Source organism: Daphnia pulicaria, chromosome 2 (assembly GCF_021234035.1).
Source record: "Daphnia pulicaria isolate SC F1-1A chromosome 2, SC_F0-13Bv2, whole genome shotgun sequence".
Taxonomy (NCBI): Eukaryota; Metazoa; Arthropoda; class Branchiopoda; order Diplostraca; family Daphniidae; genus Daphnia; species Daphnia pulicaria.
The window spans coordinates 4149886-4217015 of NC_060914.1; the positions used below are offsets into that span (position 1 = coordinate 4149886).

Below are 67130 nucleotides of genomic sequence, written 5' to 3' on the forward strand. Positions count from 1 at the left end.
AGTTGCCGCCCACATTCTTACGAGTCGTCGCTACTTATTGTGATTTCTACGATGTCCTCCACTCTCTTTAGTCGTATGTGTGTTGAAACAAAACGGCGACAACACGACGAGCGCTCTTTATATATACTTTGAACAAGTCTTATATCGATTCTTGACTCACCTTCTACTTTCCGGGGCTCAAAGCCGATTAGTAGCCCCGGTGCAGTGGCAGTGGCAGTCAGCCAATGCTGCATGACAAGTAAGAAGAGAAGAGACTATAAATGTTGTATATCCTTCGTGGGCCGGTGTAATAGAGAGAGAAATATCAAATCACGTTTTTTAAATATTATTTGCTACTTATAGCTATACCTAATAGAATAAGTAGTAGCTATAACATTTGACTATTGGAAATCATTTTTCGGTTTCAATCGGTAGATTTTTATAGGAAGCCAAACAAATATCTGGCCCATCTGAATCAAGAATCAGATCTAAATAAGGTTCTACTATATATAAAAGATCCAATTTCGTATATATATAAGTCACCAAGTGTATATATAATGCTTTGCACATGATAATATAGATAATACATGATATAATCCTGGTCGGTTCTAAGCCATTCAAAATTAATAATAATTCAAAAAAAAGGAACAAACAAGTTGACAAAATAAAATGACACACAAGTTGAAGTTATTTAACACACAATACATCCAAATTTGTATCGTCTATGTATAGGCATATCTTAATGATCAGATTTTTGTCTCTTATGCGCTGAGATCGGCGTCGAGGTCCATGTCCATGGAGAGGTCGTCTCCGTTGTCCAGCATCGCGTCTTTGACCAAGGAGGAGCGATGATGGCCGGCGAGGTGCTGGTGGGGGTTCTGCTGCCTGGCCCGCATCTGCTCCTGCTCTTCTCGCCTCTGCTTCCTCCACTTGGCCCGTCGGTTCTTGAACCAAACCTGATGAAAATAAATAAATGATTAGCTCATCTTCCACCCAAATCTCGTCTATCTATAGAGCCACTGAATCAATAATAAATAAATAAAAAGGAATCCGGGACGATCCGGGATCTTGTGTCAACTGCTGGCCTACAATAATAGATTTAGAGAGATAGTAGATCCGGCTCACTTTATTCATATTATAAGAGACGGCCAAAGGAAAACAAAAGGGGGGCCCGGCCAACAGCTAAGCGTCGCATATCAAAATACGGCGGGCGCTTCATTGAAACAACAATATTAAAAAATAAAAAAGAGTAGATCGCGGCTGAGTCGATTCCCATGTTCCAGTTCAGCGTAAGTCTCTTTTTTTAATCCGCATTTAATCCCGCGTTCTATTTTTTCCCCCTTTTTTTGTCTTAACCGCAAATATAGGCCTATAAATAATAAAACAGATTTTTTGATTTAACAAAAACTAACCTCGACTCGCTCTTCCTTGAGGTCGACGGTGAGGGCCAACTGCTCGCGGAGTAGGACGTCGGGGTAGTGCGTCTGGAGAAAAGTGGCCTCCAATTTTTCCAGCTGCTCCTCGGTGAAGATGGTGCGATGGCGCCGCTTGCGCTTGCCGCTCGACGTCGTCATCGACGCCAAACTGGAGCCGACGACCAGGTGATTGGAATTGCCGCTCGACTGATGGTGGTGGTGGTGATGCGACGGGAATGCCCAGCATCCCTGGTGGTGTGGTAGAAGGTGGTGGTGGTGGTGAGGCACGGAGAATAAGGTCGGGCCGACGTTGTTGCCGCCATTATTGCCGGCCGCTATCACAGATAAATTAGGCGACGATGACGACGACGACTGTTGCTGCTGCTGTTGCTGCTGCATGACGCCGCAATGTTGCGGATACAACCCGGAAGCAGGATGTCCCGATAGCATTCCTATTTTTAAAATCAAAAGAATGTTAGAATAAATCATCGGCTATTTCTGGCCGACTTTCGTAAATGGGATCGACATTTTGGTTTCCAAGGATTCTCGGCCGTCTCGAAATGACTTTCTCTCTAATCGCATTACTAGACGGGAAACAGGCCGAATAACCATATTGCATGTTGCCCAGTACGATTTTGTTGTTATATGTAAATTTTACCTAAATAGGCGTAGCCGTAAGCAGCCGGATCGGTCAAACTGAGCGGCATAATGTGTTGGTGCGGATGGTGGCCGCCGCCGACGACGGAGAACAAATTCTGTTGCTGCTGCTGATGGTGATGGAATTGCTGGTGGAATTGTTGTTGCTGCTGCTGGACCAGCTCGGCTGATGGGCTGTAGGCGGACGGAGAGGTGCCGCTGCTGGGCGAAGTGCTGGCCCGGTTGTGGCTGTTGCTGGACACCACCACCACCGGCGGAGAGGCTGGACTTTTGATGCTGGGAGCCAGGAGATTTTCGATGGTGAAGACGGACGATTTGCGACTAATGGCGTTGACGGGCTGGTGGTGGTGGTGGTGGTCGCCCATCTTATTGTGGACGCCGGTAGTTGTTGTTGTTGTTGTGGCCGACATTTTCTTTGAAATCAATCTGCTGGTGGTCGACGGAGGTGACTGTTGTTGTTGCTGTCCTCCTTTGATTAAGGCTCGGTCTTTCAACAAGCCGGACACTTGTGGAACACTGCTGGGCGCGAAAGAGATCGAACCGGCCATTTGGCTAATACTCTGCTATTATTATATTCTGATGACTGTGCACACGTTTTGAGATGATCTACCGCCACACAAGTTGTTCAAGAAATATGGAAGACCCACTTCTTATTCTGCCAGGAACTGACTGCTAGACATTGAGAAAACTCACCTTGGTTTTATACCTACCTACATCCCATACACAGACACAGTCACACATACACAGAGGCTCCTCCTCTACTGGGACTCCGCCCCCCTCTTTGGTCGGAAATCTTTTCATTCGCTCGGCGACCAAAGGTCCCCAGCGGACGCTCAATTAGCCACACATACGCCATCAGATCACCCAGCACCAGCCGCTAAAAAAATGTGGCCCTTGAACTGTATCGGTTATATTATAGTCGCATCAATATAAGGATCGGTCGATCCTTTTTTTTTCGGAGCGGTTGCTTTCCTAGTACCAGGCCTTAAAAAATGGATGATCGAAAAATTTGGTAAAAATAGGGGAGAAATAAAAAAGAAAAAGAGGCAAAATTGAATCGAATCTATAGGACTGCGCCCGTGATTGAAGCTCTAATTGAATTATGAATCAAGGCTATACGGTGTGTGAGAGAAGAGAGACTGCCGATGTGACATTGTCGCACCTGTGTACCGTGTAGGTAGGTAGGCAGCAAGCTACATACTACTAGACACGTTATATAGACGTCGTCGGGAATTTTTTTATAATCAGATTACCATATCAGAGCATTATCGATCGTCTTTATATGCGCGCATATAATATAAGTCTAAATCCTCGGGTCCAACAAACATCATGGGTTTCAATAACGCCAGCCAAAACAGCAGCACACGTATATATAAAGCCATGTCTCTCACGATTATATTATATCTCTCTCTAGCCGGCACAGGTAATTCAATTACAACCCAGAGTTGTACACACATTATACACACGCGCGTATATATATATACAGTTATTATGCGCTAGACTCTATAAGTGATTTATCAATATTTAATCGGCAAGAGTGCTGCTAGCTGAAAGGAAGCGAGAAAATTACGTCCAACAGCAACTTCCTCGCGTCGTGTATTAGCAGCAGAGTGCGTTCGGCAAGTGTCAAATATCCGACTGATTTGTGTAGGCCTAAATGCGCATGTCATTGGCTGTCGCCCATCAAAAGACAATGGGATCAAGTCGCCTGCGTTTTTTTAAATTTTTTATTTTAATTCCTCCAAAGGCCAAAATGGTGGGACTACTGGGCGCATTTAAGCTAATCAAAAGACGCGCATAAAAAAAAAAGCCCAGGTGGATATTATTCCAGGCGCGGAAGGTGGTTTGCTGCATCAGCCAACTGGCGGCGACATGCAGTCTGCCGCAGACGGAATTTCCCACCCAATAACAATTGGCTTTTTGTGTTTTGTCGCCAGGCTGTCTCCCTCGCTCGACGGGGTGACACCGGACACAATTTTTTCCCTTTTTTTTAAATATTTTTGAAATAAAAGGCAATTTCGCCAAATGCCGTCTTTTTATTTTTGGGGGTTTTCAGTGCCTACCTGACTTCACACCTTCACAGGTCCTCCTCCTTGTTATACTGGAAGAAAATGGCTGTGATGTCTCGGGAGATTCACTTGTCTTAAATGAGTAAATCTTCCAGCAGCCACTTGCGCGCGGTCCATCTCTTTTTTTCTAGGTGGTTTCATCCAGGTGCCCTTCCAGCATCACCAGGTGCTATATGCTGCAGAGGTCTCTCGTATAAACACCAGAGACGCGTATGGGTTTGCTCTTGTGTTTTTTGTTCTTGCACGTGCATCAGGGTCGAGCGACAGATTGGGCAAAAATCGATGGCCATTAAGCGATACTTCCGTAAGTCTGAAAGGCCTACGCATTTGGCCGGTGGCAATATACAAATCGGGTGACAGGTTTAAAAAATAAAATAAAAATGGTCGATAAACTAGTGCGAAGATTATTGGGAATGGCGGATGTCGCAAATCAGTTGAATGCGATGGACTTCATGATTGCCTTATTGCAGATTAAATTATAATCACATCTAGTATATAAAAATTCTCCGTAGTATTTTTTCTTGCTGACAAGGTGTGTATGCACTATTTCAAAGGCTGGAGGCAAGTCCTGGAATGCCCGTGAGTGACGGGGTTGGTGAACCCGTCTTTCGTAAACACATCGATATATTATGGAACATTTCAACTCGCGATCACCATTTTCGTTAAGTGTTTGGCAGCAGCTATTGGCCCATCACTTGTCAGGCTTAATTATCGTTTTATTGAACGCGTTACAAGCGCTTGCTCCATAAAAGATATCATGTGGTGGCTATGTTGGAAAGCTATTTTTACTTTCACATCAGAGGTTCTTGATTTTTAATGTGCGCCGGATAAGGGATTTCCTTTGTTCTTTGCTGACGTCTGTTATTACAGCTACATATACAGATATACATATCAATCAGTTTTTGTTCTGCATCCACAAATAGTAGGGGTGACTTACAGTACCCACCAAACTATTAGGTACACCCCCCTATTTTCAATGCATTCTTATGGCACTACGTGTCCTAGAAAAATGCAATAACTCTTGAACCGCTTGGGCTAGATTTTTTTCCTTTTGGCCCTGAGTAGATCTAATGATGATCTACATTTTTTCTACACATGAAGTTGTCGTAGGATTAACCCCCACGGCGCTACGGTATCGTTCAGTTTATTAGGTACACCCGTTTTCCCCCCATATGCGCCGTGTTAAATACGGCGTTTTCAAAAATTTACAAAAAATACTAAAAATCAAGCTAAAATCTTTTTCTTTGTGCCAAAAGATGCAGAATTCTTCACTCTATACGAATATAAAGAATAATTTACAATCAAACCAACTCAGAGAACCCTTCCCTATACCCTAAAGTTTTCCACTTCAAAATTTGTACTTTTTACTACACACTTGCACTGTCGCCCCCATAGGCATTAGAAATTTCGACAAATTTTGAAGTGGAAAACTTTGAGGTATAGGGAAGGGTTCTCTGAGTTGGTTTGATTGTAAATCATTCTTTATATTCGTATAGAGTGAAGAATTGTGCATCTTTTGGCACAAAGAAAAAGATTTTAGCTTGATTTTTAGTATTTTTTGTAAATTTTTGAAAACGCCGTATTTAACACGGCGCATATGGGGGGAAAACGGGTGTACCTAATAAACTGAACGATACCGTAGCGCCGTGGGGGTTAATCCTACGACAACTTCATGTGTAGAAAAAATGTAGATCATCATTAGATCTACTCAGGGCCAAAAGGAAAAAAATCTAGCCCAAGCGGTTCAAGAGTTATTGCATTTTTCTAGGACACGTAGTGCCATAAGAATGCATTGAAAATAGGGGGGTGTACCTAATAGTTTGGTGGGTACTGTATGAAATAGGCCAATAGCTACATTGAAGAAGAATTACTTTAATTTATTTTTGGTAAAATCTATGTTTTTTATCGCCAAAAACTGGAAGTAGCAAGGAAATAAAAGGCAATGAAACAAATCATCTGCATTAAATTGCACTATAATTTGTTATAATGAAAGTGGAAATATACTATTGACGAGTTCCTACATTTTTCTAAAATCAGTTTTCTTTGATTATAAACAAACAGAATATTGATCATTTCGACTTTTCATTATTACGCACAAATCCGGTCATTCGAACCTCAAGTATTTTCCGTACGTAGCGAATTAAATGTAACCGTCGATTTTTTTATTGTGCGCAAAACACGGGTTTTCGAATTACTTGAATGAAACTTAAAAAAAAAAATCGCAACAGGAAATTCATTATACTTCAACAATCAGCAATAGAAACGTTGTTTCATCGTAAGATTATACTCAAGAGTTTACTATCAAGATCATTTTTCCTAATTAGATGACCGATTACCAACTACGTGTGATAACCAAACGCGCACTAAATTAATAATAATTCTCCCTTGAGTTTTTACTTTTTAGCGCCGTCATAAGTGATGGTGGTAGTGGTGGTGGGGGGGGGGGGGGGGGGGGGGATATATCTTCACCGCCCAAAATGCACCTAGGCTTATGACGGTCTAATCTATACACCACGTAGCCTCAAAGGAGTTGAGTGCTGGAGCTGACGACAAAAGGAGCGCGCCAGGCCGTAAGACGCGAGGAAGAATCAGGAAATTCAGAAAACGTCATCTGTGACCCCTGCCGCTAGCTGTATAGCTATATCCACCATAGCGAAATACACACCGTCATCACACACACATTCTCTCTTTAGTCGGCTAAAACAAAGGGAATCAACGGATTAGCCTTTTGACAGACTTCCGTTATGTTGTTCTAGCACATGGCCGTCAGCAGGTCCAGCAGCAGCAGCAGCAGCGCACAGCTCTAGCGACACGCCTTGTTGGTCTTATTTTGCGACAGCTTATCCTTTATTATATTTGTACTTGGGTGACATTCCTCAACACGCCAAATTTGCGTCTATATAGATATACGCACCAAATCTGAATAATTAACTTACGGGGTCCTGATCCTGATCCTCTCGTGCTGGGATTAGACGGCCCGACTATATGCGTACGTACGGGATATACACATACCGTATGCCTTATACTATTCCTCTCTTTTGTCCGTTGATCCGCACTGCTCATAGAATAACGTGAGCTGTGTATATAACTTCTCCCGAAAAAAGGATCTATAAAGGACAGGTTATACGGGGATTAAATCTACGACTTCGTGCGTGATTGATCCTTCGTGCTGCACAATATCCGACGACCATTATTCTGGCGCCAGCGTGTGGCTTCCTCTTTCTGCTGGGCCCCCCCTTGTTTTTGATTGGATGACCATATGGGCTTTAAAGCTCATCCCGGTTGCTTTGCTATATTTATATGATCCTAATGGCATTTGCCATAGGTTACAACTCCATAACTGCTATTTGCTGACTTGTTTAGCTGTATGTATGATTTGTAAATTCAATTAATCTATTCAAATGTTAGAACGAAAAGGATCTATAGACGATTCGTACAACAGACATTCACAACTTATTGGTTTCATACAGTCAGGGCCGAAATAAAGCTATTTCCACCAATCTAATTATAAACCGCAGCAGCTGATTTGGCTAATTCGAAACGTTGGAGGCTTCTCATCGGGTTTCAATTATTCGGTTGGGAATCGCTAAAAATGAAAGTCTCATTTTATCATTGCCAACCAAAGAAAAGGACAGAAAAAAAAACAAGAAATCGGAACAATGTTGATCGATCCTGATGATGGATCGGCGATGATGGGTTTTCTGTGCTGTACTATATTATAAGCTACAAAAGAGACCCACACCCAACACGATAGCTGTGGACCATGTATCTTGAACCCGAGTCTCTTGGCACGTGTAGGTTATCTCTGCAGCAATGAAATTGGCTGTGTGTTGGTGATAAATCGACAAGTGTTCCATCGGCTCACGTGCCGAGTTGAGAATATAAAACCCGTCCAACATCCGCGACCCATCACCACAACCGCAGATAAACGTGTTGACGTGGAATAGAGAATGGACATTGGGGGGAGGAGCGGACGTCTAGTTGTTGTCATCCCATTAGGACGCTCAAACACAGCCATCATCCATCGCCAAGAGTCAATTCGTCACGTGTACAAGGCAGCACCATAGATCTGCATAGATCCTTATAGGAGAGGCCTATAAGCTAATATAACAATGCTATACACTGAGCTGTGCATAGGCGTCCAATATGCCAACAAGGGCAGCACAGGTGCGGATGGATGGAAGAAAAAAAGAATCTTTCACTCGTTGGGCGTTGAGTGCTGTTGCTACTCCGGGCACAAGTTCCAGTTTTTTTTTATTTATTTTTTTAGTTTGTTGGTGGGGGTGGACACACTGTCCATTGTGTGCGGTTCTTTGCTGCTGGACCCCTAGAGTCTTCAATACGTTTTGACAATAGCTCCCATATACTCCCCATTGATACTGGGATTTTCCTTCGGTCATCACGGCAGCACCCACGAACACAAAAACTCTCCAGGATATAGTCTATAGAACGTAGGCCTATATGGACGACCACCAAAGAACTATTAGTTCAGGAGGAGCTCGACAAGGTATAGTAGATAGCCGGGCCGTCATCCAGCATATGATGGCTGCCTATCCACCCTTATTTTTTTCAGCCACAGAAAATGGAATCAACTTTTATTTTTTGGGGATTTCTTATTTTAAGCTTCACAGAGAGAACTAACACACAAGAGTCAAACCTTTTTTTTTTTTTTTTGACTTTTGACTTTTGTGTGCACACACAAGTTGTGAATGATCGAATGGAGAACAGATTGTATTTGACCACCAAGATTTTGGCACGTGGTCGATCAGCTAGAACTTCGCTGCTGTGGAATATTTCATGTGTTTAAGAAAAAGATTCTGCTAAACGTCTATTTATACTGGCCTAGCTGCTGGGCTTAAAACCTCATCGTCAACAATCCAGCAATTCACAGGCGATCAGCAGATGATGGATAGGCGATTGACCCCCCTTAACCTTTTTGAGCCCATTAATTAATTGAGGCGCGTATATTAGTTTAAAAGCATTTTTTACGTCTGTGCCTATTGACTTAGAATAATGGCATTATAATGAGGGCCTCAACCGAATAATATTGGATCGCCATCGGCCTTGTGTTTGTGTGTTGTGTGCCGTAAAGATGTAGGATTTCAGTTGCTTATATATATACGAGACTAGCAATATAATATAAGGTGTAGAGGCAAGCGTCTATACTTTAGTCGTGGACGTTTGAGTCAATGTTGATTTAGTGGGTGTTAGATTTGGATGTCACTCGGCACACATTGGTGGTGTTGATTGTCTCTCTGGTTTCCAAACTGTTGCACTCCGTGTCCTCCCATCGTCACACACGGCCAACAATGTGCTTGTTAGCTGCCCAGTCAAGTTGTCCAGCCCCAAGAAATGGAAAGGGGGGATCAAGCGCAGCTGTGTTCTGATGGGCTGTACAGCAGGACATGTGTGTGTTTGGAGCTCTGTGGCTTTTTTGTCACCTCATTCTCTTAACAACCCTTTTAGCCCTCGGTATATCTATGTACTAGATGACCTCCCTCCCTCCCTGGTTAACAGATAGTCTTGTTAGCCGTTCGTCTGATTGCCAAGCCAATATTGAAACAGGATGGACCAACTGGGCGGCTGGATACCACACATATATACACGGATAGTATAGAGAGTAGAGGCCTAGATATATACAATGCGCAGGGCCGGCTGTTTACTGCACGTGTGTGTGTGCCCTGTTTTATTATTTGACTTTTGCACTTTTGCTAATAGCTTTGTAAATTTGATTCTTATCGCAACTCAAGAGAAAATGCCTGCATGGTGGTTGCTTTGATGCGGATTAGGTCGAATGTGAAAATTTTATTAAACTTATTAAAGTCACATATAAAACTCAGTCCAACATGTTTGAGTGTGTTCTTTATTATTCAACCGATTCGGTATGGAACTTGTTCATTCATAAGGGACAAAATCCTAAAATAGACGTCGAATATGTAAACATGTTATGAGTTTCTAGTATGTTGGATCCTCGTCTGAAAAAATAAATGCATTTAAAAATAACGAAAACAAAACAGACTACGTTTTCAAGTAAGCTTCAAATCAATTAAGCAGTAGTACATGTTTTTTTTTAAACTAAAAACTAGTTTTACATAAGAAGTATTAATGGCGTGGCATGACTTGCTGTAATCGACTAATGGAAAATACCCGAAATATGCTCTGATTGTTTTTTGTGTTAATAAAATAACTGAGAGTCATGAATGATGGCTAATGTGCGTGAGCCCGAGCGGTTGAAGTAGCGGAAAAAGCATGGGTATGGAGAGATTAGGTTAGTAGAGAAAAGAAGTATGTTATGGGGAGTATAGAGAGAGAGATCTCTCCATACCCGTCCATACCCAAGGAGGGATCTCTCTGGGTCTCTATAAAAAAGAGGCGGAAATGACTCCTGTATATTTCACGATTTTTTGTGTGAAAATCAATGACATGAATTAAAGAGTTAAACGTAACAAAATATTTAAAAATCAGTTCATTTTACAAACCAAATCCGAAAGATGTGAATGACTGACTTCGAACGAAGTTTTGGACGTTACAAATTATTCGAGTTATAGGATTGTTTTACCTTTCTAAAATAGTAATTTTGTTTAGAACATTATTCGTTAAGTTGTAAGTTAACGAATCACTAAATGTGAAAATAATTTTTTCAAGTTGATTATCGCAAAATCTACAATAAATGGCCAGTTAAGCAACTGCGGAGCAAGTTTCCGTCCACGAAGGGCATATATACGACCGCTAGACGAAGCGGATAATCATCAAACTAAAACTCGATTTCATTCACCATGACGAAATTCGAACAAGTCAAAAACGCATTTTCAAAAGTCACCATCACCATCGCTAAAGTGAAAATTGCTTTTTCAAAATCGACCAAATTCTTATCATCCAACAAAGATGTGTTTGCATTTCTAATGGTATTAATGCTATTGATCGTGTGGATTTTTTTGCTGTGTTTTGTCCATAAACCTGCTGATCCACCAGATATGAACAAACCAATCAAAGTTACATGCAACGACGACAAAATTAAGTTCCCGTGGATATCCCTCAGAGATGCGAAAAATGGTATCGAATTTGGCACAAGTGCTAGCTGTGGCTTCATCATCTTAAGCTTCATGTTCAGAAAAATATCAGAAAAGAAATCCATCATACGGTTTTTCTTTCAACTTCTGCTATGGATTTTATCGTTATTCACTGGATCAGTTTTCGCCTGGCTGTGGGTAAACAACGGCCCCACTGAAACATTGGCACCCAACTTCCTAGCCGCCTGCAAACCTCAGGGGCTAGATCTCCTGTGCAGTCCCAACAGTCATCCTGAAGATTGGAACCCGGTTGTTTTGGTTACATGCACAACACCTCCTGAAATGTGGATCCCCGCACTGTCGAATTCGCTGCCCCCTTTAGCTGCAGTACAAGCTTACCTGATGTTTGCAACGGTACTACAAGTCATTTACTACTGGAAGTGGGAGAAGGAGGGAAAGTGGCGAAAGAGGAATCAGATAGTTTCTGCACTGTTCGAGTTGACAGTCGCTATAAGCTTGACCGTGGTCATTGGATACAGCGTCATCTCAGATAATGTTGCAAATTTCGACCAAGAATTTGTTTCCGGCTACCTAAAATGCTTCGCTGTTGCTTGTGTGTGGTTAGCAGTGGATAGTTTTTGGCAGAAAACTAAAAAAGAACCAACACTTCCATGTCACTGGAATGACGTTCCAGTCAACAACGACCCAACATCCCAAACTGGCCAAGTCCCCGCAAACCTGACACCACCCCCCACACCTTCGTTGCAAGAACCACCTGCGACGACAGGCGGATCAACAACAACAGAAGAAACAGAAAATGTACTGTATCAAACCATTTACCCGGATCTGCCGCCGGAATATGAATATCCCCCTAATTACGAGGACTCGGTCATCCGATACTAAACGTTCGGGCCAGCTACCAATTGAGATCCAATGTCATCAACATATTTTATTGTTGTCTGGATTTAAATGCATGACAATCGAATTGAATAAAATAAATTTCAAGTTCACTTCATTTGTTATTTTGAAATTATTTGAATTAAACATAATTCTATAGCTCGAGTTTTACGCTCGAAATTATTTCTAACAAATGTCTAACTAGTTAACCTACAGAAACATGACAGTGCTCAGCACTCTGTGGCTCTACTGGTCGTTAAAAAGATCTAGAAGCTCGCGTGGGTAATACATAAGATGTGCAAATGATTTCGTGATGCGAAATGATTTTTAAATGTAAATGATCACTGAATAGCAACAGCAGTTAAGCGTTTTCAAATTTTAAAAAACAATTTCTAGGCTGGCACAAATTCTGAAATTCAAGCCAAGTGTAACTTTTGACGATACCAATTACGAGTTATGGGGATTGTCGCAAGGTAGTCATTTCTTTTGAACATTATCTCCCCATGCCCATTATTTTTATAAAAGCATAGATAAAGACGACGAGTGGTCTTTATCTGTGATAAAAGCACCATGATAAAAGTTTTCGGATTCGAGCCCCCAAGGGGCGTTGAACGGGAAGCAGTTGCCAGTTGGCAACGTTGTTGTTAGTGTCAATAATAAATACAAAATTTTTTTGGGAAATTGCCTTCGTGGCGAATCTCCTAAAACATCGAAACTTTTGCTATCCTTTCAATTTGTGGATTAACAGAATCACCGAGGCTAATTATTATTATGAAGATAGACGAAGATGAAGCTTCTAATAGTGTCAAAACGTCTATTGAAGCCCACCGAACAGATGTTCTGAAAGCAGTGATCGACACAATAAAAAAAGGTTTGACCATAGTGGCCGGGTGTCACTTACTTTTCCCACATTTATCTCCGAATTCATGCTTTTCTCATTTATGATACAGATTGGGATGAAAAGGAATTTCTAAAATTTTTAAACTATTCAAGAGAAGATGGAACATTTCTCCATTTAGTTACAAAGGTATTTAATTAAGCTAACTTATTACCTCTGTACATTCAAATTTAGATTTTTTCTTCTACATAATTTATTCCACAGAACAATCAATCAGATATGGTTAGACTTTTGTTAAACTACGGAGCAGATCCTACAGTTGTTAACACTAAGGGTGAAAAGCCTTTATCTGCCATTGCCGACAAACACACCAGGTCTGCATACAAGGATGCATTATTTGCTTCTATCGCCAGCCATGATATGGGAATGATGGAAAAGTTGTATTACTCAGCCATTGAAACAGATATTAGAGATAATTCTGAAAAATTAAACACCCTTCTGCATTGGGCAGTTTCTTTTTCAAATAAAGAAGCAATACATTTTCTCACAGGTATAAAATCATTTCAATAAGTAGTAAATCAATTTTAAATGTTTGGTTGCTACAAGAATTATATTTTCATTAGAACAAGGAACCATATTGGATTGTGCTAATGGAAAAGGACTCACTCCATTGCATGAAGGTTTGATAATCTGTTAATGTTCTGAATCTGCATGACTTATATGTATATTTTTATGCAGCTGTTCAAGCAGGAAATTATGATATTGTTAATCTACTCATAAAAATGGGCGCGGATGTAAATTTTCTCGTTCAAGGAACTAGGTGTGTTTTACAGACGTTTAAATTCTCAACTGCTTTCTGTCAAGTGTGAATTTTAAATGAAATTTTATCTACATTCAGCCATTTAAAAGGGAAATCTGCCATAGACTTGGCTGTTCCCGATTCACCGCTAACAGATCTTCTTGCTCGCTCCAGTAAAGAAAATAGCATGTCCCCTAAAGCTCCAATGGAGATAAATGGGAATGTTAATGGTAATATTCAACAAAGTTATCGAGTTGGGCCTGCCGGGCCTGCCTCACCTGGAACCGAGAGTGCGCTTAGTGTCGATGAGGTAAATTCCTAATTTCTTACCTACTTAAAATATCATCCACTTACAATGCATAATTTTTCTTTGCTTATTTTTGTCTTGATTAGATTGCCACTTCCTTGCCTTTTATACGCACACCAATACGCCCAGTGATTACAGATGCTCGACTACATTGGCTTTGGCCTCCACCAAAACAAATACAACAATTGGAAGGTCAACCGTTCCAAATTCACCAGTCATGGAACATATCTTTCGTCGCCTGTTCTATTCCGTTACACGAGTAAAAAAAATTTTCAGAACCTAAATCAATTCAGTGTTAACTTGTTAACATGATTTTATTTTACAGTATACTTGATATCTGGGATGTGCACAAACCTCAACTTGCTTTACTCGGAATCGATCCTACGATCGGTAATGTGAAGCCCAATAACACAGAAGTGACCGAAGATAACGAGAATAAATTGACATGTTGTGTCAAGTCTCAACTGTTTCCTAGTAGCGAATCTTATCGATTAACAATTTCACCTACTAAAGTAAATAATTTGATTTTGAAAATTCGTCTACAATCCTGAAATGATTTTTCCGCTTTTCAGATATCCATCATTTCATCCGACCGACAAGGACTGCATTACGCTTTGAGTACTCTAGAACAGCTTATCGTGCTGTGTTTTGATGATGGTCAGTTACCCCCACTCCACATCGAGGATAGTCCCTCGCTGCGGATGCGTGCAGTTCTGCTTGATGTCAGTTCGGCCGGCCGCGTCCCACTTCTCGACTCGCTATTTTCAATGATTGATATTTGGCGTTCTATGAAACTCAATCAAATCCATCTCTACAGTCGAGTCAACACCTCCGGAGGCTCACAATGGCCTTGGCCCTACACCAAAATGTATTTCAAACAAACGACACGTTATTTTGCAATTGTTTAACAGCGTTAATCGGTTTTATTATGGGAGCAGTGAAATTATCAGCCTGGATCGTTATTGCACGGACCGAGGAATGGAACTAGTACCAGCCCTGGATGTGGAAGGAGATTATAAAGAACCACGCGTGCTACAAGAATTGGTCGTCACCTCCCAAGCGTGCTTTCCATCCACCAAGTAAAGCTCTAAGATCTTTATGTTTCTTTTTAAGTTTCAAATTCAAGCATTATTTTTGTTTAGGCTTTTTCATGCTGGTCCTGGCTTAACAACTCTTCTTGCCGAAGCAAACTATGAATTACTGAATGGTAGTTCACCCGATATAACATGGCTTTTGTGTGCAAATAGCTTGAGAGAGAAGCAAATTCAACCAATCCTCAACTTTGGCCATATCTTGGTTGAGTATGGGTTCCAGGCAGATTATAATTTCCACGAAAAATCCAAGTCGGCGTGGGAAAGTTCGGCTGCCTTGTGTTTCTGTGCCGGAACTGCTTCATGGGATAGGTAAATATGCACTAATTTAATTCATTAGGAATTGTCATTTTTGACAACATGGAATTTTAAAGTGTAATAGGTTACCCAGATGCAGCTTCAGCCAATATTCTTCATGCAGTGCATGCTGCTGTAGAAAGAGGAGCATTGGGATCGTTTGTAGCAACATGGACTGATTCGGTGGCCTTAGGATCGTTACATTTTGCTTGGCCAGGTTGGATTTTACAGGCTGGCTTGGCTTGGAATCATTCCATCCATTGGGTAAAATATGTGATTATATTCTCCATTCCAAGAATCATACATCCAACTGATTAAATTCTAGGACTACATTCAAAATTCCATGGGCGAACTTGTTTCACTGTGGGTTTTGAATGAACCACTCGACAAACGTTTTTCAGTCGGAGTAGCAATTGTCGAGATGGGGCGATTAGAAACTTGGCTTCTTCGTCACGCTCGTGGAGAACTTGATCTTCCCAATGCATTTGGTAATAGATACAAAATAAAATATTGTATAGGTCTTTTCCCCGAAAAAAAATTTCTTATTTATACTCTTTCAGATTCTGCCACCATCCCGCCTTCTTTACCCCCAAAGGAAGGATCTGTTCACTACCGCTTGCTTTTAGATCCCGACAGTGTTAATGTAGATAACCTCAATATGGAATGCGTTGTGGTAACTCGAGTTTGGTTAGTTCAATGACTCTTAACAAAAAGCAATTTATCTGTATTTATTTGTAGCGAACTATTCGCCACACAAAAAAATGGCACAAACTGCTTACTGAAGCAACCGTTGTTACAGAAGGTCGTCATTATTTCATGAAGACAATCGCTGTTCAAGCCCTTCTCTCTGCCGATTTCCTTCTCCTGGCTTGTCGGTAAGAACTTTTTGTGCTTATTTTATGACATGATAATGTTTCCACAATTGCGTTTTTATGGTAGTATTTTGAGGGGAATTCTCACCATTGGGAGCAACCCAAATAGCAATATGGGTGTGGCTGCCATCAATTTGGGTGTCGCTAACCTAACGCCAACTTTACGAACAGATGCAGCTAACAAGTAATTTTTTTTTCATAAAAGAAATATTTGTTCTGTTACTTAATTCTTCATTTGTGTTTTTTTTCCATTTCAGAATGCTTAGTCTAACCGAGCGTTTTCAACAGCTGTGGGTACAGCAATATCAGAACCCCTCTAATGGATTAAATAATATAATTGGAGCACTAAACACGTCGATTCAACGGCTTTTGGCTAACGTCGATACATCAGATTTGTAGAATGTTGATTATAGATTTTTAAAAATCATTCCATCTGCAATCAACTATTAGCGCATTCCACAGTGGAACTGATTTCGAAGGGACAGTATTATTCTTTAATTTTGAATCATTGTTTATTTTTTTATTGCAAATGTGTTTTTTGCAATTTACGCTATTGTTAATTACAAGCTAAAAATGAAATTATATTCAGGAGGTGGTTAAATAAACTTCATATTTATCGAATTCCACACTTAGCTCCATTACGAAAATCTTACTAATGGATTTTTTTTTTCAAATTGCACCATCAGGCTTAATTTAATTTATGGTTTAAATTACTGTTATCACAAACCCAGCCTTGAAAATGAATCCTAATCAGTTGCGCAATTAATTGGGAAATTCTGTTGCTGCGGTCGGGGTTTCCCGTGGAAATGGGAACCCCGGAACCCCGTGGTTACCATAAAATAGTTTATGCTGATTTCACTTCTGAAGATTTTGTTGTCAGAGTTATCTGTAAAATAACCGTTCGTTTTTCCCGAATGTTCGTAGATTTTGTTTGCTTTTATATATTAGGTACACATATGTATATCATGTTAAGATTGGAAATGGAAAGTCTATACTCGGTCGTTTTTCTATAAATTACGTAAAGACAAATTAAAAATAATAGATAAAGTGGGCGAACATCATCCATCTTTGCGGTTTTATATTTAACCGGGTGATTAAATGAAGAATGGGTTGTTCGTGATGTTGCCATTATGCAATTAATGGATTAATGGAATTAATGGATTGTTAGCCAATATGCAAGGTAAGCAACGATTGCTAAACTTTATGTGTATTTGACTTGTTCCAAATCATTTTTACGTACGAACGATTTTGATTACAATTGTGACAAGATACTATTGGATAGTGAGCAAGTCAGTCCTGTGCCATCAGGTTCAACGTTGAGGGCTTTGACTACCCCGTCTTCAACCAACATCGAGAAGCGTTGACATCTGACACTTCCCAAAGGTCCCGACAAATCTTTTTCAAGATCGGCGGCCTTAGCAAAGGCGCCGTTGGTGTCGGCAAGCATGCGGACTTTTCCATCAGCATTTTGATCTTTTCCCCAGGCAGCCATCACAAATGGGTCATTGACAGAAACACAGACAATTTCATCAACTCCCTTTGATTTGAACTTTTCAAAGTCAGAAACATAGCCTGGCAGATGAGTCTGGATATGGCAAACAAATAAAAAGACATTGTAATAAACTACTTATGATTCACTTAAATATAATAAAGGCATAGGCTACCTTAGAACAGCCAGGAGTGAAGGCACCAGGAACACCAAAGATGATCACCTTCTTACCAGCAGTCAACTCTGCAATATTGACTTTAGTGGCAGGTGTATTTTCATACAAATCCACACTTGGTAGTTTATCTCCACTCTGAATAAAAAAAGGAGTTAAAAATTCTTTTTAAAGATGTTTAAATAAAATTTATATAATTATGTTTCTTTTCGTACCTTAATCGGCATATTGAAGGTAGACGCTAAATGTATTTCTTTACGACCAAACACCGTGAAGTTGAGACCGACTATGCTTTCTGGAACCTTGGACAAAATCGACGACTTTATTATACGAAGAGCCATGGCGAAACCGACAAAACTTTATCGAACAAATAGTGTTACGCAACGGGAATATCAGCTGTTTTCCCCCGCATCTAGCGGATTCCGCTTGAAGCTGAAATTGTTATCGCAAAGTCTAATAATCATCGTGACTGGATGAGACGAAAGCAAACAGAGAAAATAGATCTACATGCACCGTACCTCAGAACATTGCAAACTAGTAAAAGGAAAATGTCAGAATGACCGAACACGTAGCATTTAACTGTAGGCAGCGTACGTACGCCGCAAGGTACCCGAAGGGAATGTTAAGGGTATACTAGTTGGTATAGTAGTATTGCTGTGTTGGTATAGTTTTATAAAGGCAGAGCTATAGAATAGTTATAGAATAATAATAATATTCTGTTATAAAGGTAGGCCTATTATTAAGATTAATAAATAATATTTAAAACAAAAATGCTATGCCCTTAGTTTCCGGAGAAATTTAATATGCAGAAATCGAGAAAGAGATGAAAAGCATATTTCCGCATGTTTCTATCGAAACATTAAATACAAATTCAATTCCAAAAAACCTAATATGATATGGCGCGGCGTAAGGGTAAGGCGTGACTTTGGTGCGGCGGAGGCTTCGCCCCGCCACCCCACGTCACACCGGATCTTGTTAAAATTAAATGTAAGTAACTACCTATCAGCACTTCTTTTACTGGAGATTGATAGCGTTTAAATGATAACATACAGTTACTTATATTCTATCGTACAATATTACTCCAACAGCTATAGTCGCTATAGTTAGTGATTACAAAAAAATAACACTCGTTTTGAACTATAACCGACAGAGAACACAGTACTACTACTTTGACTATCAATTTTATTTTATCATACGGGCTTCAAGTCGATTTTCACGTTACGTTTATATCCCTGTCAGCTGTCACATGTCTCTGTATTATCGTCTGCTGTAACAGCTATTGAAATTCTGTCAAAAAGTAACAAGAACTCCGTTTGATCAAACGCCTGAATCGATTGCAGCCAAATTTTCAAAATAGATGTAAAAAATTGTAAGCTACCGATTACTGCCATTGAAATGCAATTAAATTGTTGATTGCAATCAATAATTGCCAAAAACTAGTGCATCCATCTATATAGTGTTACGATAACTGCAAAAAGCCATCTGTGTAGTGTTACGAGAACTGCAAAAAGCCATCTGTGTAGTGTTACGAGAACTGAGGGTGCCCATGTAAAAACCATACCAATGTAAACCATACTGCAAACGAAACTTTGACCAGTAACCCTTCGGGTAATTAGTAAAACGAAATCAAAAAAGAAAAATTTTAATGTTGAGACAATTTTTAACAACCTAAGTAGAACAGATTTATGTACCACCTTTTCTTTTATTATTGAGAAGTCGCGTGAAACCAGCATTATAACGGCAAAAGCATGAACGTGTTCATCTTCCGCATATTTTTATTGTCGGAAGAGCAGAAAAATTAAAAATTATAATTAATACCGTAAGTCTAATTATTCGATGTTACCTTATAGGGTCGAAACTGACACCAATCAATCAATAATTAATGCTGCATCAACATCCCATATTATTTCCCTTAGTATCAGACAATGTTTACAATTTAATAATGGATAATATTAATGTCACAAAGATAAGACTCAAATTTATGATTTCAACCTTAAAAATGTTATTGCCAAGGTTGTTGAATGTTTACAACGTTCGTGCCGAAAACTGTGCGCTTGACCGCGCTCGACCGGCACGCTCTAATGAGCTCGACAACAATGGACATGAAGATGAAGTCAAGACGTCATTTTTGGTTAAATTGTCACCTACCATTTGATCTCGGCTGTCTCTGGCGTCATCTAGTGAATGTTAGAAACCTGCAGAGATATCATTTGTCCTTAGAAAGTTGAAAAATATGGATCGTATCCGATTTTCATTTCAATTGATACAGATATTTCGGTTGACTAAATGAAGAATGGATTCTTTGTGAGGTGAAAAGCACGCGTAAAATGAATAATAAAATGATATGTACGATAAGGTAAACAACGATTTCTGAGCTATTAAGCTATTAAATCATGTATTCGACTCGTTCTAAATTTGTTTTTATAGGAACGATTTTGTTTAGAATTGAGACAAGATATTATTGGACAATGAGCAACTAGCCCCAGTACCATCAGGCTCAACGTTGAGGGCTTTGACTACTCCGTTGTCGACGAACATTGAGAAGCGTTGGCATCGAACGTTTCCTAAAGGTCCGGACATATCTTTTTCAAGATCCACGGCCTTAGCAAAGGCGCCGTTGGTGTCGGCTAGCATGCGGACTTTTCCATCAGCATTTTGATCTTTTCCCCAGGCAGCCATCACGTATGGGTCATTGACAGCAACGCATACAATTTCATCAATTCCCTTTGATTTGAACTTCTCATAGTCAGAAATATAGCTTGGCAGATGAGTCTGGCAATGTAAAAAAATAAAGAGTAAATGTCATGAATAAAATCAACTTGATTTGAACAAGGCAATGTATAGGTACCTTGGAACAGCAAGGGGTAAAGGCACCAGGAACACCAATGATGATCACCTTCTTACCAGCAGTCAACTCTGCAATATTGACTTTAGCGGTCGGTGTATTTTCATACAAATCCACACTTGGAAGTTTATCTCCGCTCTGAATAAAAGAAAAGGTAACATTTGTTTATACAATTATACAATTTCTAAAATAATACAGAAGTACCTTAATCGGCATATTGAAAGTAGATGCTAAATGTATTTCTTTGCGACTCTTTTCGAGATAAGTGAAGTTGAGAGGTTGGAACCCACTATGTAAACTAAACTGAAAGCTTGGACAAAATCGTCGCCCTTAATATACGATGGGCCGTAACCCGTAACGCAACGAAACTGCAACGAAAAACGAAATCTTACGACGACGTTGACAACGTCGGTAATCAACGACGAAAATAACCCAACGATGAAAACGACCAAACGACGAAAACGGTACACTTGGATATCGCTGTTTTGGCCCACATCTAGCGAATTCTCCTTCAAAGTGAGTTGTTCTTTTAAAAAACAAAGTCTTAAAGATCGCGACTTCAGTGAAGAAGCAATAGAAGCAAACGGAAGAAACGCGTCGACGACTCGTCTGGTCTATCCGTTCGTAAAAATAGGTAGAACGATATCTTACATAATTGACTAAGCTCGCATGGTAATCTGCATCACGATAATCTGCATCTTCAATTCTTCATCACGAATCTTGCCCTATCACACAATGTCTATAATTTACTAAAAATGGATCCACGCTCCCACAACCCCAAGACGTATAAATTATGTTTACAAATTATGTTTACGTTTTCAACCTTAAAAATGTTACCGCCAAGGTCATTGAAAGTTTACAACGATCGCGCCGGAATTGTGCGCTTGACCGCGCTCGACCAGCACGCTCGAATGAGCTCGACACTATAGTGGACTTGACAAGTCAAGCCGTCATTTTTGGTTTAACTATCTTGTCACCTACGATTTGATCTCGGCTGTCTCTGGCGTCATCTAGGGAACGTTAGGAACCTACGGTGAAATCATTTAGCCTTATTAGTCACTTCTGTTTGATTATCTTTGCCTTAAAAATTCAAAAAAAGATGATCTCGTAAGTCCTGTGGCAATTATCAAGCAAAAGGGGAAACCAATGGATTTTTGCATGATATGCCAGTTAAATCCACAATTAAACTTCTAAATATAAATCGTCAGATTACGATTTGAAGGTTGTACCTCAGAGACCAAACCGGAGTAAACAAAAAGAGCAAGTCACGATGTCATTGCAAATTAGTGCACATTGTATATTTATTTCCGTATCAGAAAGATAAAAGCGAGCCGATAATACCGCGCGCGTGATTTCTTTTTCAAATCCAAAATCCAGATTAGAATGGGCTCTTTTCGCTAGATGACGCTGTTAGAGGTATAAGAAAGTCTTCTCGAATCACGATAAGGAAAAACACTCGTGAATACAAAAATGTAAACACACGAGCTGTCATCGTAAACACTGTAATCTCTTGACGCTCGAGTCCTTGACGTATCTTTGCAGCGGAGTGGCGTTCACTAATAACTCGGTTCTGTTATTGCAGTTAAGTTTGTTGTTAAAACAATTGACGAACTAGTGAACTCCAATGTTTTTGGTCGTTTGTCTGGCTGCGGCCGTGATTTTCTTGCTTTATCTGAGATGGGAATACTCCACATACGTGAAAACCATAGATCTGATACCAGGACCCCCAAAAGTCCCTGTCATGGGCAATGCCTTATTAATTCCTCGTAATCCACACGGTAAAAAAACAAAAAAGCAATTATTCTTTCTAATATTTCAATCTTATTCTTATGATATGCATACTTGTTTACATTACAAGGTTCCCTAGAAATCCTTCAAGAAAAATGGCCCAAAATATACGGTCGCATATACCGCGTATGGGTCGCCTTTCAAGCGTTCATAGACATTTCGTCTCCATCACTGATGGAAGTAAACAAAATTAATCGCGGCAGTTTATTGGAAAATATTTGATCATTGAATTTTTCTAAAGGAAATAATGTCCAGCCAAAAATTCATCAACAAAGGTGAAGTCTACGATCCCCTTTTGCCCTGGCTAGGCGAAGGACTTCTTACTGCAAAAGGTAATAAAGTCGGCCTTTGACTTACAAAACGTTAGCCAGAATTTTTGTTTTCTAAATTGTTTTAATAGAAAGCAAGTGGCGGAAGAGAAGGCGTTTGTTGACCCCTGCCTTCCATTTCCAAATTCTGGACAATTTCTTCGACACTTTCAATAAAAATGCCGACATTCTTTGCCAGCAGTTACGTCGTTCACTATCTAAAGAAGGAGAATTGAACGAAAGGGAAATCGAAGTGTTTCCCTTTCTCAAACGATGCACTCTCGACATTATCTGCGGTAATTGTGCATTTCACGGAACAAATTTCATTCATTGTAATTGATTTATCGATTAAGTTCAAATGTTTTTGTTTTGTTAAATTTGTATGTGTTTTTTTTTATAGAAGCGGCTATGGGCATTCAGGTCAACGCTCAGTTGGAAGATTCAGAGTACCTTAATGCGGTTCAGAAGTATAAACCATTTTAAAAAATTAGTGCGCTTAATTGTTCTCGCGAAGGAAAAGATCTAAAAATTTGGAAAAACGTATAATTAATTACAGGTTTTCCTTGTTACTTTTCGAAAACTTCTTTTCGGTATGGCGCTTGGTCCCTCGATGGATTTTTTTCTTGACGACAAAAGGCAAAGAGTACAAGAAAAGCTTGAAAGTCATTCACGATTTCACTTCTAAAGTATTGAGCGATTCTAACCTCTTTATTGTTTAACATTTTTCAATCATTTATTTTTGCTGACAGGTTATTACAGATAGGAAAAAAGAAATCGATCAAGAAAATGAAATGAAACGAACGGAAGGGAAAAAAGAAGTTGAATTTGAATCGAGTATATTGATTGATCAAAAAATAACGTGACTCAATATAAGTTGGCAATTTAATTTGAATGAACTATTTTTTCTTTCTAGAAAAAAGGAGAGCATTTCTGGATTTAATGTTGATTGCTGCCAAAGAAGGAGCTGATTTAACTGATACAGACATACGAAATGAAGTTGATACTTTTATGTTTGAGGTTTACATTTTTTATTTTAATTTAAAAAAAAACAATAATCCATTTTCCTATTACTCGCGCTTTCACAGGGTCACGACACCACTGCATCTGCTGCAGTTTGGTTCCTATATTGTATGGGTACTCACCCGGAGCATCAGGTAAATCATTTTTATTATCTGTAACCTTTTACATTAAGTACAGTATTCACAACATTTTCAGGAGCGAGTAAGAGAGGAGCTGAGCCATGTTTTTGGCGATTCAAATCGTCCCTGTACCTTAGAAGACACTACCAAACTGAAATACCTAGAGTGTTGCATTAAAGAGTCTCTGCGACTGTATCCGAGCGTACCCAACATCAAACGATACATAAGCGAAGATATTGTGCTGAATGGATACAAAGTTCCAGCCGGCTCAACCATATCGATGCACATCTACTCACTTCATCGCAACGAAGAGGTCTTTCCGGATCCTCTCGTCTTCAAACCGGAACGATTTGAAAACGAACAACTCGTTGGGAGACATCCGTTTGCCTTCGTTCCGTTCAGCGCCGGACCGAGGAATTGTATCGGTAAAACAGTTCGCCTCTCCTTATTTCTTTTCCGACTATCCGTCATCCATGGCTAATTATGTTTTATTTTATTTTGGCTTATTTTGTTTGACGCTTTTTATAGGTCAGAGATTCGCTCTCTTTGAAGAGAAAGTTATCATGTCTACCTTGCTGAGACGTTTCCGTTTCACTTACGACACTGACAAACACGGACCGGCCAAACCATCCGCCGACTTAGTTCTGAAACCTCATCATGGAATGCCGATGATACTCACTCCCCTCGTTGACAACTTTTTGGGCTCTGAATGATTTTGGAATGAGTGGGTTTCGGTGGGTTTCGTGGCTGTTTAAGTAGGAAGCCATTTGATTATTATTAAGTCAGAATAGCATTGGAATGAAATTGTTTGTGGTGCTTATTTTATACGAGCTTAATAGCTAAATTCTAATGGCGGCTTGCTGTAGGCTTACAACGAAAACCGGCTTTGTCCTACATTCCTTTATACTACCGTTGATTTTTTTATCATATCTTTCTATCGAATACACTACTTGGTATCGGGCTGAATAAAAATTCGGTTTCCTAAACAACTCCAGTTATTTCAATACAATGCGTAACTGATTCTATTTCAATTCTATTTTCGCTTCATTAACTTCATTAACTATTCTTCCATTCATCAAAAGCTGCTGGTGATGCAACTGGTATTGACGACATTTCAAAACAGAAACAGCAGTTACAGTTCAATTAAAGTAAAAATTTTGAGACGGATGGTATTGTCTGGAGTATTGATGTTAATTGTGTAGTATTGGATTGTACGTTGATCAAAATATAATAAATACACACCTGATGAAACTGGAATTTAATGATAACTGATTATTGTAAAATAATCAACAATTGGTAAATATATGCAACTAATTGGTGTATTATTGATCGGAATCATGTCAACGCGTGCGATGGTTTTTTCGATGTCTCTCAGTAGATACTGACAATTATTTTTGATGAGAAATGGCTGCTCTATCAAGAAATTCGATGATCTTTTCAATATTTTCTCTTCTGTGTTGGTTTTTATGTAATATAGATCGCGCATCAAAGCCGTTCGATTCGATCCCGAGTTGGATTAAGAGTTTGACTGCGTCCATTAATTTCTCAGCACTTAAATTATTCGAACACAAATAATGAAGTGCATTCCGCCCGTTGTTACTCTTTCCATTGACATCGATCCCGAGTTGGATTAAGAGTTTGATTGCGTCCATTAATTTATCATTTGAATTAAATCGACACAGGAAATGAAGAGCATTCCACCCGTCGTTATCCTTTCCATTAACATCGACCCCGAGTTGGATTAAGAGTTTGATTGCGTCCATTAATTTCTCACTTGAATTATAATAACACAAATAATGAAGTGCATTCCACCCGTTGTTACTCTTTCCATTGACATCGATTCCGAGTTGGATTAAGAGTTTGATTGCGTCCATTAATTCTTCACTTGAATTATGCCAACACAGGAAATGAAGTGCATTCCTCCCGTCGTTATCCTTTCCATTGACATCGATCCCGAATTGGATTAAGAGTTTGATTGCGTAAATTAATTTCTCACTTGATTTATATAGACACAAATAATGAAGTGCATTCCACCCGTCATTATCCTTTCCATTGACATCGATCCCGAATTGGATTAAGAGTTTGATTTCCTCTAGATCCAAACTTGTTCGCCAGCACAGTCGTCTGAATTCTTCTTCTTTCTTTAAAAAATAACAACAAAAATAAGCTCAGTTGTGAGATTTAGGCATCAACTAAGTAAGAAAAATGGATAAAATCCGTCCAACGTAATCAGTAGCCAACCTCATTTTTGATAGATTTTAATTCATTGCCAACTTCAGACGAGGAAATTCTCTTGCCAGATTCGTCCTTCAACATTTTGCATAGAAGCCGAGCGTAAGGCGGGTTATCAATTTCTGCTCAATATGGTGTGTTTTTTATTTCTTATTTGGTTTGTATACCATTACAGTAAATATTAATATAAATATACTATAGGCTAAAAAAAAAACCTACTTTCCATATTGACCGTTGCTTGTTTCACGATGTTTATAGGAACTTCAATCCCCTGCCCGTAAAGATGTTGCCCACCCAAGAGAAGATAGCCAAAGACGAGAGCTAATGCAAAGACGTCGCTCTTGACTGTACCTCGTCCTGGTTCTTCTGGGTTGTTTTCAAGACTTCTCAGCAACTCGGGAGCCAACCAGTTCATAGTTCCTTTGATTCCGCTTAGCGTGCATGTCCCTCTTTCGTTAACGAATCGGGACAATCCAAAATCCGCCCATTTGATTGTTACTAATCCATCAGAATCGACGGATATAAGAACATTTGCCGGTTTGATATCTCGATGAATTAAATTCTTGAAGTGAATGTACTCGAGACCCGTAGCCAACTGAATAAAAACTGTCAAATGATGTGGTAATTTGGGTCCTTTGTATTTTCGCGGATGATCAGGCTTTAGAAACAGCTGATCTAAAGATGCGCGACAGAGTTCCAAAGCGAAATACCTAATAATGATCACCAGCAAACAATCAGGTTTATATTATTTCAACTAATTTTGTATTTTTTACTTGAAATTGGCGTCGCTTTCAGAGTAAAATAATTTGATGACATTGGGATGGTCCAATTGTTTCAACACTATTTCCTCGTTATCACTAACGTTACGCAACTCAACTTTTTTCACTGCAACTTCATGACCATTAAACTTCCCGAGTAAAACTAAGCTAAATCCCCCTTCCCCGATTGGTACTTGGCGTTCAATTTGAATTTTGCGAAACCAAGATGAAAACATATTTTTGCTAAATAATTATTTTTGTTTTTAACTTGACTTTAGCTCAACCAAATGAAAAATGAATGGGAAAGGCTATGAAAATCGGATGTGAATGGCCACACCAATTTTAAGATAAAGTTCTGATAAGAGCATCTGATAAAAAGTCCACAACGGTCCACAACAACTTATCACTGAAAAAAGTTACAACGTACGCTACGCACTTGTGTAGGAGAGTCGACCTAAAAAGAAAATACTTTTTTAAATTTCTTATTTTTTCCGATTTCACAGGGCGAGCGAGAACACCAGAATTGGTTTGAAAGGTAATTACTAATACAATATTGAATGTTTATACATTCAGACATATGTTTTTTTTAATGAAAAAAGTGTGGTGTGACATTACACGGTAGGTAGAGGTACTATAGGTAGCTAATAATCGACAATTTTTTTACAAATGTATTTGCGTATTTGTTTACATTCTCTCAGTACACACGCTCACCTTTAAGACCTTCTTCCGCCTTATTCATTGTCACGAACGACAGCCTTTACTACTGACGACCGGTTCTGGTATGGTATATATAGCCTAGTATTAGTCGTAGCTGAGTTGCTGTCTCTCAATCGGTCTCTCATATTTTCTTTAACTATTCTTTTATTGATTGTTTATTTATTTAATTTTTTTTTATTTTTCCTTTTTTGAAATTCTTTTTGAGACAATTTTCCCTTGACAAATACGTAGATCAAATTATTTTTTATTGATCTATCAAGGGAAAATGTTTGTGAATGCCTTTGTATTGCAGTAGAAAAAAATGAGCATATTTTAATAGTTGACTATATCGTTTATTCGCAACCACCAAACTATAAGTACGTAGTAATATCGGTGTATGATGAACTATGTATAAAAAATGACATGATGACATTGATTGAATTAAGGATAATAACCCGATTGGAGTCCTCGGTTGTACAAAGATTTCCTCGCTCCGGTTTTCAACGAGTCGGTGACCGGACCGAACTTATCGGTCTCGGGCCCAACAGAAATTAGCTGTACAGATTGAGAAGATTCCGCTTCCTGATCCGCAAATATGGAATGCAAAACTGGTTTCAAATGGACCTCAACCAGTTGCGAAGAGGCCGAATCGATCGATTTCTCTTTGGCAGCCGGAACATTATTCGTTCCGCTACTACTACTACCAGTACCTGTACTGGAAGAAGACAAACTTGTAATCGATGCTGTTCCGGCCGGAAGACCGGAAGCATCGACAGAAGAAGACAAAAGTGTGCCAAATTGTGACGGGTTGATGGTCACTTGGGTTGAACCAGAATTTTCTGGTGCGGGTGCGGATCCAGCGGATGACTGATAAGCACCTTGCGGTTGGAATTGAATCACCTGAACTGGAATCAAATTTCCAGATCCAGGGTTGGCACCTACCAACTGGTAAGATTGCTGTTGGGTCGGTGCGTAAACTTGTTGCTGCTGTTGTTGTTGAGACGGGAAATTTTGTGGTTGCTGGGAAAGTTGATAGGGCTGCTGGGCATAGGATTGAGGTTGTTGCTGGACAAGGTTAAAAGAAGGATATCCTTGGGAATAGGAAGAGAATCCTTGGGAAGGTAAACTCGAAGTGGACTGGATCTGCGAAGACGCCTGAAGAGATGCCGGATGGGCAAAGTCGTTGAACGACTGCTGATAACCTGACGGCTGTTGATAATTGCTCGAAGACGGTTGGAAGTTGAATTGCTGGCCGCCTCCCGATCCGCCGAAGCTTGCTAAAAGGGATAATCCTTGAGTGATGGCGTTCGATTCACCCACAGGTGGCCCAGTCGGGCTATAATGTAGTGTCCCATCAAACCCATTTTGGAAGTTATTCGAAAACTGACCTTGTCCTCCGGACGAGCCCGTAAACAATCCAGCACCGTAGTAGTAAGGATTCTGCTGCCCACCTATCAGATCTCCGCTACTACCACCACCGAAACCTCCGGAGAACCCGCCGAAATTGTTGTTCGACTGGAACTGTTGCTGTTGTTGCTGTGGGTAACCTGACGGTTGGAAATTGAATCCTTGATTCTGGCCAGCTCCTGAATTGTAAGGACCATCAAAAGACGAAACGTCAAGTGGCCCTCGCTGGACGGAAACGGGTTGAGTTGATGTCTCCAATTGAATTGACGAATTAACAACAGTCGACGGATGGGGAGCTGATTTGTTAATTTCCGATTCGGATGGAAACAGTGTCTCTTTAGTTGTAGTGGTTTGGACGGTGGTAGTTTCTTGTTGCGGGAATACGGTTTTCTCCGTGACGGGGCTCACGCTGGGCGGCGGAAGAACGGGCAGCGTGAAACTGGATGTTCCGCTTGGCGTGCTAGTCGACGGCGAAGATGTTGTCGGGGCATCTATAGGAATAAAAGATTGGCTGCTGCTGGGAATTTGAGTCGACGTCGATGTCGTGATCACCAACAGTTGCTTCAGACTAGCCTCCAGGTCGTCCAGCGATTCCAATTCCGGAGTTGATAGAGTCGATTTGACGGTCGTTGTTGTGCTACTTGTATTCTTAGGTTCAATCGGGGAAGGATGCTGAGGCGGACTGGGAGTCGAACTATCAGATGTTGAATCGGTCACGAAATCTTTGCCAGTGAATTTTTTAATCAATTCCTCAATGGAAAGTGGCGGAGGAAGAGTCGTGGGGCTTGACGATCCATCGACGGACGGCAATTCAAAAGAAGGGAATTTCAAATTGGGAACGAATTCCGTCGTTGGGGTCGTGGTCGTAGTGGCAAAAACGAGGAATTCGTTACTGCTACTATCAGGTGCAACTTTGTCTCTACCAGCTTCATTATTTGCAGTTGTTTCTGGCTTTTGAATTTGGGTAATTTCCTCACTGGGGGCTTTCAGCGATGGAGAAGAATGAAACTGGGAGATGTACTTGGTTAGGCGTCCTGGTTTTGGTAAAGGATTAGAAGTCGTCGACGATGAAGAGATGAAGCGAAGCCGTGAAGGAGGAGGAAAATCGAAGCGAACTTCAACTGTTTCTGTCGTGGCTGATGTCGTAGTGTCGCGTGTTATAGGAATAATTGGAATAAATTGATCGGAATGACCATTTATCGATTTCTCGCGTAAATTTAAACGAGTGAATCTATCAGAAGAAGCTGATGGACCAAGTCTATTTGGACTGAGAGACGGCTTACTGGGCTGAATGGGTCGGAATCCTCCCATTCGAATTTTCTGCGCTGGATGGTCAGCTGGATGGATCACAAAGCGATCAGACGTTCCACTAACACTCGGGCGATTGAAATTAGATGATTCTCGTTGATCGGGGGTAGCGAAGCTTTGTTCCAGCAGAGAAGTCGTCACTGGCAGGTCTTTGGTTTTGTATTCATTGACGGGCGATGGGCGCGGCGGACGTTTATGACTATTAGATTTAGTTGTTGTGTTGACCCTTTGATTCAGTTGCTTCGCCTGGAACTTTTTAATGAACGTCGGCCTCGGAGTTGTTGTGGATCTCAACTTGCTTGTGAACTCCTGACGTCGCTGAACAGACGAAGGATTCGAAGCGTTCCAACTCCGGAATTTGACGGGTTTGCCAATTGTATTTGCACTGGCGACATCGGCGGATCGTTTGGGTAAACGCCGGACTGGAGTTCGATGTCTTTTCCGGTTAATTGCCCGCCTCCCTCCTCCACTTCCGTCTCCTTGATCTGCAAGAGAAGCCGGAGCTTCGCCTTGATTTTCTTCCGGTCTCGTCGGCGATTGGTATTGTCGATTTTTCAACACTTGATTCAGATCGAATTCTGGTGTGGGCGGGTCCTCTGGAACTGCGATTCCGGTTTCGATGAAAGGAAGTGAAAGGTTAAGCATCTGCAGCGAGACGAGGAAGTGCGAAGGGTAGGGCAGTTCCAGCAGGAAGGAAGTGTTGGGCGCGACCGAATTGACGGGCTCATCTGCAGTTGTGCCTGGGTGAAGAGTAGAGTGCTCGTCAGGTTGTTGAACGAAAGGTTGTTGTTCTCCAGCAAATGGCAACTCGATTCCTTCTTTGCTTGAACGGATCTTCCGATGATACCGTTTGGGAGCCAATCGATACTCATTCAAGTCGTGATCTTTAACTTTGACCAAGCCACCTGCCGCCACAGCCACAGCCAAACCTTTCAAAAAATGACTTCATTAAAATTTAGCTTTTTAGTTCACTAAATACCGTAAATGGCGATGTCGAAACAATATATAATTATTTTACTGCTAACGCAATCTTTTGATAATTTCTGTTCAAAATGTGCGCTTTGGTAATATTCGTTAAAAGAGTCAATCAAAAATAATATTAGATGACGCAAAATATAGTTTAAATCTTTATAAAATCAAAGTAGTATGCAATAAGAACTTACTGTAGCAAATGAGATTCAGAAATATCATCCTGATCTCTCCGATCAGCAAGGGATATTTAGCTACAAGAGTAGAGCTGTCGCCGTCTAAGAATGGCACGAACTAAGTTGCGACGGCATTTATCAGCTCGGTTAAGATCTATATCGAGTTCACTTGTTTCACTTGAATCAAAAGAAGGTAGATCTTTCTACTGTCTCATTCTTAGCTTCAAACCCGGCACGCTCGAACGCTTCCATTGAATGCCACCGCCAATATCCGCTTTCCAACTCGACCTAATTTATGGAGATCATTCTAATTGTTCAACAGGACACAAAAGAAGGAGAGAAAATAAAAGGAAGTAGGAACAATAACTACAAAATGTTATGGATTGGTTGGACAGAGAAGAAATTCGGTGTTGTTCCGGACTGATTAAAACTCTGTAGAACTCAATGCGTAATTCTGATTTGCCAACACAAATACGACCGTCCGTTGACACTGACTCGAATCGCTCAATCGCATTCATAGCGCAATATTAGCATAATATAACTATCAGCTTTGCACTTAATTAATTGCTTAAAAGGGAAAGCGATTCTACTCGGCGTATTTCTGACTTTCTCTTATTTCTCCATTCTACTGGACTAGTATTTAGCGACTATAAAGGCGAGGGGTATGACCAATTGATGGCAACTTGTTTTGACTTTGTCTCAGAAAGTCAACAGCTCAAGACGCATCGCTATGAAGTTCCTCTGTATTTTCTTATTAGGTAAGCTTAAATCAACGTCGTATGAAGGCATGTAATTCAACTTGGAATGATTTTCTATTCACCTATTTCATTTTGGCTAGGTTTGGTGGCTTTGAGCCAGGCACAAGAAGAATCCTTCCCTTTGTATCACCAGAACCGAGTAGGTCAATGATCTCTTAACTAGCCTATAAGTTTAATAATCAGATCAGCGAACAAATCACTTGGGTCTCGTTAGCAGTACTTACTTTATTGGGGCTTGACTAATTTGATGTCTTTTTGAATACCGGTTCAAGTTCCGTCGTGGCGCTGCGACATCACCAGCATCAGCAGGGGGCTACAACATCGGTAACAAAGGTTCGACATACAGCGTCTCTTCGGCATTGGGTACGTGGAAAAAAATAGTCAATATCTCTATACATCGGAGTTATTGCTTCAATGTAACATTTAATATTTTTGATCCTTTAGGAGCTTACAACACTTTCACAGGAAACATTGGGGTTCAGGGAGCGTACGGAGCGGCGACTTACGATCTAGGTGCTGCATTGGGAGCCTTTGGTCCTTACTTGAATGAAGGTGGCGGTGGCGGATATGGAGGTGGTGGTAATACCTATGGATATGGCGGATCTTTTTTCAGCAATAAAAATCGCTAACCTGTTGCGCCGGACGCAATAATAACACCTTCGTTAGTTAACGTATATGCATTCTCTCTGTCCATTGGATTCTGATTTTTGTTTAAAATGCATGGAAGAAAACAAATAAAAAAAATCTGTTGATCTTTCATCTTTTCATTATGTAACTTATTTTGATGGGCATTGATTAAATTAATGAATTAATATTTTATCTGTTAGCTGTTTGTTGTTACCACGACTGTGCTGATTACGAAAGTCCTTTTGCATTTTCATCTGTAAAAAAAAAAATACCTGGTTCCAATTAAACAAAAACTTAAAAGATCATTTTTTTATGTGTCATTAATTTAACCATTATTTGTTGAAATGTTGAGCATTTCAAATGCCTAAGGTATTTCTATTTTGTAAATTGAAAACCTTACACATAATATTGATGGGACAACATTAGTCAATTATCATACTTTTTGTAAATTTACAAAAAAAAACATGATCATGTATTTTTCACAATTGTTGATCTTCCTTTGAAAAACTGTAGGTTCGACTGTGACAATCTAAACTGATAAGTGTGCTTGAGGCTTTGTGGACTTGAAAATAGCAATCATGGCCTTCATAGTGAGTAGCTAAAGTGAGGGAACTATGAAGTTTTACATAAAAACAACTTGGACACCTGAGAATAATTCTTTTAGTAGCCTGGTCTAGAAAAATAACATCAATTGTTGCTGCACTTCCAAGCTAAGAAAAGAAAGAATAAATTACTGGTTGAAACTATGAAATATTATAACAGATATTTTTCACTAGCTTTACCTCTCCATACAATTTTTTAATTGCATTTGAGACAGATAGTTTAATTAATTCTTTTGTAAAGACAGGTTGTTTTTTCCCCGTGGTCTCTTCGAATTCTCTGTTAACCAATAATTTTTTGGGTTATAATATATAAAGAAATTCAATAAATAAACTTACTTACACTTGGACATCCAGGTAATAATATTTATCAGGAAGCGTTTTTATCCCACTTTTGCTGGTGGGTGTATTTGTGCTGAGATTTTCGTTATTTGTCGTATTTCGCATGTTGATTTTGTAAGATCTCTGCTTTCAGTGCTTTGGTTTTTGTTTTGATTTGACATGCATGGCAACTGCCACCTATGAAACCTTTTTACATTCGTTCTTTATATTAAGCAGTGACGAGATGGCGCTGGCAACCTCACTCAGTTCCTCTTTTTCTGCTTTTTCTATATTTAACCTTTTTCTATTTAACAAAATAAAAAAAATTAAAAATAAAATTCAAGTTTTAGAGATAAGACTAATGTTAATCATAATTGTTTTACATATTTAATAATTAACACTTCCAAGTTCCAATATAGATTTCAAAAGGATCCGTGATCCATCTTTATCTTCCCGATCCCGCCCTCTAGAATCTAGATAGGCTAGTTTATGGTGCGAGGTGGACATCGGGAGGAGGATAAGAGTATTTCTGCGTTTTGTAAATCTAAATAAAGATTTGTTTTAAATTATCGTGAATCTCGTTGGCTTCGGAAATTAACTACTCGGAAACAACCTGAAAATGTCTAATCCATATGCTTTTATTGGACTACCTCTAGGCTCTCAAGCCTCTGGTATGTGTTTTCAAGTTAAATTTAATGTTGTACTTAACAATTTCCCCAACGAACGATGGGAATGCATTTTATTGATTACACGGATTTAAAAATTGAATTATCCGTTTAGGATCTTCAAATGCTGGACCCATGACTCTTGGTCACAACCATATTACACTGGGAGGTCTTCCTTTTTCTGCTTTAATGACTTCTGCTGGACAGGGTATCCCAGGTCTACCCTTTACCATGCAATCTGCAGCATTAGGTTTGGGGCTTGGAGGTATGCTGGCAACCAACCAGAGAATTTCTGGAGTCAACCGTGGACCTGAAGGCTTGGCTAGGCCAAACCCACACGAAAATGAAAATACATCAGAGAATGGGAAAGAAAATGAGCGCTACTTAAACCAGTCTGGCAGCAGCAACAGCAGAGAGAGACATGATGGCAAGAACAGAGAATCAAGAAAAAGAATGAGAAGCAATAGTCTGGCGTGTGAGAGTGATGATGACATCATGGTGCTTTCCAATTCTCCCAGCAGTAATGAACCTAGTGAACAAAGAGATAATAATGCTCAGTCAAATAATGTTTGGGACAACCCTCCTATGCCAATGGGTCTGGGTTTCTCTATGGCCAATCCTTCTCTGGTCAACAACTCAATGTATTCATCAGATGCTTCCTCCTTCATGGCAGCAATGGGACCTCAAATGCCCTTTGATGTAAGAAAATTAATGTTGCATATTGCATATTTTACAATCTTAATCAGAGAAGTTTGTAATAATCTTATTTTTTGTTGCAGTTTGGCCTTGTCTCTGGTATGGGAAATGTTTCACATCCAACCAAAGAACCAATTCATCTCAAAAGCTGTGTGCTTTTTCCACCTAATCCACAAGCCCCGCTCCCAACAACAAGAGAACGTCCTCTCGGATGCAAGACCGTTTTCGTTGGAGGATTGGCTGAAAATATTACTGGTATAATATTAGTTTTGAGATTGATTTCACCGATTTCACCAGTATTTCTGTTGATTCAACAATTTTTGTTCTCAATCATTGCAGAGGAAATTTTGAGAGAGATATTTGAACGGTGTGGCAGTATACTTACGATACGGATGAGCAAAAAGAACTTTGCTCATGTCAGATTTGAACGTGAATGCTTCGTCGATACTGCTATTCTTCTCTCAGGTATGGCGATTCATTAAAATTTCTGTTACGCCTTTATTTTTTTTACAGGTATTTATTTTGAACTTATCAGGTTATCGTGTACGTTTGAACAACCAGAAACCAGACGCTAATAATCCAAGTACCAGCAATACAAGCAGCGGCCGGCTGCACGTCGACTTTGCACAAGCGCGAGACGACCAATATGAATACGAATGTCAAGCACGACGGCTTGAGCGTGAATTACGCCATCGGCAGAGAATTGAAGAGGACAAATGGAGACCGCCTTCGCCACCACCAGTGCCTCATTATGCCGAACACGAAGCACATGTCGTGGTCGAACAGTTGAAAGTAAATTACATAAATAAAATAGTCGACAGTGTTCATAACTTACACAAATATATTTAGAATGAGGAAAGGTTTGGTCGAGCCGTTCAGATCTTAGCTACTTGGCTTGAACGTGGCGACTGCTCCAAAAGAAATTCAAATGGTTTCTACTCAATGATCCAATCTGCTCATGCACATTTGCGTCGTCTGGGATCTGAAAAAAGTCAACTAGAAGAAGAGGCTCGTAGGACCCATGATTCTTTACGGCAGAAATTCCTTCATCTGACCTCGCAACGTAAGTGGCTTTCGTTCACAATTACCAATATTTTCTGGGATTTGAATAGGGTCATCTTTTCTCACTTGAAACAATGTGCCATTATATCTTAGTCAAACCTTTACAAACGATAAATTAACAAGAGTAAATGATTTCCATAGTGTTCTGGTCCATGGTTAGTTTAAAAAGTAAAAAAAAAATAAAGGTTTTGCGGTTCAACCATGTATAATGGTTCAGCTTTCATCAGACATGCATTCTAAATAGAAAGGTCTCAGCAGAATTAATTCATCAATAAATTAAGGTAAATGAGTCAGAATATGTTGATTGCGTCAATGTGGAGATCATATTTAAAGTAACTTTCAGCAAGGTCAGTATCCCACTAAACGTCTAAAATTTTTATGACTGATGGACTCAAGCTACTCCATTCAAATGTTCAGTAGAATTTTAAACTCATTTTTATAATAATAATAAATCCAAACAAAAAACATTGTTTGACATTTTGTTTGTGAACGTAGTGCGGTGTCGCTCAAGTCCTCACGTATTGTTTAGTAAATAAGATGGAACCAACGAAACTTCTGTTTTGTTTGGATAGTCATTTAAGTTCCTATCATCCGGTCAGCGAACGATTCATGATAAATGGTAATTGGTGGCGTTTCTTTGCCTCTCTTTTTCTTCTCATTTGGTTGGTTGTCACCTCTGATTTCCAAACTAGTGGGTGAAATGGAGCGGCTATTTCAAGCAGCAAGTCATCAAAAAGCCTGGGATCATTTCACCAAAGCTCAACGAAAGAGTCTCGAGTCGTGGAAAAAACACGTGATGGTATGTTAATTTTCAATCCCATTCCCATCTTTTTCTCCTTCTCTTCTTTGAATTTGTGTTTCGCTGTTTCACTCTACATATCCCGCCAGTTCTTCCACCCCTGATTTGCCCTGTAAGGAACGTAAGTTTGTTGGTAAGTCTAGCAAAAGCGAGTGTTTTAAGTGGATGCGTAGAGGTAATAATTAGACTATTAAGGGTTTGGATCCCATTGCTTGATTGGGACCTTATTGTACATATGATGTCCATGTGGTCTTACGTGAATTTGATTTCTTCTAGGACATTAAATTGGAGCCCACTGTCGAGTTTTTAACGAGCAGCAAAGATGACGACAACATGGAGTTTTCAGATTCCGAATCGGATGAACCCCGCCGCTACAAGTCTAACGCTTCCGAAAAAAGCATTGCGCATCTTAAGGTAACATTTATTTTATTTATTTGATATTTCGATAAAGAATTCTATTTCATTTGGGTGTCAACAGGAGGAAAATGACAGTTTACGTTGCCAACTCGAGGCTTATAAAAACGAAGTGGAGATAGTTCGTTCCGACCTTAAGCTGGAGCTGCAAATGAAGGAACAGCACGTTAAAACCCTGGAAAAAAATTTGACTGAAGAGAGATTAAGATCCATAAAGGATAAATCAACTTCATTACCCATTCAATTGGCTAATAGTACCGATGCGCCTGACAGTCTTTCTGATGATCGTTCCGCCAAATTTCTAAGTATGCCGAGGAGATAGTTTTGTTGACAACAAAACCTTTAAATCACGTTTACTTGTAGGTTTACTATCAGTTTTCCTCTCTGTACAACACCATGGTACGAGTCTCAACGATGTTTACGAATTCGTCCGAAAATCGGATAGCTCTTGCACCAAAGAAGAAGTGGAGAAAGTTTTACTTCGTAATAAAGAGCTTTTTTCTTTTACGTCTGACCTTTGGCGTTTCAAGTTGTTCTTCCTTTAGAATATTAAGATCATAGCCCATTTTCTGTATTGAATCAACATACACACTCGTCTGTTACAATCTTAACTAATGTTATATTCTATGAATCAGAAAACAAAATTTCTAAGATGACTGCTTCGCTGAAGCCAGACGAGAAGAAACGTCTTTCCAGTTGATTATTTTGAACAAATTTTTAACATAGTCAGCTCGAACGTTTTTATATTGAAGGTAGTACGCGTGCTCCCAAACGTCTATCCCGAGCAGCGGAACTAATCCTATAAACATATAAAAATGTAAGTGTAAAAAAAAAAAAAATACTAATTACTAAAATACTAGTTATATTTACCTGTAGTAGGTTCCAGAGGGTCTTGATTAGAGCAAGTGGTGATGGCTAGAGTTTTAGTGGATTTATTATACCCTAGCCAACCCCATCCTGAACCTTGAATTGCTACTGTCGCTGATGAAAAGATGTTCTTGAAGTTCTCAAGTGAACCATAATCCTTATTTATTGTTTCTAACAGTTCTCCCTCAGGTTCACCTCTGTTAGGGGATAAATTTTGCCAGAAAATTGAGTGGTTGAGATGACCTCCGCCATTAAATCGAAGCATTGGTCCAAGAGAAATCATAGTTTTTAGATCATCTAAACAAAACATCAAATATTAAAAATACAACTTTATTATAAAAATATTTCTACTGAAGAACTACTGACTCTTTTCTTTTGCTTCCATGAATTTTTCTTCTGATTGGTTCAGCATATTGACATACGTCTGGTGATGTTTTTGATGATGCAGTTGCATAATTTCAGCCGAAATAACTGGTTCCAGTGCGTTATAATCATACGGCAAATCGGGCAAGGTATGTTTTGGTCGTGCAAACATATATCTATGCAGATTTTATTACTAATTAAGTTAGCAGTCATGGTACGAATTACTTATTAAAAGTGTAATCTTAAATAATTTATTTGGTTTATTCGAAGAAATGAAACTTACCTTGACCACATTCGCTGCTGAACCGTGCGAAACATTTTATGGGTTGCTCCTGGGCGTTTTGAACTAAATGTTGGTTGAATAAAGACGAATGAAAAAGTTGAAATGTAAAAGAAAAGACAAACAAATTAAGGCTGATGCTTACAATCGAAACGTTATAATAGAACCGGTAGTCGACAACGACGAAAAAAAACTACAACTAACGTCGTCCGCTCGGACGCTCCAGAGTCGGCTCTCGCCTCTCGGCTGTATTAACTGTAAAAACGACAGACTAAAGGGAGCAGCAACTTTCTCAAAAATAGTACATAATATAGTCAAATAAGCTATTTTACCCCAAGCAAATTAATAGTGAATTTTTTGCATGAGCTTTCTTTCGACCTTAGTAATGAACTTCTGTGTAAAACCCCCGTGGAAAAAATCATGGGGTTCATATTAGTAATTAGCACACCCGATTTGTGTGCTGCTCCTCAAGCCACTTCTAGTTCTGGCTGTGCTAATCACCACCAAGCGGGTGTGTTAATCACTCATACATAACGCTCGGGAAAATTAAAGCTTTCAAGCTTCAAGCTTTCATTTTACCCTTTTTCAATTTTCCTAAATGATTTGCAACACATCCGCAAGGGGGACATTTTGTTTGCCGCTGCAACTTCCCCCTGCGTCCTCCTTGCGAGTGTTTTGGAAATCATTTAAGAAAATCGGTAAAGGGTTTTTCTGCTGTGTTCCCCTCAATTAATATAATTAATACAAAGTAAATAAAGTTTTACGGGCTTTGAAACGAGACTAATTGGGGATTTTCCCCAATAATTCATCAAGGTCCCGTTGGAGATCAGTCTCGAGGTTGTACTCGTTCGTGATTCCAATCTGTCCGTGATCGTTTCGGGAATAATGTTGAAAACAGAATTCCTCGATGCTTCCTCCCGTACCAAGAGACTGGGGAGATCCTAAGTTACACGAAGGCCAAAGGGTGTTGCCAAATAAGGGAACCGTGATCTGCCGTTCAAGATTTTATTTCGGTTGACACAGTTATTTCCAATTGAACAAAGCATGGAATAAAAGCTGAAACAGTCAAGTACAGCGTCACCTTAAACCATAAAAGATGGCGATTTATGCTGGATTGTGACTTAGGAAAACAAGAACCGGTTTCCACAAGCTGGTTCATATATGGTGGACAGGCCATCCTGTTAAGCATCAATCCTCATGTATACAGAGGTCACAATACACGATTACCCAAGTAGAACAAGATATCTTGCGGATAACTTGTAGATACATTTACATCTATTGTAAAGATAACTAATGATATCTTTGTACCAGCTATACAGTGGCTAAATGTCATCTCTCTTAGATATCTTGCCAATATATCTTAAACATATCTTGAGAACAACAAATTAATAAATTATTATCCGCCTTGTCCGGGATTGGCTCTCGTGCTGGGGGACGAGGTGGCGGCTCCACCCAAGGGGGCAATAGCCCCTGTTAGCGCAACTGCACCCTCTTTATCCTCTGGCTCCTCTTTCCTATTTTGCTGCAGATTTTGGAGACCTTTCGGCTCGTCTACTAATTTATTGAGAGATAGTAAAGAAAGAATTAGTTCACGACGCTAAAAAAATTGGGAAGAAGAGAGGGAACATAAAACGAGAGAGAGAGACACACAAATTTGAAGGATCAACCGTCTTGGTGTGAGACGGCTCACCAGAAAAAAGTAAAATGAAACGGCTGTCAAGATGACACGGTGACGACACAAAGGAATGATCAATGGCCGAATCAGATAATAAACGGCGCGCAACGGAAAACTTTGCAAAAAATGGCCGTCCAATGAGAGACGAATCACCAAATTTGCAAATGACCGACACACACACAGAGAGAAAGAGAGAAAAAAATGGTTGCCAGATGAACAATGGCACGACTATTACAATGGCCACCAGTTGGGGGACGGCACACAGAGAAAAAAAGAACAATCTTTGTCGAAAGAGAAACTGGCCGTCGGTTGTGTAAGGGCCACACCATTTTACAAATGGCCGCGCGTGAGTAATGAGAGTTTAAGAAAAAAATACTCTTTCTTTTTTAGGGGTATTCACATGTTTGATGGCCCTGATGAGAGAAAAAAAATCTGTTTTTATTTGAATGTGGTGGATGGGTGGGACTTGAATTTAACTGATTTTACTAAACGGTTTCGCAGGATAATGTTAAACTTTAAATACAGTTGTGTTGTGTCTAGGCCATACTTATAGTTTAAATAGAGAAATTTGAAGACACTTGGGCTAAATCTTGTACCCTTCGTTTATTCACACACACTGACGAGAATTACAGTAATTTTTGGGGCTGTAAAAATTAAAGGGGGGGGGGAGGACAATGCGATAATTGGGGAAACCTAACCGGGGCCCCCTAGGCAATAGTCGCGTAAATGCACCTGGGTAGTAGTGCGGCGGCCGGACCAAGTTGTCGTCGGCTGTTGGGCCATTATATTCCCAACAATCAGGTCAAACGACATAAAAAAAATCTATGATAAATAACCAGACGGATCAAAAAGTGGAAAATTAATAGACCCGCTATACGTACATTGGGTGGACGTCGACCGACCGGTGTAATCTGCGCGGGAGCACGATGGATGTCTCCCGAACAGTATGTAATGCAGGATAACGCCCAAACTCCACACGTTGGCTGCCGCCGTCTAAGGCTTAACGTCGGCGTCCTCCAATTGGCGTCTTACTTCCGTGGCGATGGACAACTCGGTTCAGCAAAAGGTCTTCAACGTCGAGGGACTCAAGAGATGTTTCAAGAGTCCAAAATCAGCAATCTTCTTCCCCGGAATCCCGGCCGTTGCAACAAATCGCACCATATCGAATGGAAACCGGATAGAAAGAAAAGCAAGAAAAAAAAAGAAATTAGAACTTGTCATCCTGAAAGACTTAATTGACGTGCTTACCTTTACTCTCACAAACTCGCCTGACTCTACTTTACTACAGACTTTACTATTGAGTCAGCCAGCAAAATGTTTCCAGGGTTGAGGTCGTGGTGAACAATTGGAGGTGAGCGGTCGTGACAGTACTTTATGGCAAAGACTATTTGAACGAAAGAAAAACCTGGCAGTATGCTCAGACAAATGCCCAACGTCGAACAGTCTCTGCTGCAAGTCACCACCGTGAATCAATTCCATGACGAGATACATCATGTGCTGTCCAGTTAACGGCAGAGTCCACCATCTGCGACCCAGAAAGCAACATACACTGTTAGCATTAGTAATATGTAAAGCAGTCACAACCGTCTTTTCCCTTCTCAAAAAAGTTTATGTGGCTGCAATAAGTTTCGCGACCAGACACAAAAGAAAACCAACTTTGACGATGGATGTGCATGTGATGCGGGTTCTCTAGTTTCGTGAGTATGTCAATTTCGTTCCTGAGGGCTCTAATGTCACGTGTGTTCACCGTCACACTGGAATATGGTGCCCTTCGATTGTTGTAGTGAATAGTTATCTCGGCTACAATGGCGTTGTTGTGCTTCGCGATTTCGTCGAAGCCTGAAAACAAAACGTGCTGTTTCCCGTGTTTGGTTCGTCAGTCGTTTGAGAGTTCATCACCATTACAGTTACCTGCCAAGTGTTCGACGTTGGGTTCCTCTTCGTAGAAAATAATTAAGTCGTCCTCGTCCTCCATTCTGGTTACTGCAACACTACCAAGTAAAAAAAACCCCAAATAATTCAATCATTAAACGTCTCGTACCCAAATACACAACTAATCCTTGATTGAAGCTACCAATGCGTCTCTGAATGGTTAGTGGAACCCCCCAAAAAAGTGTTCGATGTGCTACGTTTAGCACATCGAAAACTGTTTTTAAAGTTTTTATTTTTATTTTTTTAAATTTCGCAGTCTCTATTACAAAGGTGCTTTAGTCCCTAAGTTTTCTTTGACTTTACTCTTAATTTTCGCAGTCTCCATTGCAGAGGTTCTCTAGTGCCTAGGTTTTTTATTTATTTTTGATTTCGCAGTGTCTATTGCAGAGGTCTATTTAATAAGTAAAGTGTTGCACATTTTCTATTGCTGAGTTCCAGCTGGGTTATCAGTAACATTTCTCTAAATTTTGTTTATTATGTCCTGTAAACTTCACAAACATACTTTGTTTTTTCCCTCTTCAAGGTGTTTCTTGTTCCAAATCCTTTTTCCCATTTTTTAGTCTGTTACACTGTTCTTTATCGAATCTCAGTGCCCTCTGCTGTTTCGCGTGTAGCGCTCTGAGTGCCCGTCCTCGTTGTCTGCAACCTGCAACACGTTAAAGTTCCCAGGCGCTACCATGCAACTAGTGATGTTTCAAACCCCTATTTTTTTATATGTCTAATTTCTTTGCCTTTTTCGTTTAATCTGTTGTCACAATTCAGAGTTTTAGGGCGTGGTCAAAGTTTCCGACCGTAGTGAGAGAACGACGCCCTTTTCAAAAATTACAATGGCCACTGGTTGTCGAGGCCACGAAGTAAGATCAGCGGCTTGGCTGCGTTCTGGTAAGGAATGTTGTCCCCCTATACTCTAACCGCGGGTCTATCTGGAGACCAAAGCTCTTTCTAACCAAACCTTCGTCTCAGAAATTCCCAACAGGACAACACTCCTTACCAGGACGCAGGGGAAGCAGACGAATCTTACATTGTGGACGAGGCCCCAAAGTTCTCAAACGCATATCAAACACTGAATGGACGGGTGAGTGACACTACCAGTGGGAAAAATATGAAACAAAAAAACAAAAAACAAAAAAGAGAGAGAACATTTAAGGATTCCGCCAAACACATCCACTTTGTGGGTCGTGTGCAATGGGCGCGGGCCATTTGTGTGATTTTCACAGATGCTTTCCCAAAAACCGTTGGAGCTGCTGTTGTTTCTGTTGCAGGCAAAAGTGATGCCAGGGCTACCAACATCTGGGAGCTCTGGAACATGCAGCGGCTAAATTGAAACACCCAACAGTTTCTTTGAGGTGTCATTGCCGTTTGTTGTAGAAACAATGTTTACGTATCATCAACGTATAATACATGTAATAATTCTTTAGACGTCCTGAAGGAGTGACAGGAAGTGTTTTCCCACAGGAAGGCATGTATCGCATTCCAACTCAGGTAACAATTTACCGTGCTATTTATATTTTTATTGCTTAGGTTGTGTAAATGAATTATGCGTCCACAGGAAGACAAGTTAGGAGCCGATAAGTCGCCGTCAAAATGGTGTGATAGTCACGTTAAAATCTCCTCAATTTTGGCAAGGGAGATCACGAACAGCAGACATCAGAGTGCAGTTTGACGAAAATGTGATGTTTGTGGAAGAGAAGGAAATAAAACCCCAAAGCATCTACCAGGGAAGATGGAAAAGCGAAAAACACTTTAGACAACTAATTGCAAGAAAGCAAAGTAAGTTGGCTGAATTGATTGCGCAAAACGTACGTCCAAGCACACATCACTAATATGGCGATGCAAAGGACAAGTTGTTTCAGGTAAACACGAGAAATTGTAATTCGTTATTAAACCGGGATGATGACTCATTTCGTTGTGTACTATAAACAAATTTGCATCATGGGCGAGAGCGGCCTAAAGCTTTTGCACTGTCATCCGAAAACTTACACAACTGCCTCACAGATTGGCAACAGTCAACGACCCTAACTATAGCAATCAACTGTTGTTGGATGAAAGAAGAGGCCTTCTCACTCAAGTTGGAGGGCCAGCCGTTTCACTGAGTTCTTTCAAAGCCAAAATGGAATCATTGCGATCCACAAATCAAGATGTAGCCACTAAACAAAAGGGTACAATTTATTCGGGGTTGTCAACCCCCCAAAATAAGTGAATGTACGAAATCTTGACTTTTTTCGAGAATTTTGGGGTTTCATGTATCATTCTCATTTTTTCAAATTGATTGAAAATTTTTGGACATATGGACCCCGGAATTTCTGGGCTACAAAGAGAAAGGTTTGCTGTGTTGCAACAATTAATTAAAAAGGTACGCAATCAAGCATGGTTTTTGTTAAGAGGGCAAGACGGCAACCTCCAAACGGCGAAGACTTGTCAAAATTTAATTTGCATTAGAGTTTAGTAACGAAAATTGCGTCTCTTGATAACGTGAAGAAACGGTGTGAATTTGTCGAATTAGTTGACGGTAAGGCAAATGCCCCATATGAAATTGTTCTAGAAGAAATCTCAACTGAGCAAAGCGACTTGCAACAAATTGCAAATCGTATGGTTTCCAAAAATAAAGAGTTAGCTAGTGTCTTTGAATCAGGTTATTGTAGTTTTGAAAGAGAGAGTGAGTTCCGAGTGAGTAAATGGGTAAATGTATCTGATAATTCGCCCAAAACACATCTATCTGAATTGTGCTGTGTCGTGAAAAAAATCTCACAGTTCACGTTTGAAGGTGTGGTTGTCCCTTTCATGCATGAGTCACAATCGCCACAAGACTTTGATAACATACTCCATTCAACTCCCATTCTTCACCAAAATAGTTCACGAATATCTTTTCAAGATTACACACATTCAGGTATATTATTTAGTCATTTAACACAGAATGTCTAGTAAGATTTTATATGATTTCTATTTGCAGGCAATTTGGGGATTGCTACTACATCCAAGCTTCTTAATACTTTTTCTCCATTTGATTCTGGATTGGATTGTGATCATGTGTCTAGTGGTAAATTGTATACTTAATGAAAGTAAATTTTATTCTAATCATTTGATTTATTTTGCATAGACAATTTGGTGACCGCTTCTACATCTAATCAACATAGTTCTATTGCGTTGGATTCTGAACTAGATTCTGATAATGTGCCTAGTGGTATGATTAGTACAGTTGGCTTAATGAAAGTGAATGTTGTCGTAACTATTTTTTTCCACAGACTCTGATGAAGAGGTGAATGCTCAGGAAATTTACAGCCAAATTTTCCCTTTGTCAGAACATAATGATAAAGGGTATCGTCGACTTGATACTAAAAGATACAAAGTGCCATCATTTTTCGGAACCACCCTGACCAAGAAGATGAAAAATGCGAAAACTCTATTGTCCAAAAACGAGTATAAGGCTGTATATCGGACATTAGCCGACTCCATTGAGATTCAGACGCTGCATCCACATCCGGATTCTATCCGTTTTGTTGTGGACACCACGTTGGTGAGATTTCCAAACCTCATCATTGACAAGAAAACCAAAACTGCAACAAACGTTTGTATTTATTTTCGGTAATTCATACTTGCCTTTGTCACTAAATATGCACGACCGTGGAACCAGGACATGTCAGCGGTACCCACGTCGTCCGTTGCGGCGGGTACAACATCTGCACTCGAATCTGCTCACTCTGTAGGCTGGACATCTACCCGAACTTTATTGTCCAAAGCTAGTTCTCCATCTCACATAATTTGGAAAACTAGAAACCCGTATAGCAAAAAGTCAGTTGCTTCACCATATCGACAGAGAACCGGAAAAAAACATTCCGACAAACGTCGAAGAAGAGACCATGACTAAAAGGTTTACATTAGACACGTTTTTCCTGAATTTTGTTAAGAAAGGGTTGATACGTGCCCTGTGGAGTCGCTGTATGCAGGCAAACAATCTAGCAGTTGACAAACCCACAGTGAAAACAAATTGCGGTTGAGGTAGAAGATTCTCTCTCTTATAGCTGTACAGGCACCAAAAACTTGAGAAAATGGAGGACATTGCAGTTCAACATATCATAGATCCTAAAAATAATGAATTATTGTGTCTGGACACTTCTGGACACTTTATTTATTTATTTAATGAATGCATATGAACGTCACCACAGACAGGTTGAAAATCGCCACATATAATAAATACGCCACAGACCGACTTATGGGTTTTATAAATAACCACCGAACACAAATAGAAACGATTTACAACTACTCCTCCAAAAACAAAGACTGGGATAGAAAGCCCTTGAAATGCAGCACAATAAAAGAGTTGAACTCAAGCAAGGTACCTTCCCTTTTTCACCGTTACCGTTTAAAAATCTATAAAATAATTTACTTCTATCAAAAATTTTGTTTTAATCTTTTCTTTCTATCAGAGAGATCTAAGCTTGATGTCAGCAGAGTCAAATTTGAATTGACATCGACAAGAAGAAGAATTGCTATAAGAAGACACAATCTACTAAATCAACAATTAAGTGATTGATCTTCTTAAAAGTGAAATCCTAATTAAAGATCATTAATTTCATTTACCAAGAAACGCAACACATCTCTATATGAAATAGAAAGAACAATATTGTTGTGGATGAGACCAAAAAAGAAAATAAGAGAAAAATTAAATGGATATTATAAAAAAAAACTATTTCAAACAATAGAGCCAGATAATCAAAGCTCCCTCTAAACGGCCGTCTTGGTTCAGTATATCGGAAAGAAGTGGGAGACCTCGTTTTGCTTAGTGCAACTCTCTGTCTCCACCACAACCCTCTAGAGTCTAGTGCCAAGTTAGTTTAACACATTTTTCTTTTCTTAAGTACAACGAAATTAAATTTAGAAGAAACGGAAAATGGATTACACGTTAGAAATAAAAAAAAACACGCTTTGTTTCATTGGATTCGTATTTTTTTAGACGGCTTGCTTGTTTTGCAACATACAACACAAGAAGGCACATTCACTATTCAAATATTATGGCTAGACAGCAGACTAAATGTCATAACGATGGCTACTAAACACCTGAAACTATGTGCAATACTACCCTTCCGCATCTAGTGACAATGACACAACGCGATTCAGAGAGAGAAGTCCGTGAAGCCCCTCCTCCCTAACGGGTGGATTTTACCAGCCTACTGATTCCTACTTACCCCCCTTTCACGCAATTTTCATTAGTTGGCATCTTTCGCGCTGTTACATTGGTGGCTTCGTTGCCAAATATCTGAGTAATGAAAACACAACCGTAAAGAGACCTATAGAGCTCTTCGGAGTTGTTTTTTATTTAAATTTTTTTCTTTTATACTATTTTAATGTAAATTTGATGGAATACCCAATTCTGTTGGAAAAATTTCATTTTTATCACATTTTTTAAAACAAAATCCGAATTATTTTCCAGTCAGTAACGCCACGCGTGGTGGCAGCAGTCGCAATACGTATACTGTACTCGGCATGCCTACTTTAAAAGAGTGGTTCAGGGATGCCATCTGATGGGAATTTTCTCAAGTTTGGTGTGCCACAACCCCTAAATATTGATATGTTTTTTTTTTTTTTTCGTAAGCAAAGGGAAGGAAGGGGTAAAAAAAGAATGGCAAAGGAGAGCGCAGAAAGAGGGGCTGACCCCTTTCTTTCCCACTTTATTCTTCCCTTCCTTGACTGCTCAATGAAAAGAACCTCCATTTTGCCAATACTTTGGGGTTGTGGTTGCACTAAACACGGGAAAATACATATCCAAGAAGGCAACCTCGACCCACTGTTTATTATGTATTTTACAGAATATACAAAACATTTTAATATTTTTCTTAATGTTTACTGTTTTAGAGACCCAATTAACCCATAGAGAATCGGAAGAGGGAAGAAAAGGGAGAAGAGGAAAGTATGAAAAAAGGTGGCCCATATTTTCCTCCTCTTCCTTAAAATTAAATGATCATGTAAATTAAAACTACGCGCTATAGTATCTTTTTAATAGAAAGCTTATAAGGTTATAAGAACGGCTTGCCTACTACGTATCAAACGGTTGTTTCCTGTCTTTCTCATATTTTTCCAGAGAAACGCACCTTTTGGATTCAAGTTCATATGTTTCCTAATATTTTTCTTAGTTATCAAATTAGAATTAAATTTGCCATATGTATCAAGTCCCACCTGTGTCAATTGATAATAGGCCCTTGATACATAGGAAACAAGAAAAGTTAACTAAAGACCTGAAACTATGTGCAAGACTACTCTTCCGCATCTAGTGACAATGTCACAACTCAAGTCAGAGAGAGAAGTGCGTTGAATTAAATTTTTGCAAATAGAAGTGTCACGAAAATCGTGATATCTTGAGCATCTTAAATAATAGTTTTAAAAGTTCTTTTTTGAATGTGATGTAGGGACGAACAAGCTACATTTTGTGTCAATTATTTTTTTTAAGCGCCGAATATACGGGAAGAAGCATTGTGGATGGGTGGGGACTTTCTGTTTTCGTGAGATACCAGATGCACAGGCTATTGCATGTCAATAAGATATGCTTAGTTTTTATTTAGATGTCTGTCATAAAACTCTACATATTACATCATTTTTCTTTTATTTATTTGATATTCAAAATTTAGTATATTCAAAATTAAAAAAAAAACATATATTGTTATTATAACATTTTTTGTCTTGTGCATAAACATAAGAAACCTCCTATCACCGAGAAGGAATTAAGGGGCCTTGGCTTTGGGTTATCAATTACGTAAATCGGTTATCCTTAAATAATAAAGATCTGAAGAAATAGTAATGGCAAGGAAATATAGGAAAAGCAAAAGAAATTCCTCCTCCCGAAGCCCGCACACTGTTTTACCATTTTGCACAGATCGTCTGTTCCAACCCACCCAAAGTAACGGACTTTAGTAAATGCCATTATGCCCCAAATTAATGCTCATAAAATAAAAATATTTGTTATAAACGACAAATAAATTGATAAATGAATAATTTGTACAGTAGACATTACCCACGGCTAAAGTTGTACCCTCCTTTTTGCGATCGTTTGAGTTATCGTAAAGAGAATAAGAAATCCTAGTGTAGGCGAAAAATAAGCTTTCAACATGATGTTTTTTTAGATTATTGTGAAGCGTGAAAAGATCTACAACCACGTAATAATCTTTTTTCGATATTAGAAAACTTGTGTGCTAGGGAAAAGCCTTCATTGTTAAGTGGACTAAGGGAGTTGAAATACCAGAATGATTTTTTTGGTCATCTTCCAAAGGATGCCCGTACCCTGCTCAATACACCAAGAGTAATTCATCTACAAAATAACGCATTTTTGGTGGACAGTATGTTTGTGTATGTTTTAGTGTTGAAAAATGTTTGCAAGACCAACTTCGACAAATTCCTTTATTCTCCATGAGCAAGCCAGTTCAACTTCTAATAAACATTGACGGCATTCCTTCAGCAAAGAGCACCGCTAGTTCCTTTTGGCCTCTACTGGGTCTCATCAAAGGAGAAATAACTCCGTTCCCAATCGGTGTATTTCATGGAATGAGCAAACCAGATTATATTGATGAGTATTTTACCCCTTTCATTAAGGAAATGGATTTCATTATGGCAAAAGGTGGCATCGACGTAGAAACGTCAACTGGAGAGATGCAACGAGTTCAAATTAAAATAACAGCTTTTACAGCAGAAAATCCAGCTAAGTCTGCATCAGCTACTGGAACAGCTGGCCATTACTGCTGAGAAAATCAATTCAGATACAAGAAAACAATTGAATTTACCACTGCTAATCTAATTTTCTTATCATTTGTAGAATTTTTGCTCCAAGTGTGCAACGAGAGGCTGCATTTACAAAAAAACAGGAAAAAAACATGGTCGTGTCATTTTTCCTGTTCATGATGTCCACCAGCGAACTCAAGAAGCTTTCGTTAGCTAAGAAGATATCGATTTTCATGTACCTAAATCTATCTTACTTCAACTTGATCAATTTGAAATGGTTAAAGATGTAGTCCTATACTATATGCACGTGGTCTACTTAGTTTCATGCTGAAATGGCTTCAAATTTGGGTAAAACGAGATTCTCGTTTGCAATTAATTACTAAAAATTGCCTTCTGCATAAATCGAGAAATTTTTGAATTTAAGAAAAAAAAAAACGTTTCTAATGAATTTGCGTGAATTCCGTGTTTATTAAGTGAACTGCCAAGATGAATGCTACTGAACTTAGGGAATTTTTGCTATACACAGGACCCGTCGTTCTTAAGGACGGGTTACCAGCTTCATTATACATTTATTTTCTATGTTTGCACACCGCAATCGAGCTATTGTCTTCTGAACCTTCTCATTTAGATAGAGAATTGGTTGTAATTCTTTGTAATCGACTACTCAGCCATTTTGTACAGAAAGCCCAAAAGTTGTGTAGGGTTGCATTTTGTCACTATACATGTTCACTCTTTGCTTCATCTTGTTGACGATGTCCGTCGTTTCAGTTTACTTTTTAGCTTTGGTTGTTTTCCTTTTGAAATCTTCCTTCAGCGGTTAAAAAAACTTATTCGTAAAAGTGACAAGCCGCTTGCACAACTAGTCAAACGTATTGGTGAAATGGCATATGTGAACTCAATAGACCAATAGCCGAATGTTTCCAAAACAAAATGTTTCGTTTTCTCTTCAGAAATCACACTGTGGCGGTCCGATCGTGTCTGCTTTTCCTTACAGTAATCAATATGAAATTGCTTTGTATTCTTCTTGGGTGCTTTCACTGTTTTTTCGGTATGTATTTTTAGACAACGGAGAATTTATATGCATTTATAATTTCATCCAGGACAAAGACAACACTTTCATAGTCGGCCAAAATAGTTTTCTAAATTAAATTCTTTGGTCCATCAATTGTGTGCATGTAAAGTTTTCAAAATCCCTTTCCCGAGTGAACCATCACCATTTGCTTTTTTCCCACTTCTTATGGAATACAAGTGTAGATAATGTATTTTTACCTGCCAGCTTCACAATTTAAATCACCAGCAGCGAATTCAGTTTCAAGCAACGAATCATCTAAGGAGAATCCATCACTCTAACTGCACTAACTGTTATACCAACAAATTCTGGGACAAAAAAAACATGATTTAGAACGTAAAGAGTGGCTTACAACTTCATTGCCCCTGTCATTGCCCCGGCAATCCACAAGCTGAGTGGCTAGAAGATAAAAATTGTTTTAGGTGAATTTGGAGATCAAAGCACGAAGGAAAATGCCCACTGTACATTCCTGTTCGTCAGTTAGCCAACAAAATGAAATCCTAACGCCACGATACTTTATATTTACATGAAGAAAAAAAAAATAATAGACAGAATTTTATTCATAAGACTAAGTGGAGTATGCTGCCACGTCGATGCAGTGTGTGTTACAGTTTTTTCTGTGCAACTACTATGCCCAATACATCTAAGGAAAACCAATGATTAGTATTCACCCTTAGCGATCTGTGTTTGTTCATAGTATCCATATACTCAGTGATTTTAATAGATCCCATCAGGTAAATTCCGTAGAACGAACCCCAAAAAGTAAAAAAATAAATATTTTATCAACTAATGATGTTCTAGTAATGTCCAAAAAAGAAAAATCAATTTTCAGCCAAGAATTGCTTCAACATGAATTTGTTCAGCTGATGGTATCATATAAGATATCCCGAAACCACTTTCAGATTTCTACAATCTATTCTTGTTAGGGAAACCATAGGAATACATACTATTGGAATGTGTTAGACTACAAAAGGAATTTTGTTTTCATAATCACAAAACCACAATCAGAAGCAGTTACAAAAGCAACAATCAATCAGTTTTAGTCACTAATTTGAAACAGTTACAACTATAGTTTATTTACTGCCTCACAATCATATCACATTTTTCACACTTTCACAGACAATCCTTCTATGTTGCTATTGAAAAAGGTACCCTGCTGGAAGTAAGTTTTCTACAGAAGCAACACGGTATGTTTATTTTTCTCAACTGTTCTCTACATTTGTAAATAATAATTTATGAATTGGAGCTTCACCTGATGGACTTTTTCATTGCAAATGTCACGGAACTGGTGTTCTTGAGAGGAACTGCTTGTGGGAATACCGTGACAGTAACAAATTAAGTGAAGTTGCTGAATCTCATAGTGATTTCTTCTTATCATTTAACCAAGATGGCGATGCTTTTTCGTTAAAGAAAAACCATCCTTATCACTATCAAATTCAACAGCAGATGATCGTGACTGGATCTCTATTTGGCGTGCTTCTTGTTTTCATTGAATGTGATATTGCTGTAGTATATGTTCCTGTTGAAAATGAAGCTTGTTGTGAAATTAAGTCAAAAATCAATACGTACATGTTCAAAGTGATGTTATCACAGTTGGGTTCCGGGAATTTCGAAAAGAGTGATTGGGATAAGGTTAATATCAGTTCTGGTATGTCTTTGGAGATTGTGAACGAAAGTGAATGCTGTGCTGTCGAGTCAGAGGTACTAGAGTGTGCAGTAACTAGTAATTCAAATGACTTGTCATGTTGCCAAAATGTGTTGAAGGACAAGGAAGACTTTAATAAGAACATTTCACAAGTCGTATGTCATGCCGCCTAGAAAAATATTTTGGATTCGTGGAGAAACCGGAAAACAGAAAATTTTGACGGAAAAATTGCTTTAGGCGCAATAATTTAGCCAGAAGTAATGTTATAAAGATAGATTGCGATCCCTCATCGATGAGTATGTAAGCACGTTCTTTAAAGCCCTTGAAGCGTGCATAAAAAACCGCTGTCTTGAGAAAGATGTACGGCTGTGAAAACGATCCCAACGAATTCGAATGATGAATAGCGGGCACCAAGGTTGTGGATGGAGACATAGAAACTGACATGGAGACCACGGTTTGGTTCTTGGACATTTCTTCTGAGATTTCTAGATGAAAACTGAAGTTATGAGCCTTGGAGCAGTATTTGCAACGAATCTTGGAAGTGCATTCTTTCAAATTAATGTGTGACTCGTATAAGCAGTTTAAGCACAGCTTGGTTGCTTTCCTGATACAAGTTTGGTGCAGTAAACGTTGCTTCTTCTTTGTAGATTGAGATGCTCCGCGAAAATCATATTGTTTTTTTGAAAACCTGTCGAATTCTGGTTGTAATGCTGTTTGAATGGAATATCGTACAATATCTCAAGTTCTCATTTTGTCACTACCTCCAAATCCTCTAGAGTCCATTCTGTAGTCCCATATTGCCGAGCCAATTTACGACGTAGGTCAGACAAGAGCTTATCCAAGAGAATGTAAACGAGATCAACAAACGAGTCAGCCGGTTTGCCAAAAGTATCCGAGCCTCTGATGTGCGATTCCAACTGGTCAGCAAAGATGTGTATACTTGCAAAATCAGTTAAGGCTTCGCCATGTTATAAATCTCTCGCGTCTGGGCAGCTCTGATTCTCTTATCTTGACCGAAGCGATCTTTCGTTGTTTTAGAGTGAGGCCTGATAGTGCTGCTTTGGGTAGGCCCTTCAGTCGAGAGTTTAAGACGTTGAAATCCGTGTCTCCAGTGTAGGTACCTTTGTTGAACCTCAAATTCAAATACGTCCCAGAAGGCACGCCAATAATGTAATAAGTGTAATAAACACTAACGTCAAATTCTGGAAAATTAACCTTGGGAAGGTGGGAAGAGCTCGATTTACTATAGAATTTGGAGGATTTTGTACTGGTGAAATGAGTGAAGGTTAAATTGAGACAATAAAGTTGAAGAAAAAGGGTGAGCAAAAAAAAAGACATCGTGGTTATGAAATGTGGGAGGTGGAGGCGAGAAAGAAATGAAGATATAAAAACAAGCCTAAGTAATGCAACAGAAAGGGGGTATAGAGTGTGGGGAAGAAAGAATGGAAAGATTGTATTGTTTGAAATGCAGTACGGTATGTGCAGTTCAAAATTATATTTTTCTTTTAATTCTAATTTCTTTTCCATTTCATAAATAATGGTTCTGCCAAACCAGGAGCGTATGAAATGCGGAATTTGCAGAGAATTCATGCAAATTAACAAGGGCAATCGTTTAATGTCGTTTGATGTCCTTGAAGAGCGACCATAGTTTTCTTGAACTATCAATTGGTTATCAAGAAATCCATTCGAATATGGTTGTTATGCAAGATCAACTATAGGTGTTACCCGTCAAGACGACGATTAATATTTTCAATAGAGAAACGATTGAATAGATCATAAAAGCACATCAAAAGAGGATTCTATCATAGAAAAGAACAGAAAGTAGCTAAAGCTGCTAACTCTATTGAAACTAACCTAATCTAATAACTCCAGGTATTCAGCAATCCAGCGACTTTATTGTTGTACCAACCTGTAAATGGGCAAGTTTTTAGCACACATTACGGAAAGACATTTTTCGTAAATTACCAGAATATGTAAAAGTGCAGAAGTCATTAGCTGCGATACATTCCAGTCCAATTTCTTTTGCAAGTGATTCTATGACAAATTTCCCATTTTCGTAAAAAAAGCGGTAGTGTCATGTTTAGTAGAGGAACCAAAAGACGGAAGCATTTGGCTGATTCCATTAGCGCGTACGGCGTGGTTGGCTAGATCTAAGTTCCACTAAACACCATCAATGATCTGCTGAAGAACCGATGCGTAAGGCTTTCCGCGTTAGTTGACATATTGCATATCTAGTGTAAAGTTGTAAGTTAAAAAGTCTCGGACGAGGAGATATGTGCAAGATCCAACAAAATCAAAGTGTTGGCCATCGAACGTTGTAAAATGCTGAAGTACCACAAGGTGAGCAGAACCTGCACACATGAAATGTTTCTAATAGTAAGTCTAAATTGATTGAAGCAATTATTTAATCATATTAAACTCTTAAACGGAGGTTATAATCTTGATAGTTGTTGTTGTCTAGGTAAGTAGGAGAAAATCAGGTCCATTGTACTGGTGTTAGAAGACTTGAACATCGACAACAGTTAACGGACTTTCTGAATCTCGAGAAGTTCATGGAAAGTCAAGTTTAATTCAGACTAATCAAAGGGAAGGGAAGTTCCAGCTCAATTGATCCCATTTCCAGATTGAAACGGAACATGGTTTTTTGTAAAGTGTGTCTCATTTACACACAGACACAACACACACGACACATAGCATCTGCTTCGGTCAATAGCTCGCCTAAAGCCAAATAATCCATAGTTCTCAAAGACTTTACTAATCGACTTTCAACTCCTTCCTAGATTTTCCAAATATTTCAGTCGCAACTCTTTGATGAGACGGGATTTTGTTTAAACGTACCTCGGTGTGTTGGCACAGGCTCTGCAAAGTTAATGGTAATTTAATGGTGGATCTGTCCTTGCCATCTGTTTTCCTCATATTTTTTTCTTCTTTTTCTTTCCGTGTCTCATTTCTCTTCTACAAATTCTTTTATCATTTCCTGATCCTTTTTTTCTTTTCGTACATTTTGGCTTATCCCCGCAACAAATATACTTTTTCATCCGGCGCGCAATAAATTGATTCATTTCAATCTGAAACTCTTCCTCGTGCTAATACAATAAAACCAAACTGGAAATTGAAAACATTACCCCGTCAAAAAATAATAAGATGTTGGATTACACGTAGGAGAAGAAATTAATAAAATCAAATGATGAACGGTCAGGCCCCATAGTAATCAACCACACAAGAGTGCGGCTTTGACGTAGTAGTTGAAAACAACACAGAAACCAGTCCGGATGTTTAGGTACTATTCAACTACTACTTTGAATAGAAGAATTCTTTGTATACAATTTTGTTTTTCATACTCCAGTCGCTTGTTTCCGGCTCCTTCTTTTGGGGCTACATCATCACTCAGTTGACGGGCAGAAGGCTGGCAGAAAAAATCGGGACGAAATACTTGTTTGCCTCGTTTTAAGTCATAGTTGGCATTGTGACAGTTTGCTTTCCATTTCTTGCAAGTGTATGAGTCGAATTCTTCATAATGGGAAGTCATGCTTGGTATAGCACAGGTGAATGTATGATTAGTCCAGATTTTCAAGATGAATGAAGTTGATTTATTTAACCATCTGTCAGGGAGCTTTGGTTCAATCTATGCAGCCCTTGGTGGCCAGGTGGGCACCAGAATCAGAGTGAAACATTTTTTCATCTTTCATATTCTCAGGCAGCCAGATGGGAACGATCCTCAAGACATTTTTCAGTGAAATGATGGCAGATTCTTTGGTCTGGGAGGCTGTGTTCTACATTTAAGGATCACTCTCTGTAGTTGTTGTCAGTGCTTGGCTTTTCTTTATTTAAGATTCTCCAGCGCTACATCCCAGGATATCTAGACAAGAACGGGAATACAATATATATATAATAGATAATCATCAACAATTTTAGCGATAAATGCTAGAGTATATAGTCACTTTTAAAGGTAACCACATTGTAAAACATTTTGTTGACTATAAAATTCAGAAGTTACGTGTGCCATGGATGGCCATTATTAAGTCTCCACCTTGCTGGGCTTTACTCTCTGCCACACTGGGATACAACTGGGCATTGTACATGTTTCTGACTGAGCTACCAATTTACATGAGGAACATTATGCACTTTAACTTGAAGAGCGTAAGGGGAATTATGACGAAATAGTCATCAGATGATAGACATATTTTGGATTGAACAGTATGCAATACATCTACATTTCCACAACCTAAATATTTGTGAAATCTGTTATTGAAATATTGAAGCAAACGGTGCCAGCCAACGGATTAACTAATAAAAATAAACAATAACTCTCAAAATAAAAAATAATTTGGTCTGAAGTGTTGCCGGTTAGCAGCTTGTTTAATTAATAAAATTGTTACACTTCAATTTAAATCAAATATTTAAGTGATTAAATTTCTAGTGAAATAATCCATAAATAAAGTATAACAAATAAGTATATCAAAATAAAGTGAAATTATATTATAATTTTAATTAGAAATTAGAAACTTTAATTTGTCTTACAAAGATTAATGAAGTTTAAGACTGTTAATTTTGGAAAGCCCAGTATTATCGGGAAACTGTATTGTTTAAGAAAAGAAAAAAGTACAAATGATTAATTAGCACCGGTCTAGTCTTCAAACATTTATCCAAAATCATTCTTCACCCTTGTCATCTTCATCTTCTTTTTGTATAATTGCAATTTTTTGTTAATTCCAATTATTTCTTCAGGAGATAAAAATTCTTCTTGTATTTTGGTAGTATTCCTTCCCACACCCATTCCGTCAATAATCATTCGCGCAAAACAGTTTAGTTTAAGTTCGTTGACCCAAGGCAGATTCTATGAATTAGATAACAAATTTAAAATACGATAGATTTGAAATTTGAAAAAAAAATTTACCTCTTTTTTTGGAAAATGTTCAACATTTCTACTCCGTTTAAGGAATATGGATTGCAACAAACATTTCCTTCCTGGGTTTCAAAGCCACCCAAAAAGAAAGAAATGTCTGTTGGTAAAATATTGAATTTCTTGAAATCTTCAAGTAATTGAATCTACATTTGTCAAATTTGTAATTAGCACTGCGACGAATAATTAAAAATTGAATAGATTACCAAATTTGAGGGTTTGCAGATAATCGATGACATTTTTTATGCCACGAGCGTGACCTTGTCGTACCCTTTTCAGATGAATGTGGTCAACATGTACACGATGCTACTAATTGGGGAATAGATGGTTCCCTTTTTATCTTTCAATGCACAGAACATGTCACGGTAGCTAGAAAGCCCACTACCCACAGATCCAATTGGTGGCATAACGAATTGAACATGGTTATTCAAATGAGGCATTGCTCTGTAGTGGATAGTTTTAATTATTATTGAAATTTCAATTTAATAACAATTAATTCAAATTTTTGAAAATTGTTAGTGATTCCACAAGAAAGTTTGAAAGATTATTAAAATTTCATTATGAAGTAATGAAATTTTAATTTGATTTAGAATAATTAAATATTTAATTTCCTTTAGTTCTAGCACGAATCTTAACAATAAATTAAGAGACATTCAAATTCTTCCTAACTGACTGGATGACAGAAAAATCACGGAGTAGTTGCAGTGCTTCAGCTCCAATGGAATTTGTTCGTGATTGCCGCTGTATGGTGATGAGGAAGTTGATGGGAGTTGACGTCCTCGGTGGCACCACGAATAAGTTTATTGGTTTTTTGTATGTCTGTTTCTTTGTTGGCGTTTGTACACGTGCGTAACTGAAGCATACCCTTTTCCCTTTAAATTTTCTTGTAGCCTAGCAAAAACACCAACAATTTGGGCACCTAAAGCCTGCAGGCAATTCAAAGAAATCGCTTTCCAAAAACCGATTTCGTGAATTCATGATTTCATTGAATTTTTATCAGCAACACCAACTTGAAGGTCATCTGGCCCTGGATGTCCCTGGATGTTCTTGTCCTTGTTCTCTTAGCAACCATTTTTCAAAAAATCGTCTTTCATTTGATTCATTTTGGTTTTTCAGCCCGTGCTTGTTGTGACTGTCATCGAAGAAGATGATGACGTGTGTTAACTTTTCAGTTTTTACTATAGGCCTATCTGTAAATTCGCCATTTATTGTTATTTCTTACACAGACCATAACGTGGGGCGTTGCCTCCAAACTTTGGGGTGAGGAAGCACGCGCTAAAATTGGACGTCATTGAACGTGCGCTAGGCGATTACCAAACGTTTGAAACCAACCACTTCTTTCCACGGGACGGGGTTACGCCACCCCACAATTCACAGTGACGGTGTATCAAGCCAAGGAAGGCAATCCGCAAGTAAAATTATTCATTATGGTCTCTATAGAATATCCTATCCATCAATTTTAATTTAACAATTTTGTTGCAGTGGTTAGACCCGGCCCCACTAGTGAAAATCGCTGTTCAGGTATTTCTTATTATTTTTAGTCTTTTCTCATTGCCATGTCGAATTATTCGCCTTCATATCTGCCCAAAAACTCTGCGCCCTAACATTTTTAAAGAACTGCTTCCGCTTTGCTTTCTAAAGTTGTCTTTTTCCAACAATTGGGCCAGTTTTGTTAACTTATATCAACTTATTTTTAACTTGTTATTTTATTTGCACTTTTTTTATTTGTATTATTCCATTTCTCTCCCACACCTAAAACTAGGACCTATGATTTCATTTTCATTGATCGTGTGCCCAGCCCAGACCGATGACCTGCATGTCTTCCTTATCATCGCTTGGCATCTGGTATTTCTTCAGCGTCCACGACTTTTGTTCGTCGTCTGCCCTTCATGGCTGTGAAGGATCGCGTTTCCTGTCATGACGTCATCCAAGCGTCTTTCAGCTTTTGGTATTTCATACCTTCTTTAATTTCATACCTCTATCACTTTTAACGATAGGTCCGATTCCTCAGATTGCCAAGGGAAGCAAAGTTATCTGAAATGTTTGCGAGTGAATCAACACCAATTTAGCTCAGCAAAAGCAGATCGCGCGCCGCTGTCATTATTACGGTTCCAAAATCACTTTCCTGCAGGTAATATGTTCCAGTTAACAAAATAAAAATAATAATTATTAAATAAAAATGATTATGTGCCTCAAGCTTTGAAATTTGAAATAGAAAAATTGCTTGTTTATTGTCCCACCTCTGAATTCCCAACATTTACAAAGTTTTTAAACATTTCTATTTTTTTATTTACAAATTTCGATAGTTAACATGGGAGTACCAGTGAGTATAAAAAGAACAGCGATTACCTACCCAAAGTACCATTCGTAGGAACAAAAAATTGAATCAACATGAAGCTTGACAAGATTGCAAAAAATTGCAACATGAACTTAGATAATTCCACTTTATTCAATTTTATTTTTTTCCATCAATTTAGATTTAAATTGTATTTAGTTCATCGTCGCCACTCTCTTGCCCGTTACTGTTGCCGCTTCTTCCGGCTACCGCTACCCATCATACCATAGAGATTCCAATTACATGACATCTCCCAGCTACGGTTCTTCCGGCTGCAACAAGGACAGCAAAAATGGTGGAATCACCATCACCGGGCAAACACGACGTCCGCAATCTCGACGGAAGCAGCAATTGGGGGCAAACATCCATAAGTTCTCTTTGAATTTATCAAGACAAATAATAATAGAAATTGCTTGTTATTAATTTTGCAGCTACTCTGGATCCGAATACACTACTTGCGAGGAAACGCAGGTGCAGAAGAAGAGGCTAGGCGTCGCCTACGATTCTTATGGCAAAGCCACTTACGACGACGCTTATGGCAACACCAACGCTGGATCCTCTTACTGAGTCTCCTCCAAAGGAGAGAAATTCACTCTGACCTGGAAGGCCGATGAAAACGGGTTCTGGCCAAAGTGCGACCACTTTCCCGTCGCTCCCTGTGACTCCTGCCCTCCCTTACCACCGCACCGGTGCAGGCTTCCAAACGTGCAATACTTATTAAATTATCTAGAGGTGTACAATAACAAAGTTTGATTGTATTAATAAAGTAGCCCTACTTTCCAAATATTACTTCCATGGATTAAATTCTTATTATTAAATTTTCTTTCTGGAGAAAACCAGAAATATCTCATAGAATGATTGATTTCCTTCAGGCTTTGCCAGAACTAAAAAAATGGCCAAATGAGGCCGTTAGAGGTTTCGGCTATTGCGAATAGTTAACTTATTTATTAGGCCTACTTCAATTGTTCAATTCCACACTTTGAAAAATAACAAATACGAATTTGTAAGAAAAAATAACCATACAAACATATTCCAGCAAACTGATAACTGGATTAATTCATAAGTGTCATGCTCACCGTTCAATCAGGTCACAGAACAGGATGCTGTTTAGTCTTTAATAATTAAAATGTGGTTTTCCCGCCTAAAAGTAACAAAGCGCCATAGCTGGCGACTATTTAGTACTAGGAGCTCATCACTCACTGCACACTCATTTCCCACTGTGCTCGTGAATCAAATTTTTCATATTTCAATATCGCTTAGTTTTTACTCTTTTGACGTTTGTCCTATCGCTATGGCTGCAAACTTGCGAGCAGAACACTGCAATCGTCTTGTGTCTGAAGCTGTAAGAAACAATTCAGTTCAAAGATTTAAATAAATTCGAATTTCTTATAGCCAGACTGAAGTGTTGACCAGTTTGGTTCAACAATGGAACGAGGATGGGGAAACACCTCTGGTTACAGTGATGAAAAGCTCACATTTTGACCTTATTGATGAGTTGGTGGGGTTTCTAAGAGAATGTGACCGAGAAAGTGATATGTTTCTCCTTGCCATTCATCAAGTTTTTCAACCGGAAATATCAATTGTAGACCTTATTGATCATCTAACAAAAGAAATGAATTTTGGATGTAGGACGTGGTTGAATGTAATTGCAAGAATTGTTTTCGAGTCAGCTACAATTCCTCGTGACATCATGATCATTGCATTAGAACTGATTGGTGCATCTCTCTATGAATATGATCAAGATGGTAAATATAAATCGCTGCCCATACAATGCTAAAATATTATGATTGTGACAGCAAATCTTTTCCAGTGATGTTTAGGTGCTGGAGAGAAGCCATGGCTCTTCGATATTTCCCTGCTGTTGGTGAGCCACATTTGCCCAAGATACCTTACGTGGGTGTTACAACTGTGGCATCTTCTGAGGTTTTCGGAAATGCTGTAGAATTCATGACCATGGAAGAACTGGATCTATTGGAGGACCATTTCTAGCGTGACATAGTTGACCGTGATGTGCACGTGCGACTAAGCTGGATCGTTCGAATGCAACGTCAATATCTAATTGTGATTCGAAGAATTTCCAGGAAAGATAATCCCGGACATCCTTAGGGGTTATATATCCGAAGATTATACCAATTCGTGACTGATAAGATGCAGGGCTACGAGGGTCAAAACGAAGTTTCTGTTGAATTGAATTTTGTTCTGTTGAATTGAGAGTCGTAATCCAAACTTTCCTTTTCATCCTGGAACAAATGACTGGATTCGATCCAGAACAATGGCTTTCCCTTCAAACATTAGCTATTTTTATTAAATCCCTTGCGTTTTCGTCTCACTTTTTGGCACTTTTGGCAAAAAAACTACCCGAATATCCAGGAAGAGAAGAACTCAACTATACCAACCTACTTGCCATCACTGAAGTATCCGGGAAAATTGCTTCTCATTTCAGAAATCCAGCAATTTTATCTTCCATTGAGTTTGACCATAATGAAAATGACGATGAAGGTGACGGTGATCTTAAAGATGACGGTGGTGTTGAAGATGAGAGTGACGGTGATCTTGAAGTTGACGGTGGTCTTGAAGAAGAGGGTGACGGTGATTTTGAAGCTCAAGCTGACAATAAAGCTGAAGAACAAGCTGACAATAATGCTGAAGCTGACGATTATGAGCAAAGTAATGAATATTACATTGATGTAGATGCCCTCCTCGAAACAGTGGCAAGCATGATGGATTCAGACTTCAATTTAACGTACCATGGGATTTCCAATATCGTTTGCGATCTAGTTTTCGTTCTAGAGTCCATTTCTCCTCAGTTAAACGAGCAAGAAAAAAGGCAATTGAACCAGCATCTGCACAGATATCTGAGATCGTTCTTTCTGCAACGCAAAACCACTGCTCTTCACGTTATAGTTGCAGAAATAACGACCGAAGAAGCTCGGGTAGAAACTACCGAAAAACTAAGCCTCATCAAAAAGTTTCTTCATCTTGGAGCAGATCCTAACGCTATCGACGAGAAAGGTCAAACTCCTCTCCACATTCTGGTCGAAAGGGAGAGCGCCTATTTGGACGTCAACCTAATTAATTACGTCAACCTAAATTTAGTCTTGTTCGATTGAGATAAAAGAGTTCTGTTTATCGAAATCTATAATGGTTACAGAAAGAAATGCAAACTGACAGAAGTTAATTATTAATGAAATTTCGACGCAAAAAAAACATTTTGGAACAATCCTTATTTTTACCCACAAACGTTACTGCTGGAAATAAAAATTGTTGCATTTACGCAGAACCGAAAAATGTTGATCCAAAATTATAATGCAGAATGTCCAAATTTAAATCAACATTTACTAAAAAGTGGAGTAGAACAACTCATGAACGAACTCTCCATCCCATAACAACTTTTTCGAGTAAAAAATGTGGTTTTTTGCCGAAAAACGAGCCACTATTGACAATCAAATTTTCGGTTACATCGTGCAATAGAGGTAAAGAACAGTGAAAGGTATGTCATTTATGTAATTTGCTATTTTAGAACAAATAACAAATTATCTCACCTTTATAGAGTAAGTGATGTACTACCTACGGAAACAAGTTATGGGAAGGGAGAGCGTTGTGACGTTGAGATTGTTGAACCTTATCATCATAGAGTCGAGAAAGTTTCAGTTGCGGAAAATGTCACAATCGAAGAACCAATCATTCACCAACCACAATCGTATCATACAAAAGTTATTTGTTATTTGTTTTAAAATAACGAATATGTTTCCAACAGAAGCAGTTGTTTTGATGAAAATTGGTAACCAGATTTCGACTCTATGGCTGAATCGCTATTTCAGCAACAAACAGTTAATGTTGCAGTGGAAAACCCGTAATTGTTAAATATGATGTTTTATTATTATTATTAAAGATTATACATGAAAAATTTTAGGATTAAAATTGGCGATGCATCAACGGTGGTTGCGGATGAATTTCAAGAATATATCAGTCATATTGACATGCGTATGCGCAATCGAATTGCAAGAAATGATGATTATAATTTATTTCTGTTGCACCTGTTCCAAGAGTGTGGTGTGTTATACAAAGCAAAAGATATTTGTGGTATAAATGGCACCTTAATTGGCCCTAATTATCCCTTAGAGAATTTCATGATGAGTTTGCTGCAGGAAGGCCCAAACGCAGGTAAAGTTACAGTGATTTTGAAAACGTAACGCAATGCTACCTCTCCTTCTGTAAGTTGTATCTCTAGATATACTAATTATAGCAGCACTAAGTGGTATATATCTTAATGTATTCCAAATCTTAGTTAAAGAGTAAACTAAAACCTAGTGGAAGTGTTTCTTTGAAGGCTAATGTGACGAATTGCCATCTACATCGCAGTCCAAGATGCCAATTCCTGCTATGCCAGACATCATTGATGCAACTAACGTTACTGTACCAGAAAAAAAGTAATTAATTGTTTTCAAAATTACAGTTGTTGTTGTGTGTCATTTTTAATTTTTTTCCCAGACATCACCACAGCATTGATTGTTACCCTTTTATTATTTAAAGCGAGAAGTTACTTTCGATATTCTTGCCGATTTCTGCTCACAGTGTGGCAAAGTAGTTTACATTAAGAAAGTGAAGAATGAAATGTTACTTGTTGAAATTGCCGTTGATGCAGCAACTGTGGCAGTTTTTGTTGCAAAACATGTTGTTTATGCAGTAAGCAAGCGGTTTTTTCCCATTGTTCAGTTGAATGTTTAAATCAAGAGGTCTTCATTCAGATCATCTGCGGTGTCGGTCACCACATATATGCTGATTAACCCGAACAATTCCATCGTCTTGTATTAACAGCATGCTGGACAACTGAAAATTATCTGGATTAAATGCTCTCTACCTTGCCCCGAGTCGAAACAAAACTCCCAGGATATATGACCAGCTATTAAACAAATCTAAAAATCATCAAAAAAAAAGCTAAAACCAATCATCTGCCTTTTAAATATGTGCAATCAAAGTTTTCTATGCCTTTCAATTAAGGCGGAACTTCAGTTTAGAATAAAGAAAACCAAATGTGAGTATAGATTATGGTTTGTTTTGGTAATGTTTGTTTCTGGCTAATAGATATCAACATGTCAACACGATATTTTTAGCATTTTAGTCTACTTTAACCTCATGGAACATTTGAATTGTCTCGGCATGTAATAAGGCTCGGACAGGTGTTACAACGTCAACCATTCCAGAAAATTGTCACTCTACTGGCATCAATGTTGCAGTGAAAGCGAGAATATAATTTGCCACGTCAGACAAACATGGGAATTTTTCTTCTTTCTCCTTCCACCATTCCGGAAGGGAGAAATTTAGATTACTATTGAGAACCAATGGTTCTTCTAAAAATAATTGAAATTCGTCTATGTAAAAAATTTAATTTACGTTGGCTGACTGTGATGCTGATGAGCAAACGGACCAAAGCATATCAACAACTTTAGAGGATTCTGGCTGTGGTGGCTTTACGTTTAATTTCGTCAACTTGACTGACAGGCACCCAGCTTGTTTGAAGTACTGGAGCTTAAAACGCGGGTCGAACACTATAAATAAATAAATTTTGCGTATACAATACATATTTTATATATGTCATGTATCTTATACTTGTGTCGAGTGAATGAATGGCATACTCGAAAGGTAGAAATACTTGAAAAACCTTTTTTTGCTAACCATACCATCTTTGTAGTGACAATGGATTTTCCATATTTTTCCAATTCGATGAAATTTGGGGTTTTATCTAGATTTTTAAATATCTAAATAGCCATTTAGGCGTTGAATGAGCAAATAAAAAATTGTTATGGACTGCTTCTGGCCATTTTGAAATCCTGTTCAATAAAATAAGTTCTAAACTTTTTTTTATATACTTTTAATAGTTCATTCACTTCCACCAGGAATTCCTATTCAAATTCTGAAAGATTTAAGATTTTGACAGTCCTGTCGGATGTTTTCTGCATAAATCGATTAATTACCTTTGGAAAATTACTGCAAATTAATAAATTCATCCAACTGATTAACTGTAACTCTTTGAACTGATTCTGACCCCTTTCATTTGCAATGCTTTTTCTATCATTCCAAACTACGAATTCCAGCGAGTAACGACATCAATAATAAGCTTTAAGTGGGAAACATTTAAATAATTGTTATGTTTTTTTTAACTTTTTTTAAGACATAAGTCTTAATTATTGTCTCAGCGTAATTTTGCATATCATTGACATCGTTTTCCATAATTTTTCCTGGGATAAGATAGAAGTTGTCTATATTGGCAGCTTTCATGAAGTCTTGAACAGAAAGATTCAAAATATGTGAAAAACTTATTCTAGATCCATTGTTATATGAAATAAATTCATTTTGTTGTATCACAATTTTATCGATTTAAGTAAATTTTAATCGATTATAATCGAATATTTTCGAATTTTAACACTTTTTTATTTTATTTCTTTTAATCGATTTTAATCGATTATAATTGTTAACAAAAATTAATCAAACAATTATATTCGATGGTAAAAAAAATTAGTCGATTGAGAATCGATTACGATTGTTTATAAAACAATGCGTTCGATTGGTCCATTTTTCAATCGATTTTGGTCGCGTGGGAACCATAATTTCAGGTTTAAGGGCCATTTAAAAAAACAGAACGTCGATTACGACATGTGAAAGATGACGTTAAAGCAAGAAGTCATACAGGAGACAATTGATAAAGAAAAACAAATTACTGAATACAACTTTTGACTAGACTAGACTTGTGACAGCAGTTTATTGGACAAAAATTATTATGTTCTACTTGAACTGCTTAAGTTTTTAACTCCACTTAAAAGGCCATAAATGATGTACTAAGATAATTCAAACGATTGATGTTCTTAAAAAATTCTGTTCCAACGAGAACAGTGATCTC

At 38.7% G+C, this 67130-nt stretch overlaps 11 protein-coding genes across 13 annotated transcripts; 4 read left to right on the plus strand and 7 right to left on the minus strand.

Moving 5' to 3' along the window:
- Positions 1-523: 523 nt before the first annotated feature.
- LOC124327865 (homeobox protein goosecoid-like) lies at positions 524-2711 on the minus strand. The gene is made up of 3 exons (XM_046786886.1): positions 2053-2711; positions 1392-1846; positions 524-935 (listed from the first exon to the last, which is right to left on the minus strand). Exons 1-3 carry the CDS (start codon positions 2597-2599, stop codon positions 741-743), a joined length of 1197 nt encoding a protein of 398 aa, XP_046642842.1. The 5' UTR covers positions 2600-2711; the 3' UTR covers positions 524-740.
- A 9954-nt stretch (positions 2712-12665) lies between these two features.
- On the plus strand, positions 12666-16852 carry LOC124327873. Of its 2 annotated transcripts, none has more exons than XM_046786899.1 (17): positions 12666-12898; positions 12978-13054; positions 13130-13415; positions 13489-13545; positions 13604-13685; positions 13764-13974; positions 14058-14230; positions 14297-14483; positions 14544-14839; positions 14910-15050; positions 15114-15372; positions 15441-15623; positions 15685-15847; positions 15920-16032; positions 16098-16234; positions 16299-16415; positions 16489-16852. In XM_046786899.1, exons 1-17 carry the CDS (start codon positions 12799-12801, stop codon positions 16628-16630), a joined length of 2724 nt encoding a protein of 907 aa, XP_046642855.1. In that variant the 5' UTR covers positions 12666-12798; the 3' UTR covers positions 16631-16852. The 2 variants fall into 2 exon arrangements, with proteins under 2 accessions (XP_046642855.1, XP_046642854.1); XM_046786898.1 differs by having other exon boundaries at positions 12667-12898; positions 15114-15374; positions 15437-15623.
- Positions 16853-17405: 553 nt separating this feature from the next.
- Positions 17406-18279, minus strand: LOC124327874 (peroxiredoxin-5, mitochondrial-like). Its single transcript, XM_046786900.1, has 3 exons — positions 18108-18279; positions 17896-18030; positions 17406-17816 (listed from the first exon to the last, which is right to left on the minus strand). The coding sequence occupies exons 1-3, from the start codon at positions 18231-18233 to the stop codon at positions 17484-17486; spliced, it is 594 nt and encodes a 197-aa protein (XP_046642856.1). The 5' UTR covers positions 18234-18279; the 3' UTR covers positions 17406-17483.
- Positions 18280-20270: 1991 nt separating this feature from the next.
- Positions 20271-21334, minus strand: LOC124327875 (peroxiredoxin-5, mitochondrial-like). The gene is made up of 3 exons (XM_046786901.1): positions 20942-21334; positions 20741-20875; positions 20271-20664 (listed from the first exon to the last, which is right to left on the minus strand). The coding sequence occupies exons 1-3, from the start codon at positions 20951-20953 to the stop codon at positions 20332-20334; spliced, it is 480 nt and encodes a 159-aa protein (XP_046642857.1). The 5' UTR covers positions 20954-21334; the 3' UTR covers positions 20271-20331.
- Positions 21335-22190: 856 nt separating this feature from the next.
- Positions 22191-24997, plus strand: LOC124325912 (cytochrome P450 4C1-like). Its single transcript, XM_046784479.1, has 11 exons — positions 22191-22515; positions 22596-22705; positions 22767-22857; positions 22926-23129; positions 23234-23300; positions 23390-23519; positions 23583-23667; positions 23747-23850; positions 23919-23987; positions 24049-24397; positions 24501-24997. The coding sequence occupies exons 1-11, from the start codon at positions 22362-22364 to the stop codon at positions 24683-24685; spliced, it is 1548 nt and encodes a 515-aa protein (XP_046640435.1). The 5' UTR covers positions 22191-22361; the 3' UTR covers positions 24686-24997.
- A 101-nt stretch (positions 24998-25098) lies between these two features.
- Positions 25099-27235, minus strand: LOC124325911 (cAMP-dependent protein kinase, catalytic subunit-like). Its single transcript, XM_046784478.1, has 4 exons — positions 26978-27235; positions 26424-26914; positions 26214-26326; positions 25099-26113 (listed from the first exon to the last, which is right to left on the minus strand). The coding sequence occupies exons 1-4, from the start codon at positions 27196-27198 to the stop codon at positions 25361-25363; spliced, it is 1578 nt and encodes a 525-aa protein (XP_046640434.1). The 5' UTR covers positions 27199-27235; the 3' UTR covers positions 25099-25360.
- Positions 27236-27995: 760 nt separating this feature from the next.
- On the minus strand, positions 27996-31622 carry LOC124325914 (cell wall protein DAN4-like). Of its 2 annotated transcripts, XM_046784484.1 has the most exons (3): positions 31537-31622; positions 29047-31302; positions 27996-28935 (listed from the first exon to the last, which is right to left on the minus strand). In XM_046784484.1, the coding sequence occupies exons 1-3, from the start codon at positions 31562-31564 to the stop codon at positions 28100-28102; spliced, it is 3120 nt and encodes a 1039-aa protein (XP_046640440.1). In that variant the 5' UTR covers positions 31565-31622; the 3' UTR covers positions 27996-28099. The 2 variants fall into 2 exon arrangements, with proteins under 2 accessions (XP_046640440.1, XP_046640439.1); XM_046784483.1 differs by having other exon boundaries at positions 27996-31302.
- A 544-nt stretch (positions 31623-32166) lies between these two features.
- Positions 32167-33033, plus strand: LOC124327801 (glycine-rich cell wall structural protein-like). The gene is made up of 4 exons (XM_046786799.1): positions 32167-32276; positions 32357-32415; positions 32549-32639; positions 32721-33033. Exons 1-4 carry the CDS (start codon positions 32249-32251, stop codon positions 32903-32905), a joined length of 363 nt encoding a protein of 120 aa, XP_046642755.1. The 5' UTR covers positions 32167-32248; the 3' UTR covers positions 32906-33033.
- LOC124327800 lies at positions 32896-34020 on the minus strand. The gene is made up of 3 exons (XM_046786798.1): positions 33846-34020; positions 33686-33782; positions 32896-33613 (listed from the first exon to the last, which is right to left on the minus strand). The coding sequence occupies exons 1-3, from the start codon at positions 33947-33949 to the stop codon at positions 33383-33385; spliced, it is 432 nt and encodes a 143-aa protein (XP_046642754.1). The 5' UTR covers positions 33950-34020; the 3' UTR covers positions 32896-33382.
- A 250-nt stretch (positions 34021-34270) lies between these two features.
- Positions 34271-38070, plus strand: LOC124327798 (ecto-NOX disulfide-thiol exchanger 2-like). Its single transcript, XM_046786795.1, has 10 exons — positions 34271-34494; positions 34604-35187; positions 35268-35439; positions 35524-35649; positions 35720-35976; positions 36034-36247; positions 36939-37045; positions 37322-37459; positions 37524-37764; positions 37823-38070. Exons 1-10 carry the CDS (start codon positions 34443-34445, stop codon positions 38002-38004), a joined length of 2073 nt encoding a protein of 690 aa, XP_046642751.1. The 5' UTR covers positions 34271-34442; the 3' UTR covers positions 38005-38070.
- On the minus strand, positions 38015-39415 carry LOC124327799 (superoxide dismutase [Mn], mitochondrial-like). The gene is made up of 6 exons (XM_046786796.1): positions 39302-39415; positions 39115-39224; positions 38973-39035; positions 38693-38865; positions 38330-38623; positions 38015-38258 (listed from the first exon to the last, which is right to left on the minus strand). Exons 1-6 carry the CDS (start codon positions 39398-39400, stop codon positions 38107-38109), a joined length of 891 nt encoding a protein of 296 aa, XP_046642752.1. The 5' UTR covers positions 39401-39415; the 3' UTR covers positions 38015-38106.
- Positions 39416-67130: the final 27715 nt, after the last annotated feature.

What these genes read in the sequence shown, in the direction of transcription:
- LOC124325912 (XM_046784479.1), top strand. Translation starts at nt 22,362, where the DNA reads ATGTTTTTGGTCGTTTGTCTGGCTGCGGCCGTGATTTTCTTGCTTTAT. An exon ending in AGGACTTCTTACTGCAAAAG is followed by an intron (nt 22,858 to 22,925) that starts GTAATAAAGTCG and finishes TTGTTTTAATAG; the next exon opens with AAAGCAAGTGGCGGAAGAGA. An exon ending in AGAAGTTGAATTTGAATCGA is followed by an intron (nt 23,668 to 23,746) that starts GTATATTGATTG and finishes TTTTCTTTCTAG; the next exon opens with AAAAAAGGAGAGCATTTCTG.
- LOC124327800 (XM_046786798.1), bottom strand. Translation starts at nt 33,949, where the DNA reads ATGCGAAATACGACAAATAACGAAAATCTCAGCACAAATACACCCACC. An exon ending in TATTACCTGGATGTCCAAGT is followed by an intron (nt 33,783 to 33,845) that starts GTAAGTAAGTTT and finishes ATTGGTTAACAG; the next exon opens with AGAATTCGAAGAGACCACGG. An exon ending in TTAAAAAATTGTATGGAGAG is followed by an intron (nt 33,614 to 33,685) that starts GTAAAGCTAGTG and finishes TTCTTTTCTTAG; the next exon opens with CTTGGAAGTGCAGCAACAAT.
- LOC124327801 (XM_046786799.1), top strand. Translation starts at nt 32,249, where the DNA reads ATGAAGTTCCTCTGTATTTTCTTATTAG. An exon ending in CTTTGTATCACCAGAACCGA is followed by an intron (nt 32,416 to 32,548) that starts GTAGGTCAATGA and finishes TACCGGTTCAAG; the next exon opens with TTCCGTCGTGGCGCTGCGAC. An exon ending in CAGCGTCTCTTCGGCATTGG is followed by an intron (nt 32,640 to 32,720) that starts GTACGTGGAAAA and finishes TTGATCCTTTAG; the next exon opens with GAGCTTACAACACTTTCACA.
- LOC124327865 (XM_046786886.1), bottom strand. Translation starts at nt 2,599, where the DNA reads ATGGCCGGTTCGATCTCTTTCGCGCCCAGCAGTGTTCCACAAGTGTCC. An exon ending in TTACGGCTACGCCTATTTAG is followed by an intron (nt 1,847 to 2,052) that starts GTAAAATTTACA and finishes TTTTAAAAATAG; the next exon opens with GAATGCTATCGGGACATCCT. An exon ending in TCAAGGAAGAGCGAGTCGAG is followed by an intron (nt 936 to 1,391) that starts GTTAGTTTTTGT and finishes TATTTTCATCAG; the next exon opens with GTTTGGTTCAAGAACCGACG.
- LOC124327874 (XM_046786900.1), bottom strand. Translation starts at nt 18,233, where the DNA reads ATGGCTCTTCGTATAATAAAGTCGTCGATTTTGTCCAAGGTTCCAGAA. An exon ending in CCTTCAATATGCCGATTAAG is followed by an intron (nt 18,031 to 18,107) that starts GTACGAAAAGAA and finishes TTTTTTATTCAG; the next exon opens with AGTGGAGATAAACTACCAAG. An exon ending in TCACTCCTGGCTGTTCTAAG is followed by an intron (nt 17,817 to 17,895) that starts GTAGCCTATGCC and finishes TGCCATATCCAG; the next exon opens with ACTCATCTGCCAGGCTATGT.
- LOC124327875 (XM_046786901.1), bottom strand. An exon ending in TTACCCCTTGCTGTTCCAAG is followed by an intron (nt 20,665 to 20,740) that starts GTACCTATACAT and finishes TTACATTGCCAG; the next exon opens with ACTCATCTGCCAAGCTATAT.
- LOC124325914 (XM_046784483.1), bottom strand. Translation starts at nt 31,564, where the DNA reads ATGATATTTCTGAATCTCATTTGCTACA. An exon ending in TCTGAATCTCATTTGCTACA is followed by an intron (nt 31,303 to 31,536) that starts GTAAGTTCTTAT and finishes ATTTTTTGAAAG; the next exon opens with GTTTGGCTGTGGCTGTGGCG.
- LOC124327799 (XM_046786796.1), bottom strand. Translation starts at nt 39,400, where the DNA reads ATGAACCCCATGATTTTTTCCACGGGGGTTTTACACAGAAGTTCATTA. An exon ending in TCTATTATAACGTTTCGATT is followed by an intron (nt 39,036 to 39,114) that starts GTAAGCATCAGC and finishes ACCAACATTTAG; the next exon opens with TTCAAAACGCCCAGGAGCAA. An exon ending in CCCTCTGGAACCTACTACAG is followed by an intron (nt 38,259 to 38,329) that starts GTAAATATAACT and finishes ATATGTTTATAG; the next exon opens with GATTAGTTCCGCTGCTCGGG.
- LOC124325911 (XM_046784478.1), bottom strand. Translation starts at nt 27,198, where the DNA reads ATGTTTTCATCTTGGTTTCGCAAAATTCAAATTGAACGCCAAGTACCA. An exon ending in AGCAACGGTCAATATGGAAA is followed by an intron (nt 26,327 to 26,423) that starts GTAGGTTTTTTT and finishes CATATTGAGCAG; the next exon opens with AAATTGATAACCCGCCTTAC. An exon ending in TAAAATCTATCAAAAATGAG is followed by an intron (nt 26,114 to 26,213) that starts GTTGGCTACTGA and finishes TATTTTTTAAAG; the next exon opens with AAAGAAGAAGAATTCAGACG.
- LOC124327798 (XM_046786795.1), top strand. Translation starts at nt 34,443, where the DNA reads ATGTCTAATCCATATGCTTTTATTGGACTACCTCTAGGCTCTCAAGCC. An exon ending in CCTTCATCTGACCTCGCAAC is followed by an intron (nt 36,248 to 36,938) that starts GTAAGTGGCTTT and finishes TTTCCAAACTAG; the next exon opens with TGGGTGAAATGGAGCGGCTA. An exon ending in AAAGCATTGCGCATCTTAAG is followed by an intron (nt 37,460 to 37,523) that starts GTAACATTTATT and finishes GGGTGTCAACAG; the next exon opens with GAGGAAAATGACAGTTTACG.
- LOC124327873 (XM_046786898.1), top strand. Translation starts at nt 12,799, where the DNA reads ATGAAGATAGACGAAGATGAAGCTTCTAATAGTGTCAAAACGTCTATT. An exon ending in GATCGACACAATAAAAAAAG is followed by an intron (nt 12,899 to 12,977) that starts GTTTGACCATAG and finishes TTTATGATACAG; the next exon opens with ATTGGGATGAAAAGGAATTT. An exon ending in GTGCGCTTAGTGTCGATGAG is followed by an intron (nt 13,975 to 14,057) that starts GTAAATTCCTAA and finishes TGTCTTGATTAG; the next exon opens with ATTGCCACTTCCTTGCCTTT.